This window comes from Sceloporus occidentalis, unplaced genomic scaffold (assembly GCF_023333645.1).
Source record: "Sceloporus occidentalis isolate IW3139 unplaced genomic scaffold, rSceOcc1.0.p SCAF_2, whole genome shotgun sequence".
Classification (NCBI taxonomy): domain Eukaryota; kingdom Metazoa; phylum Chordata; class Lepidosauria; order Squamata; family Phrynosomatidae; genus Sceloporus; species Sceloporus occidentalis.
This window is the reverse complement of record NW_028316982.1, coordinates 23,403,833-23,475,921: the sequence shown is the minus strand read 5'-3', so window position 1 is coordinate 23,475,921 and position 72,089 is coordinate 23,403,833. Positions and strand designations below refer to the sequence as shown.

Sequence of the window (72,089 nt, the reverse complement as noted above, 5' to 3'; positions counted from 1 at the left end):
GTTTATGGGGGGGGGGATCATATTTAAATGCATATTTAAATATTTCAGTGTTTCCTCTTGCAAAATAGGCATTGTCTATTTTGTCTCAAGATATAATCATATTTATTTGAAATGGAAAAAAAAATGTTAATTTGCATGTTTGAATCTCTCTCTCTCTCTCTCCCCCTCTCTCTGTTTTAGCCCTTCTAAGAAGAGGTTCATATCACAATCACATACCAGCCATGTACACTTCCAGCCTTGAACTTCAGGTTTAGGGAGATAAAATGAACATGTGGAAGAGATCCATGCATCCAAGGCCTGATTATTTTTTTCTGAGTTTTTCTCTCCTCCAGATTTATAGTGCCGAGTCTTCTGCTGCATGTGCATCATAGAAAACAGTGGGGTACTCCAATCACACAGAGTCCCCCATGCAATTTTCAGTCACAATGGAAATGATTGCCAGCGTGTGAACAGGACATGGCTAGTAGCATGATTGTCAGCGTGCAGAGAACCTAAAATGAAGTTGTTTCACCATTCTGTTTTTATGATCCAATATACTCTATCTCATAGCTCTTTCTATGCACTGACAGGTGAATGATGTAGCAGGGAACACAAATGCACTAAAATTTCAAAATGAAACTTTAATTCTCTTGAGGGCATCACATCAGTAGGAGACAGGGAGGAATATCTACCACACAGAAGTAGCTAAAACACAATGCACCTCACACTAATCTTGTTAAGACTACATATTCAGAGTACAAAATCATTTTTTGGAGACAAAACTAAATTGGTTGGCTCTTGCCAAATAAAATTTCTGTTGTTCTTAAAGGGAGTGGCTGTCCAACTTTGGCTTTCTGAAGGCACATGAAGGAAAAGACTAAAAATGGTGCCCTGCTGGCTTATGTTGCACTTATAACAAAATTGTTTAAATAAATGAGCACTCTGAATATGCCAATTTAAAGTTTACTTTTATGGTGTATAGTTTCCAAAGCAACTGTTTTGCATTGACAAGAAGTTAAATCCATGGTTGTTAGCCATGACCTCTAAAGAAGCCTTTGGTGTCACTGGCCACTTGTTCCTGTATATCACTTGCATTTTAAAAGCCAGAGGACAAGGTTGTGGCCTTCACACTTTATACAGACCACTTGGTTAGCCTCTACTAGAAACAATAAGAATTTACATTTAATCTGATTCAGAAGGCTGTTCTCATATTTATCATCACCCAGTGAATGAAATGGGAAAACCTTTTCATCCATTCAGGTACATTTCCTCATAGTTAACCTTCTGGGGCTGCATGTCAGCACAGAGAAGAGACCAAAGCCAATACTGGGTGCAATGGAAGGCAAAAGACCATCTGAATATTTATTTAGACGACTGCACATTTATTTAAACACTAGCAACTGGACAGAACCCTGATCACACATGAGTTCCTTTTAGCTTGGTGGCCTACAAATGTGCATTCTAAACTTATCTGTATTATTGCCACCTAGTGCAAGCAGTATTCAGATTACATCAAGCCTCCTTGCATTTGACATTTCAAAAGCATCACAGTACACTGGTTATCTGACAAAATGCCCTTTTTTGTCTCATGAACTAATCTGAACTTGCCCTAGTTTCAGCTGCTTGCAAAAAGAGTTCAGCATGATCTCTGACCTGACCCTTTGCGCATCCATTCCATCCATCTTCATTGATCTTAATGCTCTACTCAGTTTGTCCTTGCACAATGCAAAAGAAAATATCACAGCATTTCTACCCTTGCTGCTTTCTCACAAATTAGAAGTACTCCGCAAGCAGGTTAGCATGTTGGTTACACCTCACAAGGCATAGGTGACAAGTGCCATTTTCCATATGGTCTAGAGATTCTGGACAAAATGCTCAGGCTTCAAATACTATTTGGGGAACTGATGAAAAAAGAAGAAGAAGAAAAATACAAGGCCAAGGTTCTCCTTTCTGACTTGGAATCCAAGAACAAGAAGTATTCTTGGCTGCATCCCCCAAATGCAGAGCCTTCAAGTTGCCATTTAGGGATATAAAGTATTTTTGCATCTTTGTGAGGAAGGATGTCTTGACATACTGAGATGTTGTTATTGTTGTGTGCCTTTAGGTTGTTTCAGACTTATGGCAACCCAAAGGTGAACCTATCATGGGGTTTTCTTGGCAAGATTTGTTCAGCAGACATTTTCCATTGCTGAGAGCACGCGGCCTGCGTAGGGTCACCCAATGCGTTTCATGGCTGATCTGGGAATTGAACCATGGTCTCCAGAGTCCAGAATCATAGTCCAACACTCAAGCCACTACACCACACATAAAAAAAAAAAACAAAAAAAAACCAAACGAACAAAACCTGCCAGCTGCTGCAAGATTCTGTGCTTCTTTCTCCTTAGCAAGAAGAAAAACACGAGGACTTTTTTCATCAGCAGCAGCAATAACAAAATAATAATAATAATAATAATAATAATAAATGAAAAGATTCATGTGCAAACATAGTGTATTTTGAAAAATAAATAAATAAATAAAATACAAACCCCAACATCTTTGCCCAAAAATGTTTCCCAAAATTTATGCAGAAAGTTCCCAAATGCCCCCCCCCCCATGAAAAAAATTGAAAAACAACAACAACCATATCTCCCAGTGGTAAAAACCTATGAAAATGTTCACTCACATGAAACAAAATAAGCAAAATTTCAAACTTTATTGTGCCAAAGGATTTCATGTAATCTAGTGCACTGCAGTCAACATTGCCTGTCTATAGGCATCAATGACCTCAAGAGGAGGTCCTACAGGGTTTGTAATTGGAAATGTTGATGATTTAAGCTGTGGCATCCATACACAAAGTGTTTGAGCTATCTCCCAAATTTGATGTTCATAGCTGTACATATATACATAGTATGGATGTATTCACTAGTATTCATGTGCTAAAATGAGACACCTCAAAATGTTTCTCCTTCACTGTGGGCTGATAAGAGTTTTTATGAATCCTCAGTGAGGATTCATATTTCTGAGAATGTTTTTGTTGGAAATTGTTGCTGCCTTGGTGGATGGATTCTTTCTTTGTTGTTAGAAATTGTTGCTGCCTTGGTGATTTTTTGGGGGGAATTGAATGGTTGTTTGCCACTTTGTGATCAACAAATCAGGCCCTTTGTGTTTGGTGTGTGTGTATGTGTCTGCATGGATGTGTATGTGTATGCTTTGCTTCACAAAGGAAAAAAAAGACTAGTTTTGTCCAGAGGCATCTTGTACAAACTGCAGAAACCCTGACTAAAAAGAAAGTGCTTGTACTTTTGCTCTCATATGAGAGCAAAAAATCATCCCACACTCTCCAATTTCTTGAAAAAAGATTTGTGGACATTTTAAGACACTCTATCTTGTCAAGAATGAGCAGTTCTGTAAATTCTATGATCCTGTCTGATCTTGCATGCTAAGTAGGGTCAGACCTAGTTAGTATTTGGATGGAAATGTGCCAACAAATATCAGATGCTATAGGCTATATTTTAGAGGAAGAAACAGACAAAACCAGGTAAGTATTTCTCACCTATGAAAACCCTATTAAATTAATAAGTAGAAGAGTGACTGGAAGGCATATCCACACAAATGTTAGGCTGATTCAAAAGTAGATACTCAGACTATACTTCCTTTTAAGCACCAACATAAAGTTCAGTCCAAGAATTGGGAAAATCTTATCTGAATGAAGAATGGTTGGCTTCATAAACCTATTTGTGCTCACTTCCCTAATGATCTTTCTTTACACACTCAATATGTCAGGTAGCTGGACCTTAAAAACAGTCTAATGAAAGATTCTTTGATTAGACTTGAAAACAATCCAATCAAAGACTCAGGGTATGAAATGTAACAAACATTTTACTGATTGGTGTATCATATGTTGCCATGCATCTTTATCTGAACCTTCACCCAGTCATCTCAGGGTGATAATCTAGGCACGGGACAGATGGCCCTTTTGTGGTGTGGCAGCGGTGTAGCTAGGGTTAGGGACTGTACAGCAACCACATGGTTCCTAACCCTAGCACATACTGGTGGCACCATAATGGCGGCACCCCGTATACACAGGTGCTGCCCTTATGACATAACGCACATAGCATCCACACGTCATACCGCAATAGTTACGCCATGAGTGCGCCATTGGCGCACTTGGATGTAAATGGCACAGTGGAAAAAGAAAAGCCACCATGGTTTGGTGGCTGCGGCTTTCCTCCAGAGGAATAAAGGCCTCCGGCAGGCTATCCTTTTGGGGCGTCTGTCCCAGGCCCTAGCTGCCTTCCTTCATTTCGCACAACAGCCCTGTGGGGAAGGTGAGGCAGATTAGGCCAAGAATGAATGCCTGGTCAAAGCTCATTCAGTGAACTTCATAGTTAACAAGGAATTTGAAGCCAGATCTGTCTCCTCTAAATCCAGAACTCTAGGCACTATGATACTGTGTCTAGAATAATCTGCAGATCACCCCTGACCTTGTTGGTATACGCTGAATCTTGCTTACATGAGCTTGCTCATTTCTGCTTATAGTTTCTTACTCATGTGAACGCTACCTAGACTATGAGCAATATATTATCATAGAATTACATCTGAACTTGCTTTGATATCTATTAGCACAAGAGAGGTCAACATGCAGGTCATGGGCCAAATGTCACAAGTTTCGGATCCAATTTCATGGCACTAGTCAGACGTGCTCAGCACAGTGAATGCTCCTGTTGGCCATTCCCCATTCATCATGCAGCTCCATGCTTAGATAATGGAGTCCAAGAACCCATCTTCTTTTCCGGCATCCCTCTACTTCTTCCATTCATATGCACAACCACTGTCATAACTAGGTAAGACAGATGTCCAGAATTGCTAGACCAGTTAGTCCATGATTAGTGTCTATAGATACAGGTATCTTAACAGATCATACTGTTAATGAGCAGCAAAAGAAATAGAGGAATTACTGTTTCAGTTACATATTGATTGATAGATACACATAACCTATGCAAAGCTTATCCAAGAAAGCATGTTGTTCATATAAATAAATTCAAGATTGAGGAAACATCACAGAAAGGCAAATAGAAAAATTAAAACATCTTTAAAATAATACACAATTCAGATAATATAATGGCAATAATAGTATGCATTAAATTAAAATTACTCTGTCATCATGACACCACTCAGATGCAGTGGCCATTAACCAGCCTCAGGTTTCAGTAACTAGAACTGTGTTGTTATCACATACTGTGATAACAACACAATTGTGTTGTCCTCACATACTACAACTCTGTGTTGTTATCACATACTACAACAAAAAATTATTTTCATTCAGACTCATATGGGCATTTGTATTGTCTGTACGTATCAGCTGTATATCAGTAAGTGTAAAAGTAAATACTCAGAAATATTGTTTGATACATCCTTTCCTGGATTGGACTTCAGTTGAGAGAACTAAATGTTTGCATGCCAGTTCCCATGTTAAAAATAAAATAAAAACCTCTGCATACAGAAAACTGGAGGCTAGTCAATGAGAAGGCTGGGGAATGTTGGGGCTGTACAGACCGGAACATTGTGCTGGCCTGTATGCATGGTGAGGACTGAGCGTCCGCATGCTCAAAGCCCCTACCACACCACATGGGTGCCATTTTGGCACACACCCGTCCATATGGCATGTGCCATGATGATGCACGCCAGGCACAGTGCCCAAACAATGCATCACAGAAGGGGCATCATTATGGTGCACTAGCGTGCCTATGCTGCCCCTTTTGGGATGCAAAGAATCCCCTTTTCAGGGATTCTTTTTGCTCCCTCCAGAGGCCACAGTGTATGGTTGCCACTGCCTCCATCTGGGGCAAAAAGGGTCGGCATCTCGCCGCCAGTATATCCCCTTTGTTTTTTAGATGAGAGAAAATTAAAACCATATTCTGAAGAAGTACCATCTGTGATGACCTATACTTCCTGATTTTCAATTAATTCAATCATATTAAACTGTTTATACAGCCCATAATTTGGATAAATTACATTTTTGGACCCTAGCTTCCAGATTCCCTAATGCTGGTTGGAGGATTCTGGGAACTATCATCTATCCATTCTTTTATTTATAACTGCCAGACAGGGACTTAAGACAGTTTAGAAAAAGGCAAAAACAGAATAAAAACAAATATTTGTTAAAAACATACTATCTGAAAATTGAAGCAGTATTAAATAACAACATAACTGAAAGTGCTTAAACTCTTACTTTAAATCAAAGAGTAAAAACAATATAGCACCATTAAAAGGAGCCCCAGTGGCATAGTGGTTAAATGCCTGTACTGCAGCCACAATATTGTGAATTTGATCCTGAGTGGTTACAATGTCGACTCAGCCTCCCATCCCTTTGTAGGTCAATAAAATGAGTACCCAGCTTGTTGGGGGTATGGGCTTACAAATGTAAACTGCTTGGAGACTGCTTACTTTAGTATGAAGCGGTATAGAAATGTAAATGCTATTACTATTGCTATAAATCCTTTTCTTGTTAAAAATTTATTTCCAAGACTTATTGGGAAAAAATGTGTTAAACTGCCTCTGAAAGAGCAACAAAGAAGGAACCATTCCAGTTTCCCTAGGGAGTTCCCTCCTCTTTGGGAGCATCTACAGAGAAGGCCTTCTCCCCCATACAGAGATGTGCCACAAACAGTGACTGTAAAGGAGGTGGGATAGAGAGATGTGCCTTCAATACAGATCTTAAAAGTGTGGGCAGGCTCATATGGGGTAATGTGGTTCCTAAAAGAACCTGGGCCTGAGCTGTATAAGGCTATATAGGTCAACACCAGCACTTTTAATTGTGCCTGAAAACAGATCAACAGCCACATGCATTAACGTAACCCAATTGGAATGTTACTAAGGCACGTTTCACCATCACCCAGTCTAACATCTCAAGGATTGGGTGCAGCTGGTGTGTGTGTGTGTGTGTGTATGTAATTTCTTGTTAGAACATTAGTCTACCTAGCCCTGTCTTGCCTAACTCTACTACCACTTTTCCCCGTTCTCACAGAGATAGCTTTCCCATGGTGAGAATCTTTTAAGTGAAGAGCTACAAAATGAACCTGTTATGAACTATCTGCATAACAAAGTACGGTAGGTGCTCCACCACATAGTTTCCAGTTTGTCTTTGTGAGCATAATTTGTCTCACATTTGAGTCAACATTTTCTAGCATTTCAATGTAATTCTTCTAGAATAGAAAGATTTTTCTTAGAGCTTTAAAAATTTTGAAGTTCAAAAAGATGTTTAGTGTTACATTAATTACACAGGCTTGTCAAATTGAGAGTCATATAAACTTTTAAAAACTGTGTGCTGATTTTATAAGAATTTTGCATTCTGAATTCAAAAGAGACCTCAGATTTTCTCTATCACAAAGGCTGCGTCCACAGTGCAAAAGTAATCTAGTTTGACACCACTTTAATTGCCAGGGCATAATGCTACAAAACTCTAGGAATTGCAGTTTTCTGAGACACATAACTTTTTCTATCAGAGAGCTCTGGTGCCACAACAAACCTAGAATTCCATAGCACTGAGCCATGACAGTTAAAGTGGTGTCAAACTGGATTATTTCTGCAGTGCAGATGCAGCCATCGAGGTTTTTTTACAACTTGTTTTTATTTTTCTTGGTTGTAATCTATGACTTGTATGAATTGATTCTGCAAAGAATTATTCTGCAAAGAGTAAGAAAAGAGTTGAAGTCTTCTAATAGACTTTCAAAATATTTCAATTCACTGACAAAAAAGAATCCATCCAAAAGCACTAAAAGAAATTACAATGGTCAGCATTAGCACTTGCATTTAATCAAAGCTGAATAACAACAGAATTGATGAAAATACTGAATTTGTGAAAGAACTATGTGTGCTATGATATTTTAATTATGTTTTTAATTCAGCACCCAAAAACATTAGACAGCTGCAATATGGGGGGGGGGGGGGGGGTTCACTGCAGGCCTGCATTATATTTCTCAATATAAATCACTGCTTGCCCCTGTGAATTTAAGGGAATGAAATGTAGGATAAATGAACAAAATAAAAATGAATTAAATTACATATCTGTGGGAATTTTAATATATATATATATATATATATATATATATATATATGTAGTTTTCCTCTGTGAATCATGTATCATGAAAACAAGTGAAACAGAGCCAAAACTAAATTCATGTTTTGTATACACAGCATAACAAAGTTTACAATTAACAGAACACTAGTTGAACAAACATTAATTAGTTAACAACGTGGTTGTCAAGTAATTGAATCTTAACCCTAAAACCTATCACGATCACAGCTTTAGTATTCTAGTATACTGTACTTTCTACACTTTTTTCCAGTGATTAGCTCTTTCCTCAGCCATCTTATTTATTTATAGTAATGTTGACTCAAATATTAATAATAAGTGTTTACAGAAAATTATTGGAAATGTATATCCTTCTCCCCAAAACAGCTTTGCTAAGAGATTTTCTTTAGGGTAAGAATGGGAAATGAGTATGACGTTTTTTCCATGTGCTAATAATCTTTTGTAATGGTCATTTTTGCATTCATATAGCACTTTAGAATGTTCAAAAAAAGTCTGCAAAAGAGATGGCTAACTCAGAGCTATTTTAATTGACTGCTGCTAACATCAAAGGATGTATCAGAAAACTGAATTTCCTGGGTAATTGTTCAACAAATGAAATTCAAACAACTTGAGCAAGAAGTGACAAGGAACCTTGCCTCAGTCTGGCTAGAAACAATTGCCACTTGGTTCTTCTCTCCCAGAACTCTCTTATTCAATTGCCACAGCTAACTTCATTTGTTTCTTCCCTTTCTGATTCTTTTGCATGATGCCTATTTTATAGAATCCCACCAGAAATTGTGGCTCCCCACATGTTGATCTGCAGCTCTCATCAGACCTGACCATTGGCTATGCTGGTTAAGGTTAATCATAAGGACCTAGGTTTGCCACATGTCCCTTATTATATGGCACAGCCCTTATTTGAGGCCCAGAAAGGTTGTCCCTTATTGAACTGCCAGGCATCCTTATAATAAGGGATATCCCCTATTTGAGAGTTGGGAAATCTTCCTTTTATACAGACTTTTGAAAAAAATGTTGAAATATCCTGTATTTTGGAGTGTGGGCCCTTCACGAAAACAGAAATGTATGCCCATTTTTAAATGTGTACAGTATGTGAATGTTACAGAAAAAAATACATTACTAAGGGGCTGTAAGATTGGCCAAAAAGTCTATATTCACCCTGGATGGTGTTGTCTTGGTTAGGAAGGGAATACCTGACCATGTGTGTGAAGCCAGACTCCCTGTTTCCACTCATATGGATTGTGGCAGGAGACTTTACAGTGATCAGAGGTGAACACCTGCCCATCACTGTGTTGGCCTAGGTAAGCACTTCGGGATAGGGACAGGTCAGATATATGGACGGGATACCATGGAGCTGGCCTGTGGTATCTCACCTGTGTGTTCAGTACCTAAGTTGAAGGAAATCAATACTGTACTTTCATTTGGTATTTAGATAGAACTTGTTAATAGCTACTTCCTGATTCTCAACCCTGCATATTATGAATTTTGTCTGCCTCTTGCTGCTATTTTGAAAACCAGTGAGGCAATGAGGACCATAACTGGCCCACCCCTATGGTAAATGATTATTTAAAACTGTGACCTGCCTCAAATTCAGGATAATATATAAATGTATATGCATTTAGTAAGAGGATAAAAAGCTTACATACACGACACTTATGTTTTAACCTTGATAGACTCTCATCAGTTCCTATGTACCATACTCTGAGTACCCCAAACACTGTCATAACCTACAGAGTACTCCAAAGATTACCTTTTCTCAGCCAACAATGGATACTTCAACATGAACCTTTGCTTAAAACTGTACTGAATCAACAGTCTGTAGGTTATCAGTCAGCATTTTTTACTTATTAAATCAACAGCATTTTTGTAGACACACCAGTATTCCATTACTGGGTGGGATACTAAATCTACTGACATCATTTTAATATTTATTCATAAAGTGCAGGAGAACCATGCTGTTTTGTTTTTCAAAAAAAATTTGCTCAACCTCCAATCTTACTCACATGGAGAATCAGACTGACATGTGACTAAAACTCAAAATCATTCTATTCATTTGATGAAAGATACATAGATTGCTTATTCTGCTTATACTCTTTTGGCTGGCAATGGAAAAAAATCAAGACTGTGTGAAGTCGAAGGCTTTCATGGCCATCATCCATAGTTTTTTGTGTGTGTGTGGGTTTTTTTTTTTTTTTTTTTTTTTTTTTTTTTTTTTTTTGGGGCTACGTGGCCATGTTCTAGAAGAGTTTATTCCTGACGTTTCACCAGCATCTGTGGCTGGCGTCTGTAGCCAGCATCTGAGGCTGGCATCTTCAGAGAAATGAAGATTTCTCTGAAGATGCCAGCCACAGATACTGGTGAAACATCAGGAATAAACTCTTCTAGAACATGGCCACATAACCCGAAAAAACCCACAAAAAATTATGCAAGACTGTCTTTCCACTTTCTTCTGTAGCATCATTAAATATCTCAAGATGTACTTTTTTTCTTACATGCATGAACAGAATTTTACTGTACACACAGAGAGATGGCACACAAAGAATAAACAATAAAAAGTCAAATCTTATTCTCTTTTTTCCTCCCCTTCCAAATGCTAAAATTGCCCAGGATCTTTCGTTCCATCTACAGGTATTGATATCCACCAATATAATCTAATACAAGGGCATGTAGCTGGCAGGCAAAATTCCAAATATGGACTCCTGTCCACATTTTATGGATCAAAAACATAGAAGAATGTTAACATACAAAAAACAGAAAGAAAATATTACAATATGGTTTTTGCTGTTAATACCATCATGGTTATAGCCCACCACTGCAGCTATCATCAAATTGCCTTTTCCACCAATGCTCTACAAACATACCCTTCCTAAAGTATGATATGAATCTGCTTAGGTGGCCCACTTTTTAATCCTTATGATGTCTGTACTTCTTACATAGCTATGGTGAGGAGGATTGCAGGGATGCATGCCATGGTTGCTAAGCAACTGACATTTCTCCACCACCCCCATCTGTTGACCAGTCTACACCTCCTCCCCCAGTTAGGATTATCACACTTTTCAATGAGGTTAGAATAAAAAGCAACACTTTAGAAAATTGAACTCTAAAATATGATATTTAGCACAAGTACTGATTGACAACTGCAACTGCTTGCAGAAGAAGCATGCTCATCAACACACATTCACACATATGCATGCACGCACACACGCACACAGAGCCATCTATACTCCTTCATTTGGAAGCATCTTCTTCATTTTCTCCATGGATGCATACAATTTTGCCCTCTCCAGTCCTTCGATCCATGCCATTATGACTTTCTAACAATAAAGCTAATAGTGATAATCATCTCCACTAATTATCCTTCATTCAGATTAATGAAAGTCAGCAGTGATGCCACAGCCCACTTTAGAGAAATGAGCAACATCAGCTCTGTCCATCAGCAACTCAATCCCAACAGAAATGTAAACCAATAAAATCAGATGAATATTGGAGCTGTATATGCAGCCTCCTTACACATAGCAGATTTTGTAACACACAAGAGACAGAAACCATCTAAGCAAGGAAACCAAAAAATTGATATAACAACGTATTAGCTAAAAAAGTATATCTTTTAATACAAAATTCCAATCTCATAAATTTATTTCCACTGAATAATTGCTTCACTATTCCAGGTGAAAATTGTTCCTTATATTTCAGTTGAAATGTTTTTGCGATTGATAATATAAACAAAATATAAATATTATTTACAACCTTTTCCTGGTTTTGATATGTGCTATTCTTGATGAAAAATATGTTTCCCAAATGGGTGGAGCACCTTGCCATGGTAAAATCTGGTGTTTATCCCATTCTCTACAGTATTGAACAATGTTTACACATGCAACATTGTCAACTGAATGCAAAATGACTGTCCTTCAAAGTATCTACCCTTGAATTTTCTGGTTTATACTGCTTTTTCATGCATGCTTATCTACCCATCATTTTTTAAAATGTTTTATGTTTAATGCAATAAGAAAACAACATGAAACCTTACTTGCTTGATATGTTTTATAACTTAGTAAGATGAAAATGACTGAAAGATTTATGTAGATGTTTCAGTATCTGAAATTCAGGTATACTAAGAATGTGTAGGACATGTTTGGGCACTTTGGGGTATAAATCAGCGACAAGGGCTTAAAATGAGAAGCATCTGTATATTTTAACCCATGATCCATAATTTTACACAGATTTCGCTCTCATAATTACCTGCCTATATTGTTATTCCCATGTTCCCTGTCCTATTGTGTCCCTGATAGAACTCAAGCTACAGTCCCAATATTACAGTCTTTTTACATCTAGGAATATGGATTATGTTTCTTTCTATAGGGTAATTTTCAACACTCTAGGATTTTAATGGAATCCAATAGGGGCTGTGTAAGCAAGTTTCTATAAAGTAGAACTTATCATATATAATTAAAGATATGAAAAGTCCCTGGATCAATACCTGTAAGTGCTTTTCTGAGTGAGGTTAGGTCTTCATTGATCTACATGCTTTACATGCAGAAGGGTCCAGGTTCAATCTCTCATATGTCCAGTGGTCTTGGGTAGAAGAGTGGGAAAAACCCTGGAGAATGGCTGCAGAGTAGAAGATACTGGATTAGAAAAGCCAACGACCTAAACCTGCATTCAAACATAGGCCCATTCATCAGAGTACATGGATGCAAGGCATCAAGTGTGGGTAGATCCCTGTTTTATAGCATACTTTGCATAATGATTAATCTAGCCCTGCTCATGACCACAGTGTAAGAAGCACAGTTTGTGGAAAACTACATGTGCATTAGCTGATTTTATTTCAGTGTGTCCTGCGTAAAGGGCAGATTGCACAAGGCAGACGAAAGTGTTTTTATTTTTACTGCCAGTAAACCACTTAATCAATCATTAATAATGGTAAGCAACATAAAATTTGAATTAGACAAATATGCCAATTTCATACCCACAGCCTGGGTCAGCAGAACCTAAATGTTTAATTCAGTAATTGAGGCATGTCTGTTGTGAATCTCTAGCCTGTAAAAGTGGGACATTTGTATATAAACTGAATTAATGTCAACAATTTCATTAGGAATAAACTGGCTAAAATTTTCATTTCATTACTGGTTTGTGGATCATTACAAATTTTAGGATGGCTGTGTCTGTGCATCTGCGTAATCTTATGTATATACCAGCTTTTTAAAATATTTATTACTTAAAAATGGAGAGACTGTTTTCAACAGGAATGATTACCATGTATATGAGATTATGGAGTGGATGAATTCTTATTTTGCTCCCAAAGCTTCAGTTTGTGCAGTGATTCCTTAACAAAACTATAACAACAACAATATGATACAAGAGCATTGGAGGCAGCTGTATTTTTCATTCCTCTGCAGTAAAAACATTTCATTCCCCCTGGGTAACATTCTTTTTAGTAAGACAAATAAATAGATTTTTAAAATTTAGTTTATTTTTAAATACATTTCCCTTTCTTTCTGTAGGTGTGTATATCTCTATATAAATATAAAAATCATTGCTTGAAATCTTCAGAATATGGATTTTGCCCCATCATATCTGTACACACGAAAGGAGCTAATATCCACATTTCCCCTTTAATTTGATCTCTATCTCGATGTAAGGCATTAGTGACGTCTGGTGAATTACATTCAACGTGATGATTTTCTATTAAGGGCAGATTCGGGAGTCCAAGCGGAAAGCACCGGATGGGCTGTGCACAATTCAAAAGTAACCTCTGGTCTCTGTGCGGCAATTGCTGGAGCTCGGACGCCATCTACTGGCCATATTGGATGGTTTTTTTCCTCCACCAAACAAAGCTTTTTTCCTTCGGCTCTATTCATGTGTCAACCCAGTTCTACAAGAAACAAGATACCAGCTAGATACCTTGGAAAGAAATGAAATAAACAAACAACCCTCCCCTTCTTCTTTGGTTTTTCATTCTAAGCAAAAGGGTTAAAAATAATAAGCTCCAGCCAGTCAATTAAGCAACATCATACCAACTGCCAAATAAAAGGAAGGAAAGACAGACAGACAGAAAGATAATAAATTAAAACTCCACACCATACATAGGAAAAACCACTTCGTCATCCCATCCTTAGCTCAGTTCTCAGTAAAGCAGTTAGGAGATAAGAAAATCAAAAGGCTGGATCTGCGATATTAGGCCTAATTTTCTCCAATGTTTTAAGTATCATTCAAAACATGCCAAACATTTTTTTTCTGAATGTAGGAGTTTATACCCACCATTCTTTATCCCTCTATATAGAAATACATCTTTTTCTGTGCACTTTTAAATACTGTACCCCAATTTAAACTGCCCGGGGAGGTGGGGGGAGATGTCTAGTATGTTTCCCCACTTCCTTACAATGCGACATAAACAGGCCTAGTAGTAAAATGATCATTTAAAAAAGTCTATTGCATATTTTCATCTATGAGGGGGAAACTCACTAAAATAGAAACACAAGAAATTAAAATGGAAGAAGAAAAGGAAGAGGAAAGAGAGGAGAAAGAGAAAGAGAGAGACTGAAAATGAGATTTCCAAGTCCAGAATAGTATTTTGATAGAACAAAAATTCAGCAAATTACTATTTCTGTTATATATTTTGTTAAACATCACAGTGAATTGTACTAGTATTAATAAAACAACATGGGGCTTAAAGAAAATAAAGAAAGCACTGGAAGGAAAAGGGTATAGCTGGAGTTTTAAAATTCAAGCTTTTTATCTTCTAGTATATATCTATTTTTTTCCAAAATGTTTTATTAGGAAAGCTATACCAGACGCATCACTGTACAATGATTAAACATTACCTTTACAATTTATATTCACTTGAAAGTACAGAATAAATATATGCACATTTGAATTTCTGTGTGTGTGTGTTTGAGTGTGTGAGCAAAGAGGAGAGAAAGAGAAAATGTTAACAGTGCCTCTTCAATAGAAATGTTTGTGATAGGTACCCAGTAAGTTTTCTTTTCCTTCCCCCACCTGTATATAACTATTAGGCTGGAGTCGCTTTGATTTTAAAGGGAAGTGTCCCTTAATCCCACCACCACCACCAACTAAATAAGATGCTAACAACTTTTCCTTTAGTATAAGAAAGCCACAAGATTGAACAAATAAAGGATTTTTTTTTTTTTACTTAAGATGCAGATTTCTGGTAAGCAATAAGTCTCTGGTCTCCCTTCTGCAAAAGGGAGGAGAATTTACGGTGGCACCCACTTTAAGGGGAAGGGGGCAAAAGAAAAAAAAAAGAGAACAGAAGGAGTACAAGCAAACTGGAATGGCTATGAAGCAGGCTGGGGAGGGCTGGGGATTCATATTTGGGTATATGTGGATCTGTCTGCATGGAGGTGAGAGAAAGAGAGAAAGACAAGAGAGTGAGAACATTCAAAAATACCCCCCTCCCCTACTGCAGTTTCCAGACATGCAGCAAACTGCATTTTTGTTGTTATTTCCCCTTCCCCTTTGTTTTCTTTTAAATAAATGTACAGAAATCTGTGCCATGGTGAGGGAAAGAAGAAACAAAGCCACAAAAGAATGCTGTCTTTAAGTCCACCTCCCTCCCCCAACATAAAAAGATGAATGGAAGGGTTTGTATTTTTGTTTTTTTAAAAAAACCTACAACAAAAAAAAGTGCGCACGCAAGAGAGAGATAGCGCAATACACAATGAATTTACTGTGTCAGGATCGAGACGAAGATCCCCCATGATACTAATTAATATAATAATATTCTTATACCTTAGACAACATGGCACAGTCAAAGTCTCAGCTTTTTTTTCTTTTTCAGTATAAAAAAATAATGATTGATTAACATCTGCTGGCAAAAGTCTGCAAAGGCACTTTATCGATTAATGATCATCTGAGTTGGGCCCCTCCTCCAAACCAACATCTGGCAGGGGGAAAGCACAGAGCTGTATCCTCTAGTATCAGCATGCGATGGTCTGGGGAGAGGAAAGTGAGAGGAGAGGATTGGGACCAAGGACGGTGTGTGGAGGGCTGGGGGCTGGGATTTGGCTGTAAAAGCTAGACATTTTTAAAACCTATAAGTGGTCTTCTCCAGGACTTCGAGGTAATCCGGCTTGGTTTGGAGTTTGGCCCTTAACTCGAGGTATTCACTTTGGGGGGTTTGGTGATGGTCTGGGAAGCCCTTACCAGCCGAGAAGAGTAGGGTTTCTTTCAGCCTGGCGTCTTGCTGCAGGTCTGGGTATTGCATGCCAGGGGGATGGACGTGCAGTTCCTTTAATTTGGGCACTGTGCCATAGAGGCAGTCCACAAAGCCCACTGTGCATGGAGGGGCTAAGGGTGGCCTCTCCCTGCTGTCTAAAACGGCACCACTAGGGGGGAATAGAACCACCCCACCATTCTTCTCATGATGGAAGACAGGCGGCACCAGTGCTAATTCCCCCATGAGAGGCAACCCCACACCAATTCCCCCTCCAGGTTGGTGGGGATGGGGATGATGGTTGGTGGTCACTATGGTGTTGAGTTGTGAGCTGGACACAGCCAAGCTCCACTCCTTCTCCTTCTCCAGCAAGGTCCTATAGCAGCTACTGCTCCCGCTGTCCTTAGTGGGGTCGACAAATTGTTCCCCTGCACAGCCACCACCTCCACCTCCCAGAAGCATGTCCCCAGGTTGCCCAGGCTCCCCTGCCACCACTTCATCCTCCTCACGTGGCTTGTAGATGGGGTTGTTGCACATCTGGGTTACTGGGTGAGGGATGTAGTCATAAACATGGCCCACTGGGGGTGCCTTCTCTGGGGAGGCACTGATCCCCCCACCTCCGCCACCTCCTCCCTCCTCAAACAGATGGTGGCACTGCACTTGGATGCCTGTTAAGTCAAGGGCCTCTTGCCGCTGCTTGTTCCGGAAGGGCAGCTTCTTGCGCCGTCGGCGAAGGACAAAGGCAAAAAGGCCCGCAGCAGTGAAGACTGCAGAGAAGAACAGTACGAGTAGACTGAGAATGAGCACAGAGAGAGGGACTGGGCCTCCTCCAGCTGGGGGGAGCTCGTATGGTGAGGGACTAGTGGGACTAGGGTAACCCGATGCTGGTGGGGCTGGTGAGGCAGCAGCAGCAGCATGCATCATTTCTGGGCACAACATCTCCAGCTCGACAGAGCGGATATCTCTGTTGGTTAGGTTCTCTGGGCTGGCACAATGAACTTCCCCCACCATAATGACGGAACTGATGGTCTCAATCCACTGCTTGAGAGGCACTAGGTCACATGTGCAGTCCCAGGGGTTGAGCTTCAAGTCAATCTGTACAATGGCGTTGAGGTGTTCCAGCACACCAGCCACAGGCAAGTACAGGAATTTGTTGTTCCTCAGGTTGAGCCTGGCCAAGGAGGTGCCAGCAAAGGCATCAGTAGGCAGGGTCCTCAGAAGATTGTCATTGAGGAAGAGCAGCTGCAGGTTTGGCATGAGACTGAAGGCAGCAGGCTGGATCTCCCTGATCTGATTGTACTCAAAGTACAGGTAATGCAAGCTCTGCAAGCCCCTAAACATGCCCGGAGTCAGCTTCTCAATGTCATTGCCGTTCAGGTATAGACTCTTCAGATTGGGCAGATTAATAAATGCCCCGTCCTGAACATAGGAGATCCGATTGTTCCCAAGATGCAAGAGATCCAAGGAAGAAAAATTCCAGAAATCAGAACGGTAAATTTTCTGTATCAAATTTCCACTCAGATACAGTTTCTTGGCATTAACAGGCCTGGGAAGGAGCTCAGAAATATTATGGAACCCCCTTTCCTTGCAGTTGACAGTCAGACCCAAATCATTGATGTGCAAATTGCAGGAGCAGCCAGTAGGGCATATGATGGGGATAGGAGGCCTAGTCTGATATGCAGCAACGGGAGCCTGGTTAGGTCCAGGGAATAGGCCTCGAGGAGTAGGGGGTGGCTTGTGTGCCCTGGGCTGTTTTGTAGGCTTCAGCTGCTTAATGGAGGTTTTGTATTCAACAGAAGAAGCAGTGAAATGGAAGGAGGACAACATAGAAGAAGGCTTAGTAGGCCATGCATTCTCCTTGCTTGATGGCAGCTGTGGGACACCAATGCTGACCAGCTCTGAGTCAGATAGCATAGGACAGAGTTTATTTCTTTTAATTTCCCTCAGGTCCTTACCATGGAAGTGGAAAGGAGTCTCACAGGTTATGTCTCCCACAAGGGCAGTGTAAGGTATACGTTCAAGCCAGCTTTTTAGCTGAACAATCTCACAAGTACAGTTCCAAGGATTCTCTTCCAACTGGATTTCCATCAGGCTCCTGCCAATATGATCAAGCATTCCTCGGTATGAAAGCACTTTCAACCTGTTTCCACGCAAGTCCAAGTGAGTTAAGGACACAGACTTAAATAAATTTGTGGGCAGCATGGGAATAAGGTTGTCATTTAATATAAGAACCCGAAGTTTGCTCAGATTTCGAAATGCCCCACTTTCAATCCGCTTAATGACATTATAATCTGCCTGCAGATATTCCAGACTTTCCAACCCCAGGAAAGTATCGTTTCTGAAAATGTCTAATTTATTCTCATGCAGGTACAATCTCTTCAGAATTTTGAGCCCATTAAAGGCTCCTATCTGAATGTCTTGTAGTGCGTTGTTCCCAAGGTTAATAGAAACAGCATTGTTCAAATGGAGAAAACTGTTGGTGTATAATCTCCTCATGGAGTTTCTCTGCAGGTAAAGTTTGAAAGGTCTCGACCATGACTCTGTTATCTGACTAATATTTATAAATCCCTTGTTGTCGCAGTGTATATGAAAAAGGCTTTCTTTGACTTCACAGTAACAGGGATCAAAGCAAGGTTCCTCAATTTCCTCTGAGTCCTCTATCAAGGGAATAGGTGTAGTCCATGCTACAGCAATTGTGCTTAGAAGAATAATCCACAACATCCTTCTTTTACGGGGTGGATCAGCTGTTGTAGACTTCATGGTTGTGATGGATTATAAAACTGCAGCAGAATTTACAAAACAAACAAACAAAAAACAAAACAGATAAATATATTACAGTCAGTCATTGTTTTATCAGTATATATTTTTTAAAAATCAACAACCTAATTGATTATGGGAAAATAAGGTTGTTAGATTATTTTGAAGTTCATTCAAAAAGTAAATTCTAGATTGCTACACAGAACCTTTCTTTTTTGGGTGCAGGGGGGAGTGATACTGAAACACTTAATCATACAATGGCCTTCTTGTCCTTAACTCACTAACTCACTCACCCACCCACCATCCTTAAGCTGTTTGGTTCATGACATTATAATGAAAAAAGCAAATAAAACATACAGGCCCTAGATTGTAAAATGTATGACAACATTTTTTAATACAGATATAACCAATGCTCAAGGAGCATGAGGTATATCTTGTTCTCACCTCTACTTCTGCATCAATCAGAATAAAAAGGAAGTGAACAGATATTATTTTCTATTTGAGATACACATAATCAGTCTATAGATTATGATAACATAAACACAACTACACTTAACCTTCAAATTAGTTTTATTCTTATGGGGAAATCACCAACTTGCTTACCGTTGCAATAGTAGAAGGGGACAAACAAGTTGGCCATGTCTCTGATCCCTTTAGAAATGTTCATAGCTGGGATTTTATCACTCTACATAGTTAGTAGCAACACTTGTCTCCAAACAGGAAGGGTGTGGGGAGAAAGAAAAAGAAAAAGCCTATTTTCCTTCCAAGCACACAGAATGGATTAATGCAACTGGTATAGTATCAGATAAATGCACACTCCATATTAGTCATTTCAGCTGATTAAAGCATTTAGAGATGATTAATCTTTGGGAAGCACATGCTTATATTGTCCCTGTATCCATGGGGAAAGTGACAGTTCAAGACTAAGGATTCAAAAGGCTGGTGGGGGATGTGTATGTGTAGGAGGGAGTCTTTGAACTAGAACATCTGGTGGTTCTAGGACCATTCAGAGGTGATCCATTGGAAGAAAGGAGGGGGGGAGACTGAAAGTAAGAAAAAAAGATACCTTTACACTAATTACAGGAAAAATAACTATTGTTTTACTGTAAAAAGCTGATAAAAGAATCCATTTGGAGGAGGTTGACTGGTATACACTGACCTACACAGGTTCCTCTATTGGGGGGAAGGGATACTTCTTTCCTTACTCCTTTTCATTCCAACACAGAGGAATAAATGGCTGTTAAAAGACTACGAATCCTGACAATGGTAGCTGTACAGCCCTACTTGCTTTTGGCCATTCAAAGGGATTGCCAGTCCTGGCATTTAGTTCTCCTCTCTTTGTAGCAAAGCAGCCTCACAGATATGGATTATCTTGCACTCTCTCCTTGCAGGGGAAGGGAATTCCTCCTTTCCCACTAGGATAAAAGAAAACCCAGAATAAGAAAAGGACATATTTATGAAGAGAAAAAGCAGTATGGACTGGGTGTAAAAAAAAATTGGAAAGCAAAACCAAAGGGTTTTTGTACATTTGCAAACGTACCAAAAAAACAAAAACAAAAAACCCCAAAACAAACCCAGAGGAGTCCCTTGGAAAATACCAGCTATGCTTTAAATGAGAAACAGGAGAATAAGGGAAGTCTTATTTGGGCATTTGCTTTTCGCTCTTTGTCTGGTTGTAGATACATATTAGCCACTTAAGTTCTTTTCAGCAAATACCCCCTTTACACACACACACACACACACACACAATCACAATCACAATCTTCTATCCAAAGAGAGAATGGGGAGGAGGGAGGGAGAAATCCAGAAAGAGGCTGTACTTACCGGCTTGAAGGAGAGATCTCAGCACATTTGGAGAGGAGGAAAAAAATCGAAACCCACATATATATATATATATATATATATATATATATATAATCTACATACAGAAATTCAAAGGCTATCCTTTTTTTAAAAAAAGATTGCTGGTTTCTCTCTTTCTCTCAGTTCTGGTTCTATACTCCTGCTGAGGGCTGAGGCAAAAGGAGGGGGGCGAGCAAGCAAAGATGAGACGTGCTAGGAATGCAATGAGCTTCTTTAGGATGCAGAGATGCTGCCTGGCACAGTCAATGGAGGAGGGAGGCGAAGGGGGCTGCTGCTGCTGCTGCTGCTGCAAGCTCCTAGTTCTGTCGCCGCCACCTTCCCTGGGTACCACCAGTGCATCTTCAGAAAAGGAGGGAGGGAAAGTCTGTGACAGGCAGAAGGCTCAGCAGTCAGGGGCTTCTCCCTTTGGCAGCTACCTCTCCCTCCCACCAGTCTGCGTGTGTGTGGGTCTGTGTGTCTCTGTGTGTGCCTTCTTGCCCCTGGATCAGGCTTATCCCCCCCCCTCCTCGTCATGGATCTGAGCTTCAAGGAAGGGGAACAAATGGAGGAGGACGCGCTTGGCACCAGGTCGGGGGCGCGCGCTTGGAAAGCCCTGACTGTACTGGGTTTGCCACCCCCCTCTTCCTCTCTCTCTCTCTTTGAAAGAAGGAGGGGGAGGGGAGTTATGGGGGGAAGTGGGGGAATCCGAGATGACCTGGGGGGAAAGAAGGAGCGGCCAAAAGACAAGGGATCATTCAGGGATGAGGGTGGTCACATCCCTCCTTCCTCCTGTGTGTGTGTGTGTGTGTGGGGGGGGGAAATCCATAAAGAAGGGTATGTATGTATGTATATATATATATATATATATATATGGACTGTCCCTTGGGCTGGGCCGCTCAATGTGCAAATTCCAGCAAATCCTTGAGGGCTGCAGCCATTAAGGGGAAGGATACCCGCCCCCCTGTCCACAGCCAAGAAGGATCCTTCTGGATTCAGAAAGTCTGAGGTTTAGTTAGCCAGTTCCCTCGCCAACCACCGCCAGCAGTTCCCCCTCAGACCTAAACTGTCCCAGCAGAGCGAATAAAGGGGAAAGGCAGCTTGGGGTGGGGAAGGGGAACTCAGCTAAGAAGACCCTCTTTTTCTTCCCCATTTCTCCCGTCTATCCCACTTTCTCTCTCCATCCCCCCCCCTCTCTCTCACACACACAGCTGAAAAGCTTTCAGTCCTCCCCTTATGAGATCTCACAGGCGCCTGTTTCCTTCCAAGCTTTTTTGTTTTTTAAATCGCCTAGCCAAGTGTCAGAGCCACCTGGGTGACAAGGGAGCAGTTAACGTCTTGCTTTGCCACAGAGAAGAAAAGAGGGATAGGATTTTAACCTCTTCGCTGCATCAGCCCTCCTACCATGCATCTGGTTTTCTCCTCCCCCCTTCCCCTGTTTTTCTCTCCCCGTTTCATTGCCCCCACTTGCCCACATTGCTCTGGCTTCCACGCACCATCTGGCACCAGAGAAGGAGAAACCTCTTGCTCTAATGTCAGCCTGGATCCAAGAAGAGGACAACAAAGGATGCCCAAAAGGTAAATGAACCCAATTTTGATTTCTCTAGAAAGCAAGGCAGCAAGGGGTTATTTTTTTATTTTATTTTAAAAAACCAAATGTGTCTGGTGGTGGCAGATGATTCCTGCCTTCTCTAGAGCACAGAAGAAAGAAAGAAAGAAAGATTGCCTTCACACAAGAGCCAGTCCCACCAGCCAACATTAGAAGGAAGATGCCTTCAGTTCTCTCCTAACGCCTCTAAGGTGCTACAAGATCCCTTTGCATTCTGTAGCTCAAGTTCCCTCAAAGTGAGCTGTAGGTTTGTTGGGCCTCCCTATAGCTTTTCAACTCACCAACCCCCATCCCTTTGAGAAAGGACATGCTTTCTCAAAAAGCCCATTCCAGATCCCCCCCCACACACACACACCCAGTTATGTCAGTCTCCTCTTGGAAACTGACTTCACCCAGGGCAGGGAGAGGCAGAAAGGCATGGGGGTTATGGGGAAGAGCTGGGTCTTCTTCTCCCATTTCATGGGGGTTGGGAACACTGCTTTTCCATCCTTCCCTCCCCCTGAAGGGGAGACAAGAGGAGCAGGTAGTCCTCTCCTTGGGTGTCTTGGAAACTCTGCTTAGCTGGGGCCACTTGGAAATCTGGGAAGTTGGCCTGACATGTCCTCCCCCTTCCAAAAAAAAAAAAAAGCCCTATTCTGTGAAGAAGTCTCAAAAGAACTAGCCAAGTCGCCCTCTTCCCACTTCTAACATTATCACATGGGGAAAATTGGAAGGTTAAATTGGTCCCAATGCAGGGTCATCCAGGGCATTAGGGACAATTTTGCAATTGCTTTTCAGACGACGCTGTGCACAAACCAGTTAGAATCCAAACAGAAAGTGGATCCATAACATTTGCTTATTATTACTTTAAACATTTTTGCAAAAATACCATGTTTTCATTTCCAGTTCATTCACAAATTTGCTCCCTTTGCATAATTGCAGCAGTCTGAAAACCATCTGCGGGATTCTCCCTATTCCCAGATTTCCCATGGTTCCTTTGCTGTGCCAAGGAGAGGTAGGCACAAACACGCAAACTTCTTTCCCTTGAGCAGCTGGTCTCCTCCTCCTGCAGCCTCTAAGGGAACTGCTGGTAGGAGATGGCACAGAGGATGTTTTGGAATTCCTCCTGTACAGGAGGGAGAAATGGAGGATACGTCCTGGAAAAGGAGGGCATCTGGGAGTTTCAGCCCTCACTGAAATCAGGCAGGTTTATGGACCAGCCCCATCCTCTTTCTCTCGTGTGTGTGTGTGTGTGTGTGTGGTTTTATGGGAGTTTGCAAAGGGAAACCTCAGCCTGCCTTCCCCTGAAACATCTTCTGGGACAAAGAGGATTCTCCTCCCTGGCTTCCCTTCCCTCTCTAGAGCATGTGCACTTGTGGAAATGACAGTTTAGAGCACAAAGATGTTATTTCCAAGCTATCAACGGGATTTGTCCTCATCTATCTAAAAACCAAATTTGCTTTCTACCCACTTTCTCACATAAGTAATGTGTTTTTCACCCGTTGTGGTGCTCTGTGTGTGATAAGCATTAGTGAACTGGCTTGCTTTTCTGGGATGCCAACACTATTTTCAGGATGGAAGTCCCTGTGTGATAAGGCCCCTATTACAGATAGCAACAAGAGCAGCGCCCAATAGATAGTAATAATAGTTATAATAGAAGACAAGGTGCCCTGTGGCAACAAGGAAGCGATGCTGCTCTCTCCTCAGAAAGCTGCCTCCTTCTTTCTGCCTCTGCCTGCCAATGGGGCATTTTGAGGGGAGGTGGGCAACCTTGTCTTTCCTATGAGGTGGGGGGTGGTGTGATTCAATGGGGGGGTCTATAGTGGGAGTATTTGGGGGGGGCAGGGGTTCGTTGGGGGTGGGTAGGGAGACGGAGAGAAAAGGCCACAAAGCTAAGTAAAGCTGGCTCTCTGTATCCACGGATTCTTTATCCAAAGATTCAAGCAGCCATTGCTTGAAAAATATTCAATATATTTGAATATATCCATACACCGAAAAGAAAACCTCGATTTTGCCATTGTATCTAAGAGGGCATCATCAATCTGCTAGGCCACTGGACTGAATGGGACTTGAGCAGCCACGGATTTGGGCATCCATGGAGGGATAGCAACCTTGCATGAGGGTTGGAGGCAGCCCTGGAGGCGGCGGGAGGTAAGGAGGCCAGCGCCAGGCTCTTCTTCTTGGCTTCCCGCCGGATTCTTCGGAGGGGAAGGCGAGGGGCTTCCTTTGCCATCCCAACCCAGAGCATCCCTAGGCCGCCATCCCAAGGCAAAACCAGCCCCAAACAGCCTCGGATTAAGCGCGCTCTCACCCAAAACCAAAGGGAGCCAAAGAAAACAAAGCAAGGGGCGAAAGAGGGAGAAGGAAGGTCGGCGGATACCTAAGGCGAGGGTCCGCGGTGGCGCAGAGAAGGAAGGGCTGCCGGGCTCTCTCCTCCGCTGTGGCCTCTTCTTCTTCCCGGGCCAGGAGCGCCATCGGAGGGAGGGCTGGAGGCGGGGGAGCCCCCTCGGCCCCTCAGCCTCGCCCTCCACCGGCCGCCTTCATCCCCTCCGGATGGAAATCCCCAGCCTTTGGGCTCTGCTTGGACGCTGCTGCCTCTCCCCAGCCCCGACACTCCCCCGCCAGCTCTCCTCAGCCTGCCTTTCGCCAAGTTTGGCCGAGGAGGAAGAAGAAGGGCTCCTGGTGCCGCCGAGGAAGAAGAAGCAGATGATGATGATGATGATGATGAAGAAGAAGAAGGAGAGCCTCGTCCGCAAAGAAAGAGCGGGTCCCCAGAGGGTCATGGCGCCAAGACCACCAGCAAGGCGCCTCCCCGACGGCCCCCTCTCCGCCCGAAGAGGAGGAGGAGGAGGAGGCTCTTGGGGGGCTGGAGGGACGGGGCAAGGGGGCTGGAGCCCACCGACGGCCCCGAAGGCTCCTGCATCTGGGCGGCTGGAGGCTGGCTGGCTTCGTCCCCCGCCGGCGTTAGAGAGGAGGACCGCTGGAGGAAGGGGGAAAAGGAGAGGGGGGCATCCCAGTTCAGCCTCCTTCCAGCCGCAGGGCGCTGCGGTCTGGCAGTCGGAGCTGGAGGCCGGGGGGGAGGGTGTTCTGGGGTGTGCGGGTTGTGGGTTGTGTTGAGGTTGCTGAGGTGGCGAAGGCGAAGGCGGGAGAAGAAGGCTCAAGTCCGGCTCCTCAGCCCAGCCTCAGCCAGGGAAGCAGCAGCAGCAGCAGCAGCAGCAGCGCAGAATGGCTCCCTCCGAGGAGGAGGAGGGGAGGGGAGGCTGTGTGGAGGACACTCGGGGCGAGGCTGAGGGAGGGATGGACGTCTCCAGATGGCTGTGTGCGTGGGACTGTGGGTGACTCTGCCTCCACCTCGCCGGCTCTATGGCAGGGAGGGAGGGGAGAAGGAAGCCCTGCCGTTTGGGAGAGTTTTGCTGCAGTGAGGTGGGGGGGGGGTCGGTTCATAGTCGCCCACTCTTATGCTATGTCTCTGTGTTGTGTGCCTTCAAGTCACTGGTGAGGGTTTCTTGGCAAGATTAGTTCAGAAGGAGGTTTGCTCTTGCCTTTGCTTGAGGCTGAGAGCATGTGACTTGCTCAAGGTCACTCATGGCCAAGCAGGAATTCAACCCCGGTCTCTAGAAGCATAGGCTCAAACCACTATGACTCTCTGGCTTAGTATTACAGGCGTCCCTCCTTATCCACTGATTTTTTTTATCCACGAATTCAAGCATCCGTGGCTTGAAAATATTGACAGAAAAGTATAAATTCCAAATAGGAAACCTTGAACTTGCTATTTTATATAGGGGACACCATTTTGCTCTGCCGTTATATTTAATGAGACTTTACCATCCACAGATTTTGTTATCCACGGGGGGGGGGGGGCTCCTGAAACCCAACTCCAGCAGATAATAAGGTCTCACTTTTACACCAGGAATGGGAAGCCTGTTGTACTGTGGCTCTTGTGATCCCTCAGCATTGGCTATGCTTGCTAGGGATGATGGAGCTTTCAGTCTAACAGCATCTGGAAAGCCACAGGCTGCCCATGTCTGGTCTAACCTGGCATCCCAGCTTTATCCAGAGATACCAGGTACTGTACCTAGTCTTTTGAATGCAAAGTATGTGCATAGCCATAAGGTCCAATGGTCGAGTTTGGGGTGCAGGTTCTAAACAGTTGTTTCTTTGGAGCCACCATAACTGACCAGTGAGGTAGCTTGAGGCAGAGAAATGAGGGATTTATTATAGCTGGCCAAGTGAGCAAAGGTTATACTATATACTGTGTTTCTCTGCTGCCAAACTTGACAGTCTAACATAGACCCTATACCAGTTGGTAACTCTACTGGTAGAGCTCCATTCATAGAATCGTATCCCCAGCTCCCTAAGTCATTCCTCATAGGGCATGGATTTCAGACCCTTCACCATTTTAGTTGCCTTCCTTTGGACAGTTTCTCAACATCCTTTTTAAATTGTGGTGCCCAGAACTGGACACAATATTCCAGGTCAGGCCTGACCAGAGCAGAATATAGTGGCACTATGACTTCCCTTGATCTAGAAACTATACTTCTATTGATGCAGTCTAAAATTGCATTGGCCTTGTTAGCTGAAGCAGCACAGGACCCGGAACAATGGATGCAAGCTACAGGATAAGAGCTTCCATCTCAACATTAGGAGGAACTTCCTGACAGTAAGGGCTGTTCGACAGTGGAACAAACTCCCTCGGAGTGTAGTGGAGTCTCCTTCCCTTGAAGTTTTTAAACAGAGGCTTGTTGGCCATCTGTCAGGGATGCTTTGATTGAGAGTTCCTGCATGGTGGGGAGTTGGAGTGGATGGCTCTTGTGGCCTCTTCCAACTTTACTTTGAAACTGTTCTCCAGACATCTCCAGATGCTATTGGAGTCTGACTCTTTCTAGCTCCAGCCAGTATGCTCAGCGATGACAAGAGTTGTAGTCCATCAATGAGAGCATAACATGGTGCTGGGAAGGACACTTTATAAGAAACTTTTTTTAAAAAAAAAACCCTTATACTGAATCAGATTCTTCTCTTTCATATGGTTTACAACAAGTATGGGGGAAAATGTGGCCCTTGGGTCACATCCCCCTTTCAGAGCCTTTACCATTTCAGACTCTCTGGGCCATCCTTTTTTTGGCCCATAATAAAAATAGAACTTTTTTTCCCCAACTGGAAACCTCCAGTCCACCTTTGAAATAAGCTACAGGGTCTACCTGCACTGTTTAACATCATATATCTTAAAGTGCGGGGAGATGCCTCATGGATTTGAAATGCACACATAGAAACATTTTTTAAAACCAGCAATGGAAATGAGGCCACTTCCATTTTTTGTTTCTTTGCTGCATTTTTGGTAAGCTGTGTGCCCCCTGAGGGTCAGAAGGGCAGGGAATTGTCCCCTATCCCTGATGCACGCACCAGTCCCTGGTTTATATGGGCTGACAGCCATTCTCCAGGGTTTTAGACAGAGGTCTTTCCCAGCTCTATCAAGCAATAGTGGAGGATAAGGCTCTTTTGCATGCTTAGCATGTGCTCTACCACTGAGTGACAGCCTGTCCTCCCCTGCTGCCATAGAGAATGTGATTTAGATATGATTCCTCTTTACAAAATCATAGGATGAAGGTGATCATTTACCCAAGAGGACACTACTACGTCTCTGTCCCTAAAGAATGCTCAACAGTATTATTATGTGGTGCTTGCCTGCTGCAAGTTCAGGCTTTGAATCACTCAGCTGTGGGTTGGATACTCCCCTCTTGTTTAGGCTACTGGGTCATACTTGGGGCTGTCCCTGGATATCGGGGTGCTTCCTAAAAGGCTTTTATTATTTAACACACACCACCACTTTCATAAAATTGAGAAGAGCATATGATATTGTCATCAATTTATTGGCCTATGTTTTTCTCCCATCTTACTTACTGCCAGGAAAAAAACAAACAGATACTTTCAGTGAGAGAGAGCTCATACTATCTCCATTTAAAAGCCATTGTACAGATCATCGTTGTTGATGTTTGTGTGCCTTCAAGTCATTTCTACCTTACTGTTACCCTAAGGCGAACCTATCACAAAGTTTTTTTTTGGTAAGAAGAGGTTTGTCTTGCCTTCCTCTGAGGCTGAGAGAGATCCATGGTCAGCCAGTGGATTTCCATGGCTGAGTGGGGATTCAAACCCTGGTCTAGAGGCATGGTCCAACATTCAAAACACCACACCATGATGGCTCTCTAATTATACAGGTATTTTGACTTTTTTTCTTAGTGCATTTTCTCTGCATTTTTAGAGGGGAAAAGATGGAATAGTTACACAATGAATTTTCATTTTTAGGGCTAGTACCTCTCTGTCCTGAAACACCCCTATGATTTAGAAACATGTATCCCTCTGTGAAACCCTCCCCACATCACATCTGATTTAGGAAGCTAAACATGTTTGGGCCTGCTTAGTACTTGGGTGGGACACTACCAGAAAATGTTAGGAATCCCCAGCTAGGCGTAAGGAAGGAATCCAGCCTGAAGGAATGGAGAGCTGTGCCAGTCAGAATTCAGAGAAGACCATGTTTCTGTATGTTTGTGTGAGGTATATGTTTTACAGTAGTGTACCAATGTTTTGTTTCTTGAACCAGTAATACGTGAGAAGAGTGCCTCCCTGGAAGAGTGTTTAAATGGTTGATTTCTTACTTTTTCAATATATGTCACCGGAGATGTGGGAATTATCATTGTTATCTATTGTGGATATAAAATTGTAGAGACAGTACAGAGCAGATATGGTCCTTTTCAGTAGCTATTTTTGTTTTTGTCTATTTATTTAAAGAGAAGCCACATTTTGAATTGAACTTGGCTAAAGTCAGCCCACTGTGTGTAATGACAAGAGCAAAGAGCTCTCTGGTGTAGCAGACAGAGCAAGGATTCCTAAATTTTGGTCTCTAGATGTGTTAAATTGGAAGCCCTAGCTGTCCTGCCTAGTGGTGAAGGATTCTGGGAGTTGTAGTTCAACAGCATCTGAGGACCCACAATTGGGAATTACAGTTAGACTAGGGACTTTATCACATGGGGAATTGGAGGTTTAAACAGTGACCATCCCATGAAGATGTTGCGATCATGATTAAAATTTTCACACAATCTTGTGATTAAAGCATCATTATCCTGAGAATAACCAGGGAATAACCAGCAACAAATCATTCACGAGGAAATTCTGTGAATGATTTGTTGCTGGTTATTCCCTGTTTATTCCCTGGATAAGGACACTTTAATCACAACGTTGTGTGAAAATCTTAATCACGATTGCATGATTTTCACGGGATAATCACTGTTTAAACCCCCAATTTCCCCCCGTGTGTTAAAGTCCTAGGACTGGGGAGATCCAGGTTCAAATCCACACTTAGTCATGAAATTCACAATGCCCTTGGGCCAGTTACTAGCTGTCAGCCTAACTTTTGCATGGTCATTGTGAAGCTGTGGAGATGTTAGAACCATGAATGCTTCTTTGTGCCACCTTTGTACTGTTCTTTGCATAGGTAAATGCAAATACATATTGAAATTTGAATTCATCAATAACAAAGTAAGTAACTGGGATTGATAAGGGGAAATCTATGTACAAGCTTTTGGTTTTGTCCACAGAGGTTCTGCTTGTTTGAGAAGAATGCAGATCAAGTGCATAACACGTGAGGAAAGTCTTTGGCTGATAGGCGTGAACAAAACACCAGGGAGGGTATCACACTGGATTTTTAGGTGGTCAGTTTTGTCTCCCAAAAATCCAATGCTGACTTATTTTCTTATATTTGTAGACACTACACATAACAAGGTAATTACTGGTAGAGGTCAAGGGATCAAGGAGAAAGAAGCTTTTTCCATCCACAACATCCTATTTTTCCCCCTGAGTGTTTTGTTCAAATGTAATCTCATAAAAAATATTCATGGTAAAATGACCAAACTTGGGCTATAAGAGGAAGTAAAAGAGCCCAGAAGATATTAGGTAACAAAAACACATTGTTTTTTTTTTATTTAGGTATTTATACCCCGCCCTTAAGCCCTAATGGCTCTCAGAGCAGCTTACAATTATATTTTTTAATTAGACAGTTAGCAAGCAAGTTCTTTAGGACCTTAAAATGTATAAAATGCTGACCTTGAAATATTTTCTTATTGATGTTGCTGTTACTAATGTTGTTGTGATGATGGCTCCCCCACCCAATCCATTTTTTTTCTTTTTTCCTTTTAGTAATCTCTGCTTTGCGATCTCTTCCAAGCCTGTCCTTCTATCCATTCATCTCTTGCTGAAGTTTTAAAAACTATTGATTGTTTTATGGCTTTTCTTTTCATATTATTATATGTTGCCTTGAACTTAAGTGGGCAGTGGCAGTTATAAATATAAATAAAGTCCCTGATATTCCAGGAAATGAAATGACATTGACATTAATAAACATTAAATGATCAGAAAACCATAATGGTCACTTTTTCTCATCCCAAATTGCACTGGAATATAGTAGCTCCCCTCTGATCTCTCCTCTCTTAATTATTATATTCTGATGGTTATGTCCACTGACTTCTAAAAGCAGCACCTTATAGAATAAACCCTTTTGTAGAAACCCAATTGCCCACAAAATGCCCCTTTCTGAGAGCATTAGTAGAATATTGTATTTCCGCAGGATACCACTGTTAGCCTCACTGCAGTTCTTCTTAATGCAGTCATTTAATGTTCCATCCTGTCTGCTGCGTAAAATCTACTCCTAGCCTTTTCTAACAGGTCCTCCCTTGATGCATCTTTGCAAAATATAGATGTGGGAGAGGAAGGAAGGTGAGGAAGTTCAACCAAGTGATAAAATTGGACAAATCAAAAAGGAAAGGTTGTTGAAGGACAAGAATCATTTTTTTAAAACTAGCAAGCAGTCCACTAGTCCAGTAAGACTGCTCCCATTGCCTCAGAGCACCCAACAGCTATCCATCTCAATTCTTAGTTTGTATGACCCACTTCACTTCAGGTGCTATGATGTGACTAGCTGTGCTTTTTGCAGATACTTCAGAGAAATAGATCTACAGTGTAGGCATACTTCAGCTTCCAGAATTCTAAACAATGTGCCCATGCATAATACTTACATAAGACATACATTAAACAATTCAAGAGATATTAAAATTGGACTTAAAGTTTGAACCAGAATTATTTTTATTAAACATAACTGAAGAAAAAACAACTAGAAACCATATAATTTTGTATATGGTAACCACAGCAAGAATGGTGTTTGCAAAACAATGGAAAAATTCAGAGATACCAACTGTAGACAACTGGTTATTGAGAACATTGGACATAATGGAAATGGACATAAACATTAACAACAACTACAACAAAGAGTGATCTTAGAGAACAGAAAACAATACAGGTATGCAAATAAGCAGAAGTAGCGACATAGAGAAAATGGAGAGAAATAAGGGGAACCTACAATGTGGAGAATAAATAACGATGAGATTTTAAAATGTTTTTAGATGGAGATAGTGGAAGGACAATATAGACCTACAGGAGAGAAGTACAATATAGATAGCTGTAAAGAATATTTAATCCAAAATAATAAGCAGAAGACCGTGGGGTGGGGGGACCATTCAAGAGATATATTTAATTTTTATTTTTTATGGTAAAAATGTATATGAAAACATGGTATGAAATATGGCAAGAACTTTTGCTAAAAAGGAATGTAAAGTTTGATATTATAGAAAATTTTTGGTTAAGATGTATACTTTTATAAAAATTATTTTTTAAAAAATAAACATTGTGCCCACATTTCAGTCAGATTTTTGGGGCAAACAAAAACAATTGGCACCAAAATTGTCCCAACAGTCTCCCCCTCCCCCATAGGTTTTTGTATCCAGGCCTTTATCTCTATGGTCCTGTACTTTTGAGAGTCTTCACAACTCCAGTGAATTCTTTTGAAGGCCCCTGAGGATGGCCTAATGTGGCCGAATTGCACTGTGCTTTTTAAACACTAATAAACGGTTGACCATCTTTTTAGCACATGGAGGTTGTCTCCTCTTTGTTTGCTTCAAAATCTCTTTGTACCATTCTTCTACAAACTGATGTAGCAAAGCAGAAGTGGCATGCCCTGGTTGTCTGTAAGTTAGCCCCATTGAGGGAAGACATTGGAATTTTCAGTGGGGTTCAAGAAATGTAAAAAGTGTACATTTTATCCTAATGTCAATGCTAAATCTACAGCTACTCCCTGTTATATTTGGATTCAAATGAGATCAGAAAGTGCCTAAGACTCACTCAATGCAGTTTATTTTATCCTGCTGCATTTGGAATCCCAGAAGTATGATGTAAAAGCTCTTGATGCCTTCCATCTAATATTCAGAGGCATACTAAACCTCTGAACTTTTGCATTATGTTGAGTGGCCATTATCTTATTTTCTTTTATTACACTGTTATCCCACCTTTCTGCTAAAGAACAACACTTCTGCTGACTGGCAGACAATATTAAAAACAAATGAGATTGTGAAATAATTGGTGTACCATTGCAAACAAAGTCATTAAAATCACAACAGTAATCAAAACAGTTTAAAAGGCCCATTTGAAGAGACAGATCTCTCTTCAATTAATCTATGTACCCTTTTAAAAGTATTTAATTTAGTAGCCTATTTAGATCTTCGGCCAATGTCCTCCTTCCTTCTCCCAGAACTGAGTCAATATTCCTCATACTGACTATATTTGCAATTATTTATATAGATCAGAGACAGTTTAGACAGTGATTATGGATCATAAGAATATGTGAACAACCTTACTGTTTCAAAACAAAGGTCTGTCTAGTTTAGTATCCTCTATCTCACAACCTGATGCCAATAGGAAGTGCTTTAGCAAGACATGAGGGTAATGCTCCTCTTGCACTGTTGATTCCCAAAAAAAGCTATACTTTCTGGTATAACTGTCACTGGGTATGCCCTCAGAGCACTTGAATGAACTCATACATGCCTATGAGAGATTTTCTGACTTTGGCAATAGCACATCTTAGGCAAATTGGATTTAGTAAGCCATATTCACACAGAGCTCTCTAAAGGAGGAATTTTGTTGAATACACAGCAATCAATTTACACAATAATTGCATTGGAGGAATAGCACATATTATGGTAGAGCTTCATCAACTGCAAACAGTATGTGTCGAATGCAAAGAAACACCTAACAGGACATAGTTTCTTTAAGATGGGGAAATACTGACTCCCACTGAGCAAACTTGCAAAGCTATGTGGGGTTTTAAATTTAAGCAATGTGGAGCTTAAAGTGTGCCTAAGAGAAGAGAGAGATGAGAACGAGAAAGAGGTTCATGAGTATAGACAATACAATACCCAAGGCCACATGCAAATATCTACATTCCAGAGAATGAGGGGAAAGTTTGTTGGAACTGGAATGTTAAAGGAAAATATTCCCCAAAAGGTAGATTCTAGAGATGACAAATGTTTTGTCTCCTTGGTTCCAGTGGACTTTCCTTGGTGAAAAAACTGGGAAGCATTGGCATCCCTGGTTGGAAAAACCAGAGCCAAGACTATGAGAAAGAGAGCAATAAAGTGATTCTCTAGCCAAAATCCCAGATTCTTGGGAGTCTGAAAGAGTGGTTTCATCTAAAAAGGAGAAAAGGCTAGACTAAGCAATGATTTCAGCAAGAGGTCTCCAGACAGAGCAGATAGCTTGGGGTTCTAGGCTGAAGGTTTTAGTAGACCCCACCCCAGAACCAACTATCTTTGCAATTGGAATCCCTTTTAAAGCATATCAGGAGTGAAGCACCATAAGCACTGTCTCAGGATATTGCCTCATTTCGCAGACTGAAGTTCACCTGAGATAGAGTATTATTTTATTCTTGCGAACAAAGAAGTGTTGAGCCAAAGGTGGCATTCCATTTTGATACTGCATTTCGTGTCTATACTGCATTGTTTACCAAGTCAGCTTCTGGGACAGACAGAACCTTTCCAAAGGGTATTTGGTATTTCAGTGGTTTAATCAATTTTCTTAGCTTACCTGGTGATTATAGATAATGGTGTTCAGTACAAATGCTAGCTATATGTTTGGAATGGAGAGGTTTTCAAACTAACCCTTCCTCCTCCAGCCAGAATGTGTACATGGTAGAGGAGTTGCACAGGTAAGGCTGTCTCCTAACTTAATACATGGAGTTCAAATACATTCAGCATGACTGATAAACATCCTTCTAATCTCTTTTTAAATCCATCAAATAAAATACCCATCACTTAATTTTCATGGCAGCAAATTGCTTATATTCAACTGTTCTGTAAGGAACTAATGTTCTGCCTGCTCTGAACTTTCTCCAGACCATGCATAGTTTTTGAAACCCCTATCATATCCACTTCTTCCCATCTTCATCAGTGTTCTTTTTTCTCTAAATAAAAAAGCCACAAGCTCTTCCATTTTTCCTAATGCATCTCCCCCTCCCAATTTTCCAGCTCTTAAGAAATGCCTTCTGTAATAGGTCAACCAGTACAAAGTATTCCATATGTGGTGGTGCCATAGATTAGTATGATTTGGTATGATTTTGTATGGTGCATGTTCAGGATGATGAACTAAGCTGATGAACTAAGATGCAGCCAATACTAACCATTTAGGAAGGAATGATTATGATTCTAAGTTGAATGGATATATTACTGTCATTGGAACTTGGATAAGTGTTGACTTAAAAATGTTCAATACAAATATGGGACTATGGGATTTAATCCATAATTATTACTGAGGCATTGTGTTCATGCCTATTTTCCCTCCTTCTTTTTTCTTTTAGTTTGCAAAACACATTGCGGGTTTTGAATTCATATTCATAATAACCAGATTGAGTAACATGGGGCTATTATTTTCATTTATCAGATAGAAAACTAAAACTGTCAGAAAAGAAGTGACCTTCCCAAAACAACATCATGATTCTAACGTAGAAGTGGAACTTTATCTATGTTCAAGCCAAATTAGAAATGATGAAACTAGAACTTAGACCTTGGAACTTCATTTTAAGCATTTTTGGTTGCTGGTAGGGAATGGGGATTAAATGGTTGTATATCATGATGTCTTGAAATACATTGAATTCTGTGTGTTCTAGTGGTAGGAGTGTAAATCTAGATATATGACTGGCATTTTCAAGGACAACTGCACAATTCACCATTAATAGATTTTGGCTCTTAGATTCAAGACTCAACAGGGTACATTAATGAATGAGTTAGCACATGAAATCATACATAAGTTACTTTACCCAATCAATTCCTGATTATTCCATATTGATCATCATGCTCTGAACATATGCTTGCATTTGCTATAAGGCATGTAAAACTCTGTGTAACCAAGGACCCTGATTAAAGGTTCCTGATTACACTGAGGGTCTTTTCATGATTGACAGTACAACTACTGTTCAGATCTCAGAAACTGATAGGGTTGGATTGGAACTCACTCATAAGGAGTGGGCTCAGTCCATAGCCCTATGCCCTATCACATATAGTAATGTATCCTATTCAGGCATAATGCCTGAATAAGGCTTCTCTATAATAAATAATAATAAAATTGTATTTATATTTCCCGCTTCTCCCAAAGGATTGAAGTGGGATTACAACAAGAAATATAATAATACAGTGTCTAAAATACATTCTGCTGACTTATAGGAGGCCTGTAAACCTGGTGTAGAGGAATGTCTCTAGTGGAGACATGGAAGAAAAAAATGTAGAGGGAATTCTCTAGTGAAGAGCAGACATTCTGTACCTGCTCAGAGCTTCTATCATTGGTAGCTATGGTTACAGTGGTCAAAAACACACTGAAGTAATAATCCAGTTTGAGATTGCTTTAACTGCCCTGGCTCAGTGCTAGGGAATCCTGAGAATTGTAGTTTATTCTGGCACCAGAGCTCTCTCACAGAGAAGGCTAAACATCTCACAAAATGACACTTCCCAGAATTTCCTCGCATTGAACCAGGGTAGTTAAAGTGGTCTCACACTGGATTATTTCTGCTGTGTTTTTGGACCAGTGTTGGCAGAGCACTGAAGCTGCTATGCAAGGTGCTATTCTGTATCCCCAAAATACATTCAGCATCTTTGATAACTCAGTTAAAGTTTGGACTTAAGCCCCATACCATCAGTGGGCCCACTGGTCACCAATGCTCCCCTTCCAGGTTACGGAGCTGGTATTTCACATTCAATATCGAAGCTAGGGCAAGCCATCATATAAGTTCCAGCTTTCAATTAACCTTAAGTAGAGACATACCGAAGAACAATAATGTTGTGAGACTATTGAGTCAAAGACTTTGCTCTGAATTGATAAGAAAATCTGTGCTTGGAAAGAGGCGAGCTTCATGCGTCCAATGCAGCATTTCAAGATCTATTTGCATTTCTAATAATATCCTCAGAACAAGCATGAATATGTAGCTTTGCAGGCACGTTCTGTGTGGAGAGAACAGAGTGGGTTCAGTTCAATGGTGATATGAGATTCATCAGAGCAGGCAAACATGTGGCAATTCCAAGTGGGAGGGTTAGAACACAGACAAGGGAATCGTGAAGCTGATTCATTTGGTGAAGTGCAAATGCTTTGGGAGATGGTCCAGAGAATAGTCTGAATGAAGAAGAACCATTGCTCAGGGATATAAGGCATGGTTTATATGCAGATGTTCCCAGGATCAAGCTCTGATATCACCAGTTAACCAAGGGATTGGGTAGGAGGTGATGTAGCAATCATCTTGTTAAGGTAATTGGGTTTGTGATAGGGAATCAGTGCCTGAAAACAGCAAAAAATCACAGGTACACTGTCTTGGGTTTCTCAGAAATATAAATGTATTTTAAAAAGTTAGGGGGGGGGGGGTTATCCTACAAAATATTACACACACACACACACACACCATTTTCCTCATCCAGGCAGATTCTTGTAATTTATTTAGGTTTATAGACTGCTCAATCCAAAAAAAGCATAAAGTGGATTATTAGGCTTTAAGTAGGTGTGTGCGTTATGATATAGAACACCCATAGATAACCAGGAACAGCATCATGATAAGTACATAGAATACTCTTAGGGATGAAAATCTTAATTGTTGCACCCAAGAACAAAATAGTTCTACATCCTTTCACCTTCTGAGAAATTATGAGGGGATCTTTTGTGCATTTTTCCAATGACTTTCACATTTGAGGTCCCCTCCCCCACAAAAATGTCACAGGGTTTTTGTTGGCAAAAAATAAAAAAAGTTCAGGGGGAGGATTCAAAATTGTATGCAAAAACTGTACCTTGCATAAAGCAATCCCCCCAAAAAAACAATGTCCGAGATCCTAAATCATATACAGTTAAGAATACTTAACCACACATTGTCTCCTGACCCAGCTCCCCAAATCTTTCATTTCCAGTTCTTATCCTCCAAGGAACAAGGCTGAGAAGCAGGACTGCTGTTACAATTCTTTTGTTGCCTAACAGATCACTGGTGGAAGGGGCTGGAAACATCCAGCTGTGTCCTGATCACAAGCAGAAAATACTGCCATCACTCAGTGTGGCAATGGCAGCTAAGGTAAGTTTGGGGTATTTTTGAACATGCCAGTAGTGCCACAATCATAACCATGAATACCAAAGAATTACAAAATGTGTAAATCTATCTTATATGTTTGTAACTACTCAGCAGAATGTCTGCCAATGTTTTTGGCGGTGGGGGGGGGAGGGTATCTCTTTAGCTAATTTTCACAAAATAATATGGAAAAATTCTCAAGGCAGTTGACTTTTTTTTTTTTTAACAAAGATGTTTTTATGTATTAAGACATCATGTTCCTGTTGGGGACAAAATGAAAAAAAAAAAAAGAATGAAATATTTTATTTATTTATTTAAACTCTGAAGTTACTATATAGGAAAGTGAGTGGGCTGGTGGATGAGATATTGAATGTTCATCCCTCCCCTGCACTGAACATGAAAACCAAGTGGGCTGTGACAAAAGGGAAGCCGCCACTTCTGCAGCCCACATACAGCCGAAGTTACTATGCCTCCTCTGCCATCAGGCTAGCCAAATTTCCTGTATGCTAGTAACTTTTGTGGGTTTATTGGCACAGGGGCTTTAAAGCCAGATGAATTAAAACAGATTCTAGTGACATTAGAAGTCCTCTACCATAATTGAACCTATTTAACATCTATCCTTATAGTGCTCTGAAAGTTGCTTGGCTTTCTGCTTTGGTGAATTGTTGTTGTTGTTGTGTGCATTCAAGTCATTTCTGATTTATGGCAACCCTATGGTGATCCTATTACAGGGTCTTGGAAAGATTTGTTCAGAATTGTTTGCCATTGCCTTCCCCTGAGGTTGAGAGCATGTGACTTGCCCAAGATTACCCAGTGGGTTTCTTGGCTGAGTGGGAAATTGAACCCAGGTTTCCAGAGTTCAGTGCTTTGGAGAAGGAAAATCCATAACTTTAAAGAAATAAGGGCACACAATGAGTCCAGTGGTGGCTGGTGGCTCCCATGTCAGTGAGACTTTAAAGTTGCTATCAAAGGCATTGAGCTGATTTGAGGGTTAGGGTTCAGTAATTTTAGATCTAGCCTAAAACTCTGAATGAATTCGGTGCCCCACAGATGTGGAAGCTTTCATGTGCCACTGAATAGGAATGTCTCCCTGTGTACTCCCTTTTGAACCTGGAGGTCATATTTTTCAGCCCGTCAGATGTATCACATGTAGCCACATTTAATCAGTTTGGCCCTGCTGCAGAGTTTACCACAAACAAGGAGCATAGCACCTGATACAAGAGAAGGAAGAAACAAGTCAGAATGGGATTTTATGCCCAATCTCAATGGTAGCAAGCTTTCAATGTTCCTTGTATGATTCAAAGCAATTATCTGATCTGCATGTAGAGATGTGAATTCTTATAGCTGATTTGTGGCAAGACTTTGTAAACTTCCATTCACATCATACAGGAGACTTCCCTAACCAAGGGCTTTTCAGGTGTGTTATAGGACCACTCATGCCACTTCTAGCCAGTACTGTGGCCCTTGGGTCCCTTCCAGCTCTGTGATTCTATGACCATTTTCTCTGCTGGCTGGGACTGATGCAAGTCCAATAGACCATCAACAGGGTTCCAGTTTGGGGAGGGCCTTACTATGGAATGTGTTTTGCTTCTCCTTTGTAGCATTCTCCTCAGGTGCTGTTTCAAGTACATGAATACAAAGCCGAATGTATGAACATTTAAGGTGAAAATACAGACTTTCAAGGTGAAACACAGATTGCTCTACAAATACATTTCCTGACCATCTCTCTTTCTCTCCAAAGCTGTTTCAGAAATGTTCAGGTTGGGACAGGCATGAAGCCATTTTAACCATGTTAGGGAAGTTTAACATATAAAACCCTACTGTGGCAGCAACCAGCTCAAAAAAAAAAAAAAAAAAAAAAAAAAAAAGAAAAGAAAAGAAAAGAAAGAAAGAAAGAAAGAAAAGAAAAGAAAAGAAAAAAGAAAAGGAAGGTGGATATTAATTGGCATGAACTTCTTATAGCTAATCACTTCTAGTTTACTGCAAGGCTGGGGAAGATTAGCAGGTCCAAGGATAATTTTTCTGCCCCTCTGCCCTTTGAGGGGATCATAGCAATAGCAAGTACATTTCTATACCACTTATCACTGCACTTAAGCACCCCCTAAGCCATTTACAAAGTGTAAGCTAATTGCCCCCAACAGTCTGGGTACTCATTTTAGTGACCTTGGAAAGATGCAAGCCTGAGTCTAGCTTGAGCCCCTGGGCTATATTGAACTCACAACCTTATGGTTTTGAGTGAGTGGCTGGAGTATAGGCTGCACCACCAGGGTGCTTATATAACGGACACGTAAAAAAACACAATCCTGAACATGACTGGAAATCTGTTTCTGGTTTTGGAAAAATGGGATGTTAAACAGTGTTTAACTTATTTAAAAGGTGAATCATCTCTCCTGGAATCTAGAAGAGGGCAAAGAGGAGGGGTGTCAAGGGCCACAAAACAACTGGGGAAGGGGTTAATGGAATAGGTCAAATATAATTTGTTACTTATTATTACCTTTTTGAAATCGGCTACCAAACTAACTTTCCATAGGCCTGAAACAAGCTCTGAGACCATTCAATACTTGCTTTCAAATCTACATCTGATAGCAGAAATTAGAACAGCAGATGATGATGATGATGATGCCAGAAGAGTGAATGAGATCAACCTTTCAGGCTTCCGGGCCACTGGAGATAAGTTTGGAGAGTTGGGTGGGCCAAAGTCCATTGTGCATCAGGAAGCAGATTGTCAGAGTTAAAGGCATCACTTAGAGGTTGTAAGGCATAATGTCAAAACTCTCCAGGAGTGAAATGGGGACAGGAGCCGTCAGTCACTAGATGAAAACCTCCGGCAGGATGTATAGGGCATTCATCACATGATAATACTTTGGAGTCAGTAATCATAGAATCATAGAGTTGGAAGAGACCACAAGGGCCATCCAGTCCAACCCTCTGTCATGCATGAAATCCAAATCAAAGCATCCCCAACAGATGGCTATCCAGCCTCTGCTTAAAGACCTCCAAGGAAGGAGACTCCACTACACTCTGAGGGAGTGCGTTCCACTGTCGAACAGCCCTTACTGTCAGGAAGTTCTTCCTAATGTTGAGGTGGAATCTCTTTTCCTGTAGCTTGCATCCATTGTTCCGGGTCCTGTTCTCTGGAGCAGCAGAAAACAAGCTTGCTCCCTCCTCAATATGACATCCTTTCAAATATTTAAACATCATTTCACTCTTAAGCTTCTCTTCTCCAGGCTAAACATCCCCAGCTCCCTGAGTCGTTCCTGATAGGGCAAGGTTTCCAGACCTTTCACCATTTTAGTCGCCCTCTGGACACGCTCCAGTTTCTCAATGTCCTTTTTGAATTGCAGTGCCCAGAACTGGACTCAATATTCCAGGTGGGGCCTGACCAGTGGCACTATTACTTCTCTTGATCTAGACACTATACTTTTATTGATGCAGCCTAAAATTGCATTGACCTGAGATAGCTTCTAACTACTGACTAAGAGGTAAAAGGCTTCAAATCTAATTACCAAACCACTGAGCCACTCATTTTTCCTATAGAATGTACTCTCTCTATATATGCATATGCACACATACACACACAGAGTGGGCCCTTGTTATCCACTGGGCTTTGGTTCCAGGACCTCCCATGGATACCAAAATCTGTGGATGCTCAGGTCCCATTAAATACAGTGGCATAGTAAGATGGTGTCCCTTATAGAAAATGGCAAAAGCAAGGTTTGGTATTTGGAATGTATAATTTTTAAAAAATATTTTCAAGCTGTATATGCTTGAATCTGTGTATAATCTGTGGATATGGAGGGCTGACTTTATATGGTTAAGAGAAGTACAGTCTTCCTCACCCTTTCGGTACATTGTTGTTCTAGATATATTAACTATGGTTTGTGAATGTGAGAATGTCACAAATCAGCATGGAACCCAAAAGGTCATCTATGTCTCAGTTACCAGCTCCCAATAGACCAGTTTACGAACCATAAGCTGTCACACAAAAGTAAACACACTGTAAATAGGAGCCCAATCAATGGCCAGCCAATCCATGAAATGAATTCAAAGTCTGTCATCCCATAAAGAGATGGCCTGCAGCTCAGATTGACCAGGTTCAATCTCTAGCAAGACACATTCAAGTAAACAACTTCCATTTCACTACTACACTTAAGACTCACATTGGCCTTACTGTAGGCTGTGAAAACAGAGCCTCAGAAATATCAGTCAAGAATTCATTGAGCCCTCTAGCATTATCTCCAGTGAAAAGCTTGGGTAGAACTGTACCATGAGATGAGAGCCTTTTGCTCTCTGAAATTTTTAACCCACAACTCCCATCATCCCCACTCTTGCATAGCCAGTTACTGTTATTGTCAGAGTTGTAGTCTACCATGTTGGGAGAGCCAGATGTTCCACAGCCAAGCGTGGTAGGTCTTTAGTCTTCCCACAATCGCTTATCACTGGCCAAGTTGACAGGGACTGAGTGGAGTTAAGTCAAAAACATGTGGAAGTCTACAGTTTATGTACCCTAATCCACATGATCATCAGCTAGAGAAATGGCTAAGTATCTTGAATTGCAATAAGCAGATGCAGATTGTATGCCAAAGACTTGCCTCTTCAAAACTGCCAGTCATGCTTCCTCTCTTTGTTCACCTACTATAGACCTACCTGCTTCTATCTGAACTGTTAGACAATGGGCCTAGGATATCTATCCTATCATGTGAATTGCCCAGATTGGAGTTGGTTTGCAAAATGGTAATGAACCACCACTCAAGATGGCTGGTGACACAACTGCCTTTCAGACTGTTCCTACAGAGCAGTTCTGTACATTATATTTATCGCAGTAGCTAAGACTCCTACCCATGTCACCTGGGGTTCCCTGGGTTTTTTCAAAAGTAAGTTTTCCATGACCTATACCTGCTACAGCCCAGTTGTAAGGTACATACAGGCTTCATGATGACCAAAGGTAAGGAGGTATCTATCTATCTATCTATCTATCTATCTATCTATCTAGAAAAATCCTACTCTAAGCGTTTTGTTTTGAATGTTGGTTCAGAAGTGAGGGATTTTTTCTAGCACCTTCATCCTCAATCCTGCCACCCATCCACTCCATCAAGCTTCACCTCACTGAAACCTTGCATTAAACTTCTGAGCTGTGTGCTTTGCTGCTGCTGCTGCTGTTTTTCTTCAAGTTGTTTCTGACTTTGGTGACCCTAAGGTGAATCTATCAGGGTTTTTTTTTCTGGAGCTGAGAGTGTGTGACTCACCCAAGATCACCCAGTGGGTTTGCATGGCTGAACAGGGAATTGAACCCTGATGTCCAGAGTTGTAATCCAATGCTCAAAACACTACACCATGCTGGCTCTGTGCTTTATTGTACCAACATGCACATCTCAAAGCTCTTTCATGCTCACCCTAGTCTTAACACTGCAGGAATTCATTAAAATTCTCTTCCACACTCTTCACCTGATCTGGGTCAATCCCTTTGCCTGACAGGTGATATTCTTTTAATGCTCCACAAATGCTCCCCCTAGACATTATCCTGAAAGCATTTCTTTTTCTTTCTTTTTTTTTCTTTTTTTCTTTTTTTAATATATTTTTTTGTCCAGGTCATTCTCTTATGGTCTTCAAACTGTAGGGCTGGCAAATAAGTATGTGTCTTTACTGCTGGAGTATCCTGCTCCCAGTCTTAACATAAATCTATAGCCTTAACAGACAGCAATAGTGTGGTATAAGGCAATCCCATGCAAACATTATTATTTTAGAATGGAAAGAGCCAAATACCTTCTTCTTTAATGCAGATTGCAGCATACCATTGAGAGCTGTAAGATTTGAAAATGTAGAGATCAGACACTCTAAAAGTTTTTTCCTAATTCTCTGAAGGAAGGCATTTACAAGTGTGTCCTGATTAGTACTTGGAATGAAGACAGCCAATGAATATCAGGCTGTATTTCAGAAGAAGGAACTGGCAAAACCACTTCTGAGGATTTCTTGCCCAAGAAAACACCATGAAATTCATGGGATTGCCATAAATTGACAGGTGGCCTGATGGCACATACACCTCTAGTGTTTAGGGAAACTGCTAACATCCAGATGCATGGAACTGCAACCCCCAGCATTCCTTACCATTATTGACTTAGACTACTTGGAGTTGCAATTCAAAAACACCTGGAAACAGCCTTGTGTCCCCTTGCCTGGCGAGCCTGCTGCAGGCCCTACCCCAGCCTCTGGGATGTCTACAACATCATCACAATCTGCACAGGTGCTTTGGCATTATGAGTCAACCAGGAAAATTAATCTGATGCTGTGATGCAATTCAGTCTAGAACTGATACAGAAAGGGTTGTTATGAGCATGGAACTGGGAATGATTCACTAATAGTCCATGAAGAGCACTTCAAGTAGCAAGGATCCGACAACAGGAGTACAAGCCTGCACACATAGTTTTGTTCATAGTCAGAGGCAGCACAGCAGGATTGCCAAGGAATAATAGCTACTGTTAGTATTGTTCTACTTTTATCTTACAGGTGGAAAACACATTAGCCAAAATAGCCAAAATAGCCCAGGTAGGAGACCATCTAAAGATCCCTAATTTAATATGATACTTTAAGAAAATGGCTGAATTTTACACACAGGTATGTTCAGACAACCAGATGTAGAGCTGAAAGATTAGTGGAAAAACTGAAAATTGCAGCCAGAAAGTTCAAGCTCTGGATATCTCCCCTTAAAGCAGTGGGGATGGGGAATGAATTCAGCCCGCCAGGTCAGTGGTATCACTGGGGTACATACACCCAAAGGGAGAAAGGGTACTTTCCCACTTGCCCAGCAGCTGTACTGGATCCTAAACAGGCCTTCCAGCAGCCACAGTGCCCCCCCCCCCCAAGTAACAGTGGCTGCCGGGCAGCAGGGGAGCCTTCAGGTTCCCACATGGCAGCAACCCTGCAGGAATTTGAAGATGCGGGTAGGATCTGCAGCAGGCTCGCCAGGCACGGGGACACAAGGCTGTTTACACACACACACACCACACTGGGTGACAGCCCCCCTTAGGGATGCCATTGCCCCAGGTTCCCACTCCTAAGATTCAGTTTCTCCAGAAAGTCATTCTCCCTTTTCAGTCATGTGGTGGTTTCCTACCTTTTGTATTTGTTTCTTCCAGTTGCAACAAAATGACTAGTTACTGATGATAAGAGCATCAAACTAACATATCATCATATGAATGGAGTCCCCAGCCCTACCTTTTAGTACTAGTACTAAAGGAAGCCTCTGATAACTTCCTTCAAACTGAATTCAGTCCTTGAGCTGAAGGAAGTTCCTTACTCTTGACTGGGAAGGACACTTGCCTGAGAGCATGGAGAGTCATCTTTCAGTCAAAACAGACAATACTGGTTAGGTAGGGGAATGGAGTGGCAGTACAAGGCAGCTTCATATATACATATTATGAAAGTAGCTACACACATCTCTGAAAACAGTTGTCCATTCTGGTTTGTATGTTTGTATGTCTGGAAGAAGATGTCTAGCTACCTGTTAGATATGGTATATTTCTATATGTTGTGAATCTTATTTCCTTTTGCTTTCAAACATATCTCCCATTAGAATGCTTCCATTTCATTAGGAGAGCTTCCATTTCTAGGCAGCTGTGTTCACATCAGCCCATTTTAGAGATTAATATCTTCCATTATGATCCTATCTCAGCTTTCACCTTGTGAAAAGTACATTCTGAAACAGGAGCTGATACCACTTTGCCTGTCATGGATGGCTCCATTGTATGAAATTTGGGATTTGTAGTTTGCAAGGTACTTGGAATTCTCAGATATTCTTACTACTGAAGTGCACTTGAACTTTCTAGCAAGAATTCTGATTATCTCACCAAACAGTAAATCCCAGGAATCTGTAGGATAGAACCAATTAAAATGATAGCAGTTTGCAATACCTGTGTGGTGTGGATGCACCCTTAGAATCTTGTGACTCAAGGTATATAGCCATTGTGTACAAATATAACAAGTTGACATATTTTTAAGGATTATGGCACGGTTCACAGAGTTCTGGGATTTTCAATTTGCTATGGCACTCAGAAATCTCTACTGTGCTCTCTTGAAATAAAGCACAAGAACTCTATGGCAGAGAATTCTAAATACCCCATGAAACTGGAAATTCCAGGATTCCTTGTGGCAGTTAAAGTGGCCATGGCAGTTAAAGCGGTGTAATATGGATACATCATAGGAGACAACTATCTTTACTGCAAATAAAGTGTGTGTACAGATAGTGCATCTGTGGTCTCCCTGATTGTGCTGGAGATTTAGAATATCTGAATGAGCATGTGCCAGTTAAATATCCTGGGTAAAAAGTGGATATTAATTTGACTAGTCCATTGCAGTGGCCAGTATGCCATGGTTTACAGCATTCATATCAGAACAATTAATTTGGTCCTTGTCTCTCTCTTGTTTTCTTTCTGGCTGAAATTCTCTCAACTGTCACTGGTCCCATCTATCACTGGGATACATCTGTACCCATTGACTCAGAAAGGGCCCACTTCCACTGAATCCTTGCTCCACATATTGTCTTAGCCCTGAGGAACAATCTGTTACAAACATAAATCTGGTGGGCTTTTTTCCCTCATTAGCTCATTTATCACATGGAGCAGAGTTTAAATTTATCCAAAATGCTCCCACGAGTAAAATTTCTCTCAGAATCTGACTCAATGTGTTTCAGGTTGTTTTTTTCTAAACCAAACCCAAACCACTAGCTCAGAAGGCAGCAGAAATGGCATTGAAACCACCATTCAAATTAGTGGAGAGTTTTTGATGGTTGATGGCATCTTAGATCAAATGAACAGTTACAGCTTTCCCAGACCAATGGACAGAAGCTTAAAGAGTTCTCCAGAGGTTGCGTGGGGACTCAGAAGCAAAGCAAGGGGCAGTTGTTTGGCAAATGTTAGTGGTTTTAGTACATTTGGTGTGGGATGAGGCTCAGCATGTTGACAGGATCAAGAAGCATCTGCTACTTTTCTTTTCTAGCCTTGAGGGGTTTGTTAAGACATGTTAGAGCTATGCATGTCTTCCTGAACAGATGTCTGGATACATCTCAGATGTCTCACAGCTCATGGATTGCACTAGGATGCAAAAGAGCAATTGATCCTAAATGAAAATATTATTGAGAAGAATAGTGCTAGAACACATCAAAGGTCTACTGCCTTTGGTGCTGGAGAAAAGAGATAACTGTTATGACTAGTATCAATAGATTATCACATCCTCCATGGATTTAGGATCATAGTGCTGTGCTGTGGGCTAGAGATGTAGCAGGAAGGGATTTTTCAAGAGGAGGGAAGAGGAGCAAAAGTCTCACATGCTGTGTGATAGTCCAAAGCTTTTTTTTAAAGCCCAACATAGAATCATAGAGTTGGAAGAGACCACAAGCGCCATCCAGACCAACCCTTGCCATGCAGGAACTCTCAATCAAAGCATACCCATGTTTCAGCTGTATTACCAATGGGCCTTTATCTGGGTCTATTATAAAATAGACAAAAGCACATTTATTATGTATTTGTTATGGAGACAACATATAAAACACCTATAAAAATAAGCTTGTTTTTTAAAAAATAAACAGTTCCTCTTTCTCACCTCCGTCCTTTAATCTCTGTCCAGCATTCAGCTGCACGCATTATCACATCTGCCCACTGCTCTGACCACATCTCTCCTGTGTTGGCATCTCTTCTCTGGCTCCCACTCCCTTTCCGCATTCAGTACAAGCTCCTGCTGTCTACGTTTAAAGCCCTCCATGGGCTGGCCCCTCCTTACTTATCAGACCTTCTTTCTCTTCACTTTCCCACTCGGGCCCTCCGTTCTGGTAGTCAAGGTCTGCTGTCCCAGCCCAGGATTTCCTCTGCCCCATCTTGGATTCACCCCTTTTCACTCACTGCCCCTCACTCTTGGAACCTTCTTCCCCCGTGAGCAAGAGCCATCACTTCTTTAACCAGCTTCAAAATGGAGTTGATGACCATCCTGTTCAGAGAAGCGTTCCCAGGCATTGCATAACTGTCACTTGCTATTTGATGTTCTTTTGTTGCCTGTTTTATTGAATCATTTCCTGTATTGCTATGTATTTTATATGTATTATCCTACTAGAGAGGCAGGCTAACTCCAACAGGCCTCCCTGGAAGAAGTTTACCCATCCATTAAGAAGCCAAGCCCTCCCTCCAGTCCATCTGCCTTGGTCCAGACCTCGGAGGTAGAGAAGAACTGCTGGCCCTCATCCCCTTCCCCTCCACCACTCCCTTCTCCTTTTGTGTCGTGTCTTTTTAGATCGTAAGCCTGAGGGCAGGGAACCGCCTAATTATAAGATTGTATGTACAGCACTGTGTAAATTTACAGTGCTTTATAAATAAAGGATAATAATAATAATAATAATAATAATAATAATAATAACAACAATAATAATAGTAATATACACACACATACACACATATAGACCAATTCTCAGAAATGTCTAGAGTTGCAGTCTGCACTCTCTATCTATTTGATGAAGCCGTGTCAAAAAAAATCAATAAATATGAACCCATTGCTTGACCTATATCCTTCCTTCCATCTAATACTCAGAAGGTCTGCTTTGATAGAGAGTGGAAGCTGCAGCTCCAGAAATTTCTGAGAACTAGTATATTTGTATGTATATGTATAATCAAAACAATGTAATGTTTAAGAAATTATGTTTTATAGGTGTATTATATGCTGTAGTAATACCACATACATAATAAATGTGTTTTTGTCTATTTTATAATAGCCCCAGAGGAAAGCCAAAAAGTTTCTAAGAAAGAAAACTTTTTGGACCATTACCCATATTTTATCTCCTTTTATTTTTCTACTAGTACAGATGGAAACCATAGTTCAGCAATAATTTCCCCATCCCTTTTTGTTGCTGTTGTTTCAAACCAAGGAATGTGTAGCTTTGGCATTTGTACTTACATTGGTAGCCAACTTGGGGTTGAAGAGAGGTCTGAGTCAGGATGGGGTGCTTCATCTTGCTACTAGTGGCTTCCATGTCAGTGGGACTGTGGAACTGTTCCAGGTTTTAACCTGAATTTTAAAGGAGTTATAAAAGGTATTTTGGAAATAGCATACAGCATTTTGGATAGTTCCTTTAATATTCAAACTACAGCCCAGAGCAGAATCACCACTTCGCTTACATGGCAGACCCCTCTGTAATAAGGAGACTTTGGTCTGGGGAATTTATCATTAGCTCAAATAGAGGAGCAGTCTCTGTCCTATGTATATGAAGGTAGCCAAGGTAATAGGTCAACAGAGACAAGTTTTATGGAAACTGAATGCTGTTTATTATTCATACACACATAAGACAATAATACACTCACACAATTATCCAAGAACTCAAGAATATAGTAAGTTAGCATTGGATAGAAAACATGAGGCTTTCTAATGGCAATATTCATCTGTATTGGCGGTGCTCCAAGTCCAGATTGATGAAGACTCAGCAACACAGAGGGGAAGGAAGGGAGGGGAAGTGAATTGGAACTATATCAGAATCGGACAGACATGAAGCCTGTCTGGATTCTAACATGGAACAATGACAAAAGATTTGAGGGACCTTAAATAGACAAAATCTTGGCTCAGGCAAAGAGTTGTTTCCACATTTCAAAGCAAAGCCAAATCTACATATTAAAAATTGCTTGATCTATAGAAGTCTTCAAGGTGAGAATTGTCATCCAAGGTGAGAATGGTTCTGGCCTGGCAAAGCATCCTGGCCATAAATCTGCCTCAAAGGTGTGAATGACTCTTTTCTGTTGGCAACTCCTATCGGGGCCTCTTTGATCTATGTTTCAATAGCATACGTGACCTGCCCATCTTGCAGTGATGGAGAACTCTGTGTCATGTATCCCATCAGGCACTCTGCATAGGGTCATCAGAAGAAAAGTCGTCCACATTTAGGATGTTAAGGCTCCAGTGCTACTAACACCTCACTTACATCACCACCACTCCATTCTTGTACAAGACCATCAAGGACTTTTACATCAAATTTAAGTGTTATAACAATAGTGAGTGTGTAGAATCAGGGAGCTGGTTGCTATGTCTTAGGCCTTGAGCTGAAGTCTCAGGTGTTTAGTCTGCTCTCCAGCACCAAAGATTCAACTCACATTGTACTGGGATTATTCTCACCATCTGAATTACCCTAGGGTCTCTGGGGAAGGAATAAAATCTCAGGGGCAGATTCAGGTTTGCGGATTACTTTGGCTACTCATTCCATTTATCATCAAATTACTTTCTCTCAACTGTCAATTCCCAATGTGGGTTACACTGGGCAGAAACAAGGGCTGAAATAGTTTCTTAAAACAGAAAAAATGGGAACTGAAACTGACTGCATAGTTACTCCCAAAATGAGGGCATTACTTTCCATAAAAATTATATCACTTCCAAATGAAAATTTCTTTCACTCCCCAAATTTCTAGCATTACAGCAATGTAAGGCTTCAGTTTCACTTTTAGAAATACAGTTCAGGTGTCCAAAGAAAAGGGTTAGTTGAAGTGAGCAAGGGAATGTGAAAAATACAAACAGAAGAGTTGTAGGTGCAAATAATATTCAGTATTTCACTCTCTGAGATGCTGGAGGTTTAGGGGCTGAAGGAAAATGTTATCTGAAGAATCAAATTCTTATTTGGCTTGACAGTGCTTTCATTTTGACCTCCCACCCCAGCTACATCCCTGACCACTTCTCAGACTCTGTGTGTGTGTGTGTGCGCGCGCGCGTGTGTGCAGGGGAGGGCATTTAAAAAATACTAGAATCTTTCAGGAGCAGCAAAGCCCTTCCAAATGGCATGGAAGGGCTTTAGAAAGGTGATGGATGGAGGACTAGGGTTGTAAATTTATTTAGTGAGTTTGACTTGCTCATGGTGACATAGTCAGTTTCAGTGGATGAACATGGATTCGAACACTAATCTGATAGAATCTTAGTCCAGCACTCAAACTACTACACTATGTTACCTGTCTTCGACAAATTAGAACTCAAATAATGACATTTCTGCCCACCCTGGGCAATCACATTTTTATCCACAGAGCTCAGTAATATTCTGCATTCTCTTTTTCTATGTGAATGTCTCATTGACCTTTATTAGAATGATATATTGCCATGGTTATGCAAGCACAACTCCTTGGGATGGAGAAAATAGTTTCATGTGTGGATCAAAGGAAGAGTAAGTCCCTTAGGGAATTATTAGACATCTTCCCATCAGAGTCATAGAAATTATCAACTTCCTCTGTTACAGTGAAGAAATTTAGTTTCCTGGTGCTGTTATGCTTCACAGACATGAGTGAAGCTGGTTTACAGCATTTGCTTTGCCTCTAAAATACAGCATCTCTGAATGCCTTTAAGGAAAGAAATTCTTCACACAATGCCACTGTGAGCATACTGATCCTTGAAGAATGGCTGAACTCACTATATATTTCTTGATAAAATGACATTTCTGAAAGGTTTACATTCAATACTTATAGTACAATAAAGAACAATACAAAATGTAATGTCAAATTATTTATTTATTATTATTATTATTATTATTATTATTATTGACAAAGATCATATTTCTTCCTTAGCTCTAGAACGGTAAAACGTACAACTGTAAAACTTAATACAACTTGTGTCTTCTTTACCCAAAATACTTGTTTTGACCAGACGTTTTTGGGATTTTTTCCCCCAGATTTTGGAATATCTGCATATACATAAAGGGATTTCATAGAGATGGAGCCCAAGTATATACATGATTTTTCCCTGTTTCATATATATTTTATACACGTAGCCTGAAAGTAATTTTATAAACAATATTTTTAAATAATTTCTTGAAACAAAGTTTGTACATTGAACCATCAGGGTCATCAGAAAGCAGAGATGTTGCATTCTCTGACACACGTGTGGACAATTTTGGATTTTGGAATATGTTGAGTTTTGGGGAGGGAGATTCAACATGTATGCTCCCAAAAGAATAACAACTTGAAATCCTACAATAATGGCAGTTCTCTTGAGCAAGATACATATGGCACATCTTTTTAAACTTAAAACAACAACCCAGTTTTAGACAATAAATTTGGAAGGGAGCACTTTGTCCTATATGAATAGGAAAAATGTTGAGGCTGTCAGGACAAAACTACTTGACTAGAAGGTGATCACATGTATAAGTCTCAGGCAGGTTTGGGGACCAAACTAATGGATTTTGATATGACCTGTGGATAGTTCAGGGGCACATAACAAAGATTCTAAAGGATGAAGCAAAGGAAAACAGTGAGAAAGACCTTAACTCCAGCAAGCATAACTGTTTATGCTCACCTTAAAGAGTTGGTGGGTGGGGTAAGTGGTTCCAGGACAGGTCTTGCCTTTCACCAGGGGATGGTTCCTGAACCTGAATATTGAGATAAGGACACCAAACAATTTAAACTGAAGCCTGCCATGTTGTTTTCATAAACTGAGGGGTGAAACATATGGCCAAAAAGAGTCAGTTTCCTGGTGGACTGGGGTCGTGTGTTCAAGTCTGCCGGGAAACTGCACAGCTAACTACACATGGGCTGGATCCATGGCATTTCAGCAGTGCAGCATTTACACATGCTGTGCCGAAGAAACACTGAAAAAACACCACCACAGCAGCAAAGGCGCCCTTTCCCTGGCACAAAAAGGAGCGGGTTTCTGCTTAGACAAATGGAAGTGTGCACTTTCAGCCCAATGAGGGCAAATTACAAGATCAGATTATGGCAAAATTGTTGGGAGTAAACACTTATATAATTAGTGGGAGAGAGGGCTCTAGAAAGCATGCCTACTTTTTTGTTTTATATTTCTGTTTATTTCTTTGATCTTTTGTACTCAAACTTTTTTGCTTTCCTCCTACCTGCATAGGTCACTGTCTCCTTCTTGAAAAGTTAGTTAGACCTTTGCTTGGGAGGGAACATCCACAAGGCTCCCACCTCAGGATGGATGCTAGCCAAACATCAATACATGAGAACCAGTTTAAGGAGCCATTCTATTGAAATGTAGGTAATCTATTTTTGTCTATTCATTTCCTATCTCAAGATTGATTTTCTAAAACAATAAATGCAAGGTTTCCCCCACCTCCTTTTTTTTAAACCTTACAAAAGCATTCTAAGTATTTTCTCCTGCTTTCTACCACAAACTCATATAGCACTGGCTTCCCAATGCTGCTTGATACGTTGTTTGTTGTTATATGCCTTCAAGTCATTTTTGACTCATGGTGACCCTAGGCAAACCTATCATGGGGTTTTCTTGGTATGATTTATTCAGAGGAGGTTTGGCATTTCTTTCACCTGATGCTAAGAGAGTGTGTCTTGTCCAAGGCCACCCAGTGGGTTTCATGGCTGAGCTGGCAACCAAACCCTGGTCTCCAGACCTATAGCTATAATGCTTGATATAGATACCAACTATTCCTAAAAAATCACTTTTGGGGATTATAATGTCTAGAATTTGAACACAATTCCCAGTGACCATGCTGGCTGAGAGGTTGTAGTCCAGAACATAACTTTTCCAAGCTTTGTGCAAGATATATTTGGCTGTTTAGAAGTAGTCTGTGTATATTTTGTGGTTTAGAAGCCTTATTTTACCACTTACTCTGTGGGGGTGCTGGAATTCTTTGTTACAAGGCTGCAATAGCTTCCTCTGTTGGAGAATACCTACTGCATTGATTTACTACTAATAAAGCTTGTCCTATAGCAGTGATTTGTCAGCTTTTGGTATAAGGAGACTTTGAATTGCAGTCAGCCGCAACTCAGAACAAGATTCCTAGTTGCCATTAGGAACCACTCCACCAGCCAGAGCCCTTTACAATTGGCCACTGGAGATAAAACAAGAAATTGCATCCTTGCCCATGAGTGTTTAAAACTGCCAATTCCCGGAACTGAGAGCTGCTTTTTCTGCAGCATAGTTTCCTGCCCCCCCCCCCTTGTGTCTCTGCCCCTTTATCTATCATTTTCACATAACTGCATTCTCTAACTGCTGCCATTAAAGGGTCTTAAAACAAGGGTAACTTATTTGGCCTCAGTGAACTCATGTATGTGCCCTTTTCTCAAATTCAAGGGCAGATGCATGAGTCCTTTGAAGCCAAATGAATTACCTTTTTAACACCCTTTTAATGATTTTTATGAGGGACTTAAAGTACACATTTGACTTCCATATAATGATCCTTTGAGACTTGCAATTGCTAAGGTGGGTGAGGAGTTCTGAAGCCCTTTCCTGCATCGACTGCCACACCCAGCCTGCAGGTCTCTGCATGCACTGAGGATTTCTGCACCACAGGAGTTAAAGGACCATTTCACACTTTGCTGGACAAGAAGATGATTTAAAAAAATTCATTTGAAAAAAAAAGGATAGGGAGAAAAAGGAAACACAAGAAATTATCTGAATTGCTTGAGATGTTGTAGGAACATCACACACACACACACACATTTTATTTCCATTGACACGAAGTGGCTGTTGCTTTAGTTAAGCTCTTGTCTGGAAAATAAACCACCTTCTGATGTTGAAAGTAAAAACTCACAGACCTCACACACAAAGGCCCCATACAGACAGGCCAAAATAAAGGAAACAAAATTGGATCTGAAACCACTGAAGGTACCCACGTTGCTAAGAAAAGCAATGAACTCATACTTTGAATGCCAATCTCTATAGAGCAAAAATATGCACCATGAAAACCTGTTATAACCCCATGGTTGGCAAAAGTTCTCTCATATATATATATATATATATATAGATATATATATATGAAAGAAAAAAGCAGGGATACAAATCTCAAAAACAACCCAGCAGGGGCTGAGCTTCTTCAGTGGTTCAAAACAGTCATTGCCCCCTTTTGGGGGGGGTGCGGGGGGGAAATGGGTTGTATGTGGAAATGAATTTTCTGAAAAGAAGCACGACATATTTCAGCATTTTATTCCAGATACCATTTGAATAATGATTTTCTCAGTGTTTTTCACATGGGAAGTATCTATAGTGCATACTCCACTTTCACGACAATTTTAATTGTTGTTGTGCTCTAACCTATGGGATTCTGGGTTTCTCTACCAGAGATCTCTAATACAGTGGTTTTCATACATTCTTCCTCCAGATATTTGGAACTTTAATTCCCTGAATTCCTGGCCACTGGCCATGCTGGCATCATCTTGGGAACTGAGTCCAAACCATCTGAACCAAATCATCATCATCATCATCATCATCATCATCATCATCATCCTGTAGAGCTCTGTAGGATTTGCACAGCACTTTATATAATAGAAATCAAAATGAAATGAGAATAAGAATCCACTGAGATCCACTGTTCTAGTATGTGACCCTAACTATCACACTTAGATCTGTTCAACAAAAGAAGTCTATGTACTTCATCAAACCACAAATTCTAAATTTTATGAGACAGAGCAAGTAGCTTAAAGTGGCATCAAACAGCTATAACTTTGTAATGCAGATATAACACACAAGTGAGCAGATACAGTGGGGTTGGGCTGTTAAGACTAAGATCAGAGGAGGAATTTAGAATGTATAAATATATACTGAACATGTCTAAATGTTTTGACTCATTTTGGTATGTTCAAAAGTCAGCAAACCCAATAAAAAGTTAACAAAGGCCCGTTCCGCATGGGCGGAAATTACGTGCCTTTCCGGATGCCCCTAACCCTAGTATGCGCCGAGTGCGTACAAAATGGCGGCACCCATTCTACGTGGGCACCACCATTTTGACATTGTGGACGCCTAGCGTCCGCACATCATGCAGTGGAAATGACACTGTGAGTGCGCCATTGGCACTTTGCGACGCCATTTCCACGCTGCAAAAAGAAGCCGCTTTTTGCGGCTTCTTTTTGCTGTGCGAAGGTGCCGTGCAGTTTGGCCGCTGGGGCTCCTCCTCACAGCAAATGACGGCGCCAGCAGACCGCCCTTTTTGGGCGGTCTGTAAAGCGCCAAAGTAATTGGCCTTCTAATTCTTAGTGTCCTCCTGAGGAAGATCTCTTCTTTAAAGAATTATAAAATTGTAGTGGTTATTGTTGACCTAATATTTACTATTTAAGACCAGAATTGAATATTAGAATTTATAACATAATGATTATGGACAGAGTGATTTTCCCTTAGCACTGCTGAACTGGATCAGAGTAACAGATCTCAGGAAAGGGGTTTTTCTACTCTTTCTGTGTTGTTTGCAAGAACTAAAGCAGCATCTACACTGCAGAATTAATGCAGTTTGACACCACTTTAACTGCCATTGTTCAGCCCTATGTAGGCCCAGGGTCTGTAGTTTTGTGAGATTTTTAGCCTTCTCTGTCAGAGAGCTCTGGTGCCCCAATTACAAATCCCAGAATAGCATCAAACCATATATGCATCTAAATCTGCAAAGCCTTGTTATTTTGAACATTTGCTTTTTCCATTAGCTGATTTCTATATAAATTAATAAATACAAAATGCACAATTCCTCAGAAGCTATCATCTGAAGATACATGCTTCATGGCAGGACCCGTTTCTCTGTTAGCAAATGTTTTCATCCTAATCATTCAAGACTTGATTTTTACAAAATGTTAGTCTTTTAAAAAACCCACAAAGATAGATTCTTGATAAATAAATCAAACTCTTCTGAATCCCTTCCTTCCTCTCCTCTCCTCTAATTGGGGTTTTTGCTGTCTGAGTAATCAATTAAACCCTGTGTTTATTCACCCACAACAATTATTCTCTCTATATTAGGGAATGAAATAAACACACTTCTCTAATTTCTCTTTATAAAGGGAGTGTTTCCATAGAGGTCAGTCAAAGCTATTCATTAACCAGTCTTTCAGTAAACACATTGTGTCATTCAAATAATAATGATCCATAAAAGAAATTGGAGCTGGTCCAAAGATAACTCCTTAACACTATAACTTTAGACATCTTAACAACTTACTTAACACAACGACAAAGATTGCAAACAAATTCCAAGATATTAATATATGAACACACTGGCATATTGTATTATAATAATTTTAATAATCTCCACACTTCCAAACACTTTTTATGTATTAAACATTAGCAGTTCTGGGAGCTGATTTTGTAATCACAAGTTTGTGCAGCATGAGGAACAGAGGGGGTGACTTTCTCCTGACTGGCAGAGAGATACTTGCCTTGGTTTAGGCTTGTTTACATGAGAACCATATCCTGAAATAAGCAAGAGATGTAGCTGTGTATAGCAGTGCTTTTCCTTGAAATGTTAAATTATTCTTGTTAAATGATACAATCTGGTGATAGAGCCCAGTGTTCTAGGGAGCATAACACAGAGAAAGTTGAGGCATGTAATGGATAATTTGTGTGTGTGTGTGTGTGTGTGTGTGTGTGTGTAAGATTAAAGGGAAAAATAGTTTGTGCTGAATTCAGTCTGTCATGCTGGATTTTTGGAGCAGTAGTCCAGAAATGGAACATTTCCAAGCTCTGTCATTACTCAGGGTGCCCTGCATGGAACTTCTTCACCCCACTTTATACTCATAACATCCCTGTGAGGAAGAGGCTTAAAGGAACTTATTGCTTGACTATTGAAACTGGCTTACCACTATCCAGTTTAAAGCTTAATTTGGGTGGCATCCTGATCTTATCAGAATGTTTTTGCCACCTAATTTGCTGCTCGAATACAGTCTGGGTCTACCCCTGCTTCAAGGAGCACTCTGCATGGTTCTTTTCCAATCTGGGAGTTTTGTTAAGAAAATGGCTGGCAGAGCACTTCTGGAAGTGGGAATGGCCCCAGTTTGTATTTGGGTGGCAAATTCAGAGACAAAAAAACTTCTGATAAAATCAGGATGTAACCCAAATTAAACTTTAAACCTGACAGAGGTAAACCGGTTTTAATAGCCAAGTGATAAGCCCATTAGAGAAGGAAAGAGTGACTGGTCCAAGATCAAATAGTGGGGTTCATAGACCCATGGGAGAAAGTACGTGGACCAATACTAGCCATTGCAACACATTGTGAGCTCTTTCATACTACACAATTATAGTACTATGATTTTGCTTTAACTGCATTGTATGGAAAGCTGGGATTTGTATTTTAGTATATTGATCTGGAGGGCCTGCTTCTGTTCAATTTAGGTACACACTGAAATAAGACTAAGCCACTGGGAATACAAGGTAAAGCACGATAACAAATATATAGAAAAGGATGTAGAAACAGAGAATACAACAGCAAAAAAGTGCTCTCGTGTCCCTTCTGCTGAAACTTTGATCCAGCCTCAAATGCACATGGCCTCTGGTCCACAGTGCTAGAGGTTATATTGTTCTCCTAGCTTTAGATAGGCCTTTGTGTTCTCAGACATAGCATCGTCATTTTTGCTTCCCAAGATTGGGACAATGGAAATCCCTCTTACATGGGGGTTGTATACTGTGGCAAGTTTGGGTTTCGACAAACTTTGAGATGATACAATATTAGGGAAGATATAGCTTTCCTTCCTCCCTAAAACTGGGATAGGAGGAAGATTGAAGCTCTACATCAAGGCTAGGACAACCCCCGTAAGTGCATCACTGTTTACTTTTAGGCTTAAGACCTCTTCACTGAGTAACTCTAAGAGAGCACAATGAAGCTATAAAATAAGGGCATCAAAGCATGCTAGTACATATATCTGTGCAGTTATAACACATGTGCATGCATGGATGAGAAGCCCAGTTACTAAAATAATCTCCAGTCTTCTGCAAACACAATTTACTAAATTTGATGAGGCACAAAGTTCTCTGGCTTAGAATTCTAAATCCCCATCCCTAGACTGCAGATCCCAGGATTCCAGAGGATAGAACCATGACAGCTAAAGTAAAACCACAGCATTATAATTGGGTAGTGTGAAAGTACCCCAGGTTAGTTAAGAGAGTACTGAGGCAGACCTCAAAACATAATTTCATGTCATTCAACATTTCTCAGATTAAAACCAGGACATATGTGACTAAACTACATCAGAGTGTGGTCAAGATGATAACAGTTAATTTGTTTTAGCCAGGGTACAGGGAAAGGCAAGATTCTACCTCTCTTTTCCTTTCTTGTTCCCTCCTCTGAATTAACTGAGTGCAAATTACTTTTGCATACTTAACTCAGTTTGCAACAAGCAAAGTAAACTGAGGACAGTGGGAAAAGGAGAGACAAAGGGCTGAAATAGATTGGCAGAAGGGGCGGCTTGGAGCCGCTCCTTCTGAAAGAGGATTGGGGCTGTGGCAACTGCATGCCATGCCCCAATCTTCCTTGAAGCCATCTGAAAAAGGAGTGGCAAAGAACTACTCCTTTTTTGGGTGGCAAAAAGCCAGCCTTGTGCTTGCACCACAGCTGGAAGCTGGCTTCAAGATGCTCTGGTGGTGTGTTGCATGTAAATGCCATGCCGCCAGAGTGTCATAAAGTTGCCACTATGTAAATGGATGGGTGGCTTCCGAGTGACTTCCAGGCAGCTTGGGAGCATGTGTCATGGCATGTAAACACTGCACTTCCAAGGTACCCAGAAGGTGGCTTAACTTGCTGGTCTGTTCCGGCTCAAACTGGGGCATTTTAAAGCAGCTGAAAAAGTGGGATGACAGAGGACTAATTGGGACCGTCCCAGCCAAATTGGAACAGTTGGAGGTATGCAATTTTTAATTAGTTTAACGTTTACAGCAACGTTAAACTAATTGATTACACAAAATCAAAAAGGAAATGTGACTGCTTTTCCTAGCAGTTGGCCTGAAATCAAAAGCAAACAGACAACAAATGCAACAGCAAAATACTTGGTAACAGATTGCTTCCATATTAATAGTGTAGTACATTTGTTTTGGGTTTAAATGAGCTTTCCAAGGTGTTGAATGCTATCTTCCAAATAAGTCCAGCACTTGGAATATTCCCTTTAAAGTTAAGACTAAAATCTGGAGTAGATTCACCATTTCACTGACATGGGAGCCACCAGCTGCACTGCAAGTAAAAGTTGCCCCTTAGAAATCAAACATGAAACAAATCTAGAACTGCAAAGTAAGAAAATAATGCTCCTCCTACACCTGTATGCCCTTCATGTTCTCTAACACCATGGAGTTTTATCACACAGGAGGAATTGCTCTTAATTTTGAATGAAAAGAAAGTGGGGCCAGAATGCATTCATGTGAATTCGCTAGTTCAGTGAATTTACGTGAATTCGAATTGTGTTCAAACTGATTTACCATTGCCCAAAAATAGCTTGTCATTGCCCAAAACTGTGTGTGGTAGTCTGTCATGCAATAACGTGAAACCCCATGATTGTGTTTGGATTGCCATTGGATTATAGTTCCAATTTCCCTTGTCTGATAAACTGCCATGTCTCCATTTTGTAGCGGGATGTGCACACTTGTGAAAGTAAAAAATCATGCTTTCCCATCTAATTGTTGAAATGTTCCCTTCTGCAGAAAGGTCATGAAACTATGTACTGACAAACCATTTCCCACCCTGCACCATTAATTTGCTCAAAGAAGGTTTAAAGTATTATCCGATTGAAACTGGAGCATCCATTTTGTACATGTTTAAGCAAGATGGAAGGCAGCACAGAATGAAGCTCACTGAAGTATACTTGTATAAAAGGAACAGAAGAAGTAGGGCTTTTTTATTTCCTGGTTTTCATTTGTAGTTAAAAAACAGGCTTGTGATGTTTTGAATTTCTTTTCAGTTTCACCCAGATTGTTTGTATGCATGTAAAGATATGGAAGAGCGCATCAAAACAGATCTGCACAAAACAATACAGTTACTTCTTTAGAGCAATAATTAATGCTTTATCTCATGCAGTTCTATGAATTATCCCTATAAAGTACATTTTAGGGAAAGCTGCTTACCGAGATTTGAGGGCACACTAATCCAGAGGACTTTTCATTGATACAGAAAACCACAAAGTCATATCATGGTAAAACTAATCAAAAGAGATTTGTAACAACGCAACCACAGACTTCAGCCATTTCAAACATACTAAGTTGATTGGGAATGATGGATTTGAAGTCACAGTCTTGTTGCCAAACTCTCTATCTCTCCATTTCTACACCTGAAATCTGAGTTTTAGGTTTTAAATTATACATACTTCCCTACAGAGCTGTTTCCAGCAGACCTGCTTTTGCTCAGAATTCTTTTAGATAACCATTTGTCATGGATTAATGCCATCTTAAGATTCACATAAAATTCTAGATTTAGATAATACCCAGGGCTAACTGCAGGGAAAGCAGTAAGTATTAATTTCCTTTTAGGCTTGAGAACAACCTCCAAAAGCCATCTCTGTCCTTGTCTTTTTGCACTGATCATCTTGACTTTAACCCCCCCCCCCCCCCAACCACCAGTTCTGTTTTCTGAGAATTGTGATTGGTGTCCAGACATGAAATAAAAGCAACAAAATGTTTCCCATTTCAGGGCAATTTTCTTTGTCATCTTATTGAAAGACAGTACATTTTTTGTACATGAAGACAGTGTGAAGAGTTTGGATGTATGCAATCATCTCTTGCATTCAAAGTCACAGAACACAGCTGTGACAGTCTATTCAGCATAAAGACCAAATGGATGCAGGCAAGGATGTTGGGGTTACATGGCAGTAACAGTAGTCCCAATCTAAAATGGACTGAGTCACTGTGGCATGTGCAGCCACTATGAATCACTCTGAGATATGCCTGAGGGCAGTAAACAAAAGGGGGTACAAAAGAAATGTTTGATTAAGTACAGTATTTGTCAAAGTAGGGAGAGAACAGAAGAAAAGAATGAAGACCGAATCAAACCAAAGGCCTTCCTTGTCCAGCATTCTGCACTGAGAAGTGTGCACACCCTCATACAGATGAAAACTGGGACATGTGTGACCAAGCAACATGAAAGTGTGGTCAAGATGGTAAAAGAGTCTAATGAGGGAGAACACAAAAAGGTAGGAAAAGATGCAGCATCTTTTTTCCTGTGGCCTACTGAGAAGTGAAAGATTGTACCCCTTTTCTCCTCTTTCCCCTGCTCAGTTTCTAGACAGATCAGATCTGGCCATGGTTGTACATGCCTTGGTTATATCCTGTTTGCACTGCTGTGATGCATCCTATGTGGGGTTGTGTTTGAAAAGTGCTCAGAAACTTCATTTGGCCCAAGGAGTTGCAGCTAGGTTGTTAACTGGAGCTGCTTACAGGAAGCAAACAACTCCTTTGTTGCAAGAGCTCCACTGTTTCCGGGCACAATTCAATGTGCTGTTTGTTAGACTTATAGAGCCTGGTGTGGCTTTGGTCCAGTTTATTTGGAAGACCATATCTCCCTTTATGACTCTATTAGAGCCCTAAGATCATCAGGAGAGGCCTTTCTCTCTGTCCCACCACCTTGTCAAGTACATGTGGTGGGAACAAGGTTGGCCCCAATCCTGCTCTCTTTTCTGCAGCAGGTAAAAACCTTCTTGTGCCATCAGGTTTTTTCAGACTAATGAGGGCTGGGCTTTTAAATACTGTGCAAGTCCGATTCTAAGCTTTGTGTAGAGTTTTTAATGCATTTTAATGTGTAATGTTTTAAGCTTTTAAAATTGTTTAATTGTTTTTGTCAAACTTTGTACCTATATTTTAATGTTTTTGTATTGTTTTTAACTTGTACTGTTTTAAATTTGTTGTTAGCCACCTTGAGAACCCTGGGAAACAAACAAACAAACAAACAAACTATGTGCAAATTTTACTCACAATGAATTCCCAAATACAGCATTCTTTGCACACACAAAAAAAACAGCATTTGATGCACAGGAAATAATATTTCTGGATTGAAATATTATTTTTCAGGTGGAAAATGTTTCCTGCATAGAAAATTGTGTTTTCTATGCAGAAATAACTGCATACAATTATTGAACTGTGAAAATTCTTGTCATTTTTGAAACCTGAAATAATGTTTTTTGAACATTTTCTGAATATTTTTAATATTCTTTCCATCCCTATTGAGAAATAGGAAGGGGAATGGAGTTATATGTAGAGTAAATATGGAATCAGGATGAGGGCTAGGGAGTGTGAAGGGCCATGAGAGATACGCCAACAAAAATTTGCTTAATATTAAATTTGAAGCGATTTTCTTCTCCAGTAACTGCTTATTTGCATTTAGGTCCTAATGAGGGCCACCAAACCAAAGCAGATTTCAGAAAATTCAAGATGCGGCAAAGTCGTTGGTGTAAAAATGATTTCATGGTACATTATGGATGAAGTAGGTACTTTACAGCTGGAAAAAAATCTATTTCCCGAAACAGTTCTAGGTGCATCTTGGAATACCCTAGAACAAGTTTGTATGTAGGGCTTGAAGAGAGGTTCAAGGTGTGGTTGAAAGCAGAGCTTTAGACAGAATGTTTAGGAAATTGAACAGCAAACTCTCCCATGGCTCTAGTTCTAGTAGCACAGAAAAAAACAACTGCCTCCTCCACACTTTTTTCCGTTCCTTTTACAGAATGTCATGCTCTTATGTCATCTTGTCTACTGACCTGTCAGACTGGGCAGATACTATTGGTTTCCACTGACAGCCACCTGTTCCATCAGATGCTCCAGGCAAGGCTACTCTAGGACATTGTGGAGAAAACAAATAGCCGCTGTGTTACAGGGGATATCAAAAATAACCTCCAACTGTCTAAATTTGGCATGTATAGTCCCAATCATCCTCTGCTGTCCCATTTTGAGCTTTTTCCAAAATGTCCCAGTTTTTCTCTCCTCCTCCCACTTTTCTCCTTTGTCCTCAGTTTACTTAAATAGTTGCAAACAGTTCAAAGTACGAAAATATGTTGCATTCAATTAACCCAGAAAGGGGAGAAGAGAGAAGAGGACAAATTCTTGCCTTTTCCAGTTGGCTCAGGCAAAAGCACACTGTGGCACTCTTTTGTGACGTGTGTTTTTGTTCATTAATAACCTTGCCATCTTCATCACACTATGATGTTGCTTGACCAAGCACATGCTGGCTTTAACCTGTGAATGTTGGGAGGGTATGAATATTGTTCTTTATATTTATTTAAAAGTTTACATGAGCCCAACGCAAAACAGTGTAAAGCTACAGCAGCAAAAATGAATTAAATCCCAAAATGGAGCAGAGGGGACAATGATGAATTTCTGTATAAATATGAAGTGCTGGATTGCCAGAAAAATGATGCAGAGGCTGTAATAAGCAGAATGACTAACATACTGACACTTTTAGCTCTCTGTCTGTAAGTGTGTATGCATAGAGAACGTGAAACAGGGAATGAACAGTGGTTTCATAACATTGCTGAAAATACTAACTGAAACATTAGCAGCTCAGCTAAATATGGCTCTAAATGATCTTTAATTTACAGACCTGTATAAATCAAACCTTCTCATTAGAACCCTCAGAAGAGATCTCTTAGAAAGAAACAGAACAGTCGAAAGCACTGGCATCCACCAGCCAACCTGCAAAATTTTGCTTTGTTCAGGTTGATTTTCATCTATATTGAGATCTCAGGTTTCCTACCCACTAAAAATGCCAGTGCGTCATCACAAAAAGAGCGGCAGAGGCCTTTGCATACCCCAAGGTGGCGCTGGCATGCTCTCTTCTCCCAGCCCAACAAAAAGCAGAAAAAAAGGTTCCAAGGAGCAGAGAGGGATTCAGGTTGAGGATCAAAGAAGACTTGTGCCTACTGGCAGCAGGGATGGCAGCAGCCTCTTTGAATTAGTGACACTATTCCCCAGGTTTTTTGTGTTTTTCCCCAGGATGTGGAGGGGGGGAGAAGAGGATGCCGCCAAAGCAACAGCTTAGAGAGTCCCAGCTGCAGAAAGCAATTCCTATATTTTCCTCTGATCACCCATATCTGATTCCATAAATGTTTCCTGGCTTACATAATGTTGCCCCCCCTCCCACCACCACCTCCACAAGCTTTTTTTGTTAGTGCAGGCAGGAGGAATTGTCTGAAGGATGCAACAGGCTGTGTTTGGGTTTGGGAACCTTGCAACCTTGTGAGTGGGAGAAAACCTCCACAAATGCCCCTTCTGGGACTTTCCCCTAATTAGTTCATCCACAGAATACACTATTGAAGAGACTGTTCTCTGGAGTCTCATTCAACTGTGTGTGTGTGTGTGTGTGTGTATTCACACTAAGTTACTCAGATCAGAGTGTGGTTCATCTAGTTTCAAGCTTCCAGTGCATGTGGAACTCAAGCACGATTCCTAATTATCACAATGTAAAATATGTATCCAGAGAGGCATATGCAATATACATGCAGTGCCAATTGATATGAACAATTTGTGTAAGAAACGATTCTCACACCTTGATGGCAGCACATAATTGATTCATGCCATCATTTTAATTCAGTGCCTCAGGATTATTTGGACCTTGCTGATGAATTAAAACAGACCACAGCCTGCAGTCAAGGTTTTCCTTGCTAAAGTTTAGTGCACACAACCTTCTCCCCAGCTACATACACTGTAACAGCTACCTAGTCAGTGAACTGTGCAATTTCCTGGTCTTCAGTGCACCATCATTCGGGTCCCAGATCCATAATTTCCAAAACAATTGATTTCCCTCTCTCTCTCTCACTAGTTCTGTCTCCCAGAAAGCACACTGTCCATTACTACAAATCTTAATTTCACTTCCCCTTTCTTCTCTTCTTTTCTTGGTCAGCCCCCTTCTTCTCTCACCTGCATCCAACACTGATATTATTCTTGTAAGGCTGTTTATGTTTCCACACCTTCCATCTCAATCTCTCTCTCTTTCGCACACACACACACACACACACACACCTTTTTTGTCAGTGTGTGCATAACAAGAATGGCCCCCAAGCACATTTCTGTAGTCCATTTCTCCAGAAAAAAAGGATGCAAAATATTGTTATTGTTATTATTATATTATCCCATCCCATCATATCCTATCCTATCCTATCTTGATCCTATGGGCTTCCCGGACATGTGGGTGTGTTCTAAAATGCTGAGTCCCCCAAAACTATCAAGGAAAAGCTGCCGCACCCTAAAATAAAACCTAGATAGTTACTCTTGGTTTCTTTCTTTCGTTTCGCTTCGTTTCATTTTGGGGTATAGTGGCTAGGTACTTCTTGTCTTATTTATTTATTTATTTATTTATTAAAGTAGCCTTTAGTGCGGTGCCAGCAATGAAAATAAAGGAGATTATCACACAGGGACAGGATAAGAATGTGATTGCTCCCCCATTCTTATCCCAACTTTGACTGCAATCCCGTGAAAGGCTTTCAGATCGCAGTGCTGTTGTCTCATCAATGAAGTGGCATTGCATTAACATGAATTCCCATTAATAGAAAATGCCAGGTAATAATGCTTCAATCACAGGACAATGATGGGATCTGCATGGCGTTGTTTTAAATTTTCCACGTGATCAAGGTCAGTCGTGCTTTCTGAATGGGATAATGTCCTGATAAGCGTGACATCATATGAAAATCTTCTCATGATCATACTATGAGAAAAGGAAAAGGACCGGACAAGGGCATTTTGTCCCCTGTCTGATAATCTCCAAAGTGTCTGACCTATTGAAGGTGTCCACCCAAGGATGGAAACTGGCAATAGAGTGAAACCTCTGTGGGCCTACATACATTTGCAGAAAGTTTTAAATTCAGGTCATTGTTTTTGTGAGTAGGGAAGCTGCAGCCAAACACAATTAACTCTGAAGAACCTACATATTCCCCAGCATTTAAGAGATGAAAACTGGGGCACATGGGGCCAAGCACCAATAGAGTGTGGTCAAGGTGGAAAGAGTTATTATTATTGAGGAAGAACATTCACACTAGGAGAGGCTGCAGCAGTTTCCTTCTCCCCACCCCCACTGAGGTTTTGGAAAGGGGAAGATTCTGTCCTCCTGCTGAATTAAGCTACTATTGCACTTTGAACTCAGTTTGCACCAAGGGAAGTAGGCTGAGAACAAAGGAGGAGAGTGGGAGGAGGAGAGAATAACTGGGACATTTTAAAGCATCTGAAAAAAAAGTGGAACAGAATTAACTGGGTCTGTCCCTGTCTTATTGACATTTGTAGGATATGACAGTATAGCCAGCTTCCTAGGAAAAATAGGTGTGGTTCATTTAGATTTGAGGTCTAAGTCCCATCTCCTTCATGCCAGATAACTCTTTTTCCCATTCATTCATTCATTCATTCATTCATTCGTTTGTTTGTTTGTTTGTTTCCCAATTGATTGTGCCTGTGTTCTGTGGGGTAACTTTATTTATTGCAAAAATGTAAGCAATTTGCTGATTTATATACTTAAAAAAACAGCATCTATTTTATACTGAATCCAGCACATGCACATTTTCCAAAATTTTTGTGCATCCCATAAAGCACTAGTCTAACACTTGCTTGTAGAAATATTGATGCACAATTGTTATTAAAATGAAAGTCAACTTTCTTAATAGATATAAAGTTAGTCCAAATGCATAATACACATTTGATTAATATATTACCTCTAGGAATTTCTAGGTTCTCTGCTGGATGTTGACCCATAGAGTTGCACTGGAGGACCTACAGTAGAGGTAACCAGAGAAAAAACTTCTCTAGGCATTTGTAAGTCCTTTATTATTATTATTAATTTTATTTTTATACCACTATTCCTTGGAGATCATAGCGGTGTACAGAAAATATAAAAACAGTGTAAAACAACAAAGCCCTTCCAACCCCCCAATTATACAGTATAAAACAGTTAAAACATCATAAAACCCCAATACAAATAGCTGGCAGTACAATAAGAATACAAGTGACAGGATAAAATGCCTAAACATTACTAAAAATGGGGGAAAGAATCAGTAAAAAAAAAAAAAAGAAAGAAAGTCGTGGGGGAAAAGCCTGGTGGAAGAGGAAGGTCTTCAAGGTCCTCTTAAAAGCTTCAAGGGAGGTGGCTGTACGGAGCTCGTCAGGCAAGGTGTTCCAGAGTTAAGATGGAAAAAGCCCTCCGAGTTGCATTATAGCATGCATCTGGAATTCTTAGGAGATGTTTCCTGCTCGACCTGAGAGTGCGGGGCGGATTGTATGAGGAGAGGCAGTCCTCCAAGTACCCTGGGCCCAAGCCATTTAGGGCTTTATAACCAACACCTTGTATTGCGCTCGGAAGCGAATGGGCAGGCAATGGAGATCTTTCAAAACAGGTGTTATATGACTGGCCCTGGGACATCCAGTGACCAGTCTGGCTGCCATATTCTGCACTAATTGAAGCTTCCAGGTTTGGTACAAGGGTTGCCCCATGTAGAGCGCATTACAGAAATCCAACTGAGAGGTTACCAGAGCGTGTACCACGGTTTCAAGGTGCCCCTGGCCCAGGTAGGGTCGCAGCTGGCGTATCAGCCAAAGCTGATAGCAGGTGCTCCTGACCGTCACATCCACTTGAGATGTAAAGTGGAGCAACGAGTCCAGAAGCACCCCCAGACTGCGAACTGAGTCCTTCACGGGGAGCGTGACCCCATTCAGGACAGGTGGAAAAATTTCCTTCCCCGGGCCAGGAGAGCCTATCACCAGTACTTCCGTTTTCTCTGGATTCAAATTGAGTCTGTTTTCTCTCATCCAGCCCATTACCGACTCCAAGCAGGCATTAAGAGGAGAGATGCCATCCCTAGTCACTGCATCAGTCGGAGACACAGAGAAGACTATTTGAGTGTCATCAGCGTACTGATAACACCGCGCCCCGTGTCTCCGGATGATCTCTCCCAGCGGCTTCATGTAAATGTTGAATAGCATGGGGGACAAAATCGCTCCTTGAGGGACCCCAGATGTAAGGGCCCTCTTATCAGACCGACAGTCCCCCAGCTCCACCATCTGGAATCTGCCTGAGAGGTAGGAACGGAACCACTGCAAAGCAGTGCCCCCGATACCCAAGTCCCTCAGGCGATCCAGAAGGATACCATGGTCAATGGTATCGAAGGCCGCTGAGATGTCCAAAAGCACTAACAGGGACACACTACCCCTGTCCATGCCCAGACGGAGATCATCGACTAAGGCGACCATGGCAGTCTCAACTCCATAGCCCGCCCGGAAGCCAGTTTGAAATGGGTCCAGAAAATCCGTTTCCTCCATGATCCCCTGTAGCTGAAAGGCGACTGCCCTCTCGATCACCTTCCCTAAAAATGGCAGCAGCGAGACAGGCCGATAATGATTCCGAATTAGGGGGTCAAGAGAGGGCTTTTTTAACAAAGGTTTTACAATGGCTGTCTTCAAAATAGTTGGAAACTATTCTTTAATTCTATGCTCAATTCCTGGCAGATGTTGACCACAGAGTTGTGCAGGAGGACTTAGAGATTCCTAGAGAGGTATTATCCCAGATTTTTTAAAAAATGTTCTGTTTTGTTTTTTTATTTGTGGTTTTTCCCCTTCCGTGCAGGAAGAGAGGAGAGAGAAACTGGGCCATTTTAAATCCAGCTGAAAAGTTGGGTGACAGATGATTAATCGGGACTGTCCCTTCCAAATCAAGGTAGATGGAGAGTATGTGTGACCAAAAGTACCTACCAGTTTCACTTGCTATACAATCCACATGTTGTGCCTTCTTCCTGATACTTTTCATCTTGTCTACATAATCTACTCCTTGGTGACACTGGACTAGACTATAGCCATGCTTTCATGTTTTCTACACAGAGCTGCCCTTGAAGACAGTTTATAAACTTCCACTGCTAGAAAATGTAGTGATAAAGATGTTAACTTGTACAGGCAACTAGAAGCAATGAACACAGTCTCAAAAGGTGTATATACAGTGAGTTATTTGTTTGTTTTCAAGTCCTTTCTAATAAAATTAATGAATTCCTTCCTCTCTCTCTCTCTTTCTCTTTCCATGTCTCTGTTGGCATGTTTAATGCTTTAAACAACATTTTTGGTAGAAACACATTGACTTGACTAGTTCCAGAACCTCAGAAGTTTTGGTGGATTTGGAAATGTTAAATTTTAACATTGTCTGACAAGATTCTGACAAATGATTTAGACTTCATTTGGAAAGAGAAATTGAATTTATTGAACAGGAAAATGTTTGTTCCACAATAGTATGAATGAAAGAGCCAGAGGTCATACTATTGATCTGCATCCGTAAAAAGTGATGAGCACATTTCTAATTAACAACGTTTTACACATACCTGGGGAAAAGGTTTGAAGTTTATAACATACACAAAGCTATCTACAGAAAAGCAATAAGAATGAGACCTGTGGAGATCATCAATTTCGTAGTGCTTGGGCTCTGCAGGTATCTTAGCCACCCACTATGGTTCCTGTCAACCTGTTTCCTATTTCGATTCTCCATTTTATCTTCTATTTTTCCCCGTTATTCCTAGAATTGACTATTGCTTCCAAGCAATCTTCTCTCAGATGCATGTTAAGTGCGGTGCTGGTAACTGCTGAAAATTATTTTTGCAACTGTTGAAATTGGCAGATACAGTAATTAGCTACCTAAGTATCCATTTTCAATGGGCTTTTGCAATAGTAATCATCTAGTTTCATGGTTTATTGCAAGTAACGTGATAAAATTTGTTCCTTCTTTTGCAGCAGACATAAGTAATTATTCAAATCCAATTGACTTCTGAAGTCATAGGTATGCCTGTAAAAATCTTAATTGTGGTTTCATTGTATTTTTCTAAAACTTACCTACATTCTCATCTAGTCTTTGTTTCCTATAGATTTATGAGGGTTTCCCCCTTCCCCCCAACCCATTTAAAAATGGTATGCATTGTTTTATTTATTTATTTATTTACATTTTTGTAATGTTTCTTTATTGATTAAAGTCTATTTGTGGTGAATGTATTCCCTTTTAGCTGTTCTCCTATGTACAGTGCACACACTGTTTTGTGTGCATTTTCTTTGCACAATACATTTTTTTGTAAATGTGCAAATTGTGGCGCAACTGCACACTTTGCCTTGAAATGACCCTTCCTTTATACAGTATATAAATCTGAACACATGAATGCCTACTACTGTTTCTGCTCACTGTCCACACCAAAAGCATCTTGGTATAAAAGTGTGGACTCCAACACTTCCTAGGGCGATTCATTAAATGAAGAAAAATATTTCTGTTGACACAGAATTTCAACTCTTCATTTTCAAAAATCTATGGTTTGTAGCCTTCAAGAATTTCTTCTTCCATTATCCTTCCAGGATGGCTTGAAATGAAACATCTCCTCCTCATATTCTTGGAATATTTACCTTAGTCTTCTGTGGGATCTATCATGCTTTCAAACCTTACTTTCCTAATTGCTGTTCATAGCAGCTCTGACAGCTCTGACATCTTTTGTCACCACAAATTACTTATGGTTTGGATAGCGCCATAATGGGAACTTCTAAAAGTTGATCAAGGGGGCAAGAATGACTGAATTCATTTAACATGATATTTCTAGATTTATGAGGTGATATCTTATGCTGGGTTCTTTATGCAGTCTTATTCCAACCTACTTGTTAAAACAATTCTGACTTTTGTAAAACCCGTAAGAAAAAGGAATTTTGCAGTTGCATTTCAGAATCAAACTTGTTACATAAACAGATTGCTAAAGGCATGGTTTTTTTAGTTGATGTTGCAATTCTCCCATAACAAGTTCAGGAGCATAATGTAGTCATTCCTTCTTGTTTTCATTCTTTGTAAGAGCAAAATATGCACACACATATGTTGGAATTGCACTTTACTGTAAATGGTCTAATAGAGCTTTAATATATGAGATTAAAAACCCATGTTGTGGCTAGCCCCTCTTTAAAGAAGTGACTCAGGCAACATGCTGACAGAAGACCAATAAGGAAAACAACAGGAAAATATATGTCAGTTTAAAGTTTCTGATTCTGCTTTGTGTGGTTGAAGGAAAAAGGTCTGTGGTTTATGCAGGATACAAGATCAAGCATTCTGTTATGATAGGGAATCCTTCCACACTACAAAATTATAGCCCTGTGGTTATGCTTTAACTGTCATGGCTACATTCTATGGATTCTTGGGAAGTGAAGTTTGGTGACTGAGAACTGTAAATATTCCTCCCCAGATCCCAGGATTCTGTAGCAATTAAAGTACCATCAAGGTGGTATAAATGTGAGGTGTGAAAGGGCCCAGAGGGGTTCTAACTGATGTGGGAGTATATGATGCTTTTCCAGACCAATTTGTACCACCTGGCTCCTGTGGACATCTGCTGGGGCTAAACCAGGGCCCAGTGGTGCAAACATTTGGCCCATCTGATTTATCAGACAATAATGCCTCAGAGTCTGTTGGAGTCTCCTTTGGAAATTTTTAGAAAGAAGCTGAATGAATAGGGGTTGCTTTGATTGTGTATTCCTGCATGGCAAGGCATTGGACTGGATGGATCCTGATGATTCTTTCAACTCTATGATTCTATGAATAATGAAAACAACTGACAAAACTCCTACCATTCTG

At 40.8% G+C, this 72,089-nt stretch overlaps 1 protein-coding gene and 1 long non-coding RNA gene across 3 annotated transcripts; one reads left to right on the top strand and one right to left on the bottom strand.

Moving 5' to 3' along the window:
• Positions 1-14,732: 14,732 nt before the first annotated feature.
• On the bottom strand, positions 14,733-25,144 carry SLITRK3 (SLIT and NTRK like family member 3). 2 transcript variants are annotated; one of them, XM_089508912.1, is made up of 2 exons: positions 24,788-25,144; positions 14,733-19,003 (listed from the first exon to the last, which is right to left on the bottom strand). In XM_089508912.1, the coding sequence occupies exon 2, from the start codon at positions 18,981-18,983 to the stop codon at positions 16,095-16,097; it is 2,889 nt and encodes a 962-aa protein (XP_089365038.1). In that variant the 5' UTR covers positions 18,984-19,003; positions 24,788-25,144; the 3' UTR covers positions 14,733-16,094. The 2 variants fall into 2 exon arrangements, with proteins under 2 accessions (XP_089365038.1, XP_089365039.1); XM_089508913.1 differs by lacking the exon at positions 24,788-25,144 and adding an exon at positions 20,805-20,880.
• Positions 21,938-67,534, top strand: LOC149318046 (uncharacterized). The gene is made up of 4 exons (XR_016279961.1): positions 21,938-22,397; positions 52,721-52,854; positions 61,194-61,692; positions 67,189-67,534. It is a non-coding gene; the product is annotated as an uncharacterized LOC149318046 (long non-coding RNA).
• Positions 67,535-72,089: the final 4,555 nt, after the last annotated feature.

Excerpts from the sequence above, each read along its gene's own strand:
- SLITRK3 (XM_089508912.1), bottom strand. The coding sequence starts at position 18,983 with ATGAAGTCTACAACAGCTGATCCACCCCGTAAAAGAAGGATGTTGTGG.